Source organism: Hippopotamus amphibius, chromosome 3, assembly GCF_030028045.1.
Source record: "Hippopotamus amphibius kiboko isolate mHipAmp2 chromosome 3, mHipAmp2.hap2, whole genome shotgun sequence".
NCBI classification, from domain to species: Eukaryota; Metazoa; Chordata; class Mammalia; order Artiodactyla; family Hippopotamidae; genus Hippopotamus; species Hippopotamus amphibius.
The window spans coordinates 67,909,544-67,981,632 of NC_080188.1; the positions used below are offsets into that span (position 1 = coordinate 67,909,544).

At 36.7% G+C, this 72,089-nt stretch overlaps 1 protein-coding gene across 1 annotated transcript; it reads right to left on the minus strand.

Moving 5' to 3' along the window:
* Nucleotides 1-14,075: 14,075 nt before the first annotated feature.
* On the minus strand, nt 14,076-53,425 carry EIF4E (eukaryotic translation initiation factor 4E). The gene is made up of 7 exons (XM_057729681.1): nt 53,361-53,425; nt 29,021-29,127; nt 22,190-22,285; nt 19,289-19,352; nt 18,577-18,690; nt 17,842-17,981; nt 14,076-15,358 (listed from the first exon to the last, which is right to left on the minus strand). The coding sequence occupies exons 1-7, from the start codon at nt 53,376-53,378 to the stop codon at nt 15,244-15,246; spliced, it is 654 nt and encodes a 217-aa protein (XP_057585664.1). The 5' UTR covers nt 53,379-53,425; the 3' UTR covers nt 14,076-15,243.
* Nucleotides 53,426-72,089: the final 18,664 nt, after the last annotated feature.

Consider the following 72,089-nt stretch of genomic DNA (forward strand, 5'->3'; position numbering starts at 1 on the left):
TTCCTGGAGCAGGGATTGAACCCATGTCCCCTGAATTGGCAGGCGGATTCTTAACCACTGCGCCACCTAGGAAGTCCCTCATTATTTTTGAAAGTGATGACTTCAGGGTCAGAGATAAATATTAAATACTGAAAACATGATTATAAAACAGTGTAAATTGTCAAAATTACTACTCATTGAGAAAATGGACAGTGTAAAAATAGCAATAAAAATAATCTATCTAGCCTCCGAAAAAGACTGAAAATGGTAAAAATTTAAGCATTTTCTTAAATAAGAAGGGCTAAAAATATTACCTGTCACGGAATAGTTAATATTGACAAAGAACACAAGTTAAAGAATGCTTTGAAAACTTAAAAATATGCACTGCAAGAATCAAAAATAAAATACACATTTTAGAAAGACAAAAGCAAATATTTTAAAGCAAAACACTGAAAAAAGAAGTAGCAAACATTCTAAAAAACTAAAAAGATGACTATCACCAAAGCTATAAATTATAACAATAAATTAATCTTCTGTATTAAAGACAAATGATTTCAGAAAGGATTAAAAATTACCAAAATTTGGTTTCAAAATGAAAATAACAGACTGAGGATAAATTTATCTCCCTTCCTTCCCAAAATCGTAATGAAATAACAATGAGGAGGAAAACAACTTCTGATGTGAAATAGCTGATCAAATCAAAATCAAGATTTTGATTGAAAATCAACTCCTTTTGGAAACTTGACAAAAACAACAAGAATATAGGGAGGAGGGAAACTCTGACTCTCCTCAATGAAGCGTAGGAAAAGTGTGATCCACAGACACCAAAACATAGATAAGTACTGCCAAAAGCACATAAGACTGTGCAGAAGTGATTAGAGATGGCACAGTGGTGGCAGATCTCAGAGAGCACCAGGAAATATACATTTGCACCCCAAAATGCATGTTCTTCTTCACAACAACCAATGCAAGAAGTAAAGTGAGGGTTTTCACAGGCAAAGGGGATGGAAAACTTAGATGCAATCAAGAAGGCCCAGCAATAGAGAATGTAAGAAATGCCAGAAAAGTACACTTTAAATTGCAATTCACTAACTCTTTTAAATGATCGCATCAGAAATACTGTCAGACATAAAGTGAAAAAAACAGCAAAACTAACCAGCAGAAGAATACTCCTCCAGAGAATATGAAAAATTATAGTAAAAAAGAATTAAATGGTTATTTTCTTTAGGCTATTCTCATAGCAAGTAAAATCCAACTAACTTAAATTTTAAAAGGGGAGGCAGATTTATTTGCTCACAGAATGCAGAAATTATCAAATGAAGAGTAGAAAGAGCAGACAAATAGATGGGCTTCAGTAACAGCTGGAACCAGAAACCCCAAAACATCAGTTCTCATACTCTGTTGATTCTAGGGCATGCACACACGCGGGCACACACACACGCGCGCATCTTGGGAAAGAACTACAAATGTGGTCAAAGTGGAGAAGTTTTATAAGACCAGAGCAGCAATTTTCAATTCTGGCTGTACACTTAATTATCTGGTGACTACCTGAGGAGCTGCCAAAAATACCAGAATGAAAAAACTTGGTAATAAAAGAGGTAGAAGGTATGAACAATTTTAAACACATACACACAGTCTGTAAAATATACTCAACATCACTCAAAATAAAATAACATTAAAACTATACCAAAATACCATTTCTTTTGTTACTGCTGGCCAATATATATTTTTAATGTATTTATTTTGGCTGCGTCATAGCTGCAGCATGAAACTCTTAGTTGCGGCATGCATGCAGGGTCTAGCTCCTGGATCAGGGATGAACCCGGGCCCCCTGCACTGGGGAGCACGGAGTCTTACCCTCTGGACCACCAGAGAAGTCCCAAATATTAAAGTACTAACAACGTAGTCTGTTGGTGAGACCGTGGAGAAATAGACACCCTCATACACTGCAGGTGTGAATGCACATTGATGCAAACTTTAAGGAAGGGACTAAAGTAACTACATATACACTTTTTAGCCAAACAATCCAATTTCTAGGAGCTTAATATGAAGATACATGAATATTTAACTACAAGATTATTCATTGCAGCATTGTTCGTAATTGCATATACTGAAAAGCATATAGTCATACATGAGAGAGTAGTTGAATAAACCATGGAACACACAATTGAGTACACTGTAGCTATAAATAAGATTTCTGTAGATTGATGTAAAACAAATTCCAGCACACACTCAGGTGAAATAAGCAAGGTGCAAAAGGTATCTGCAGTATGTTACTCTTTGTATAAGAAAGAAGAGGAAATAAGAAAATATGCATGTATCTATTCCTTTGTGCCAAAGAAATAAAGATAACCCAGAGAGGCATGAATTTGGTTACCTACAGGAAGAAGGGTGGCATGGGGTAGGAGGGACAGAAGGAATTAGTGGGGAGGGAAGGATGTAATTTTTCTGAGTATAACTTTATAAACCATTCTGACTTTCGGAACCACGTTAATGTTTGATACATGCAAGGAAGAAGAAAGGGAAGAAGGGGGAGGGGAAAAGAGAGAAGGGAGGAGGGGTAAAGGGATGGAGGAAAAAGAGGGAAAGGAGGTAAGGAAAAAGAGAAAAAAAGAAAAGGAAATGAAAAAGAAAGTGGGAAGGGAGGAGGAGAGAGAAATAAGAACTGATGGGGACAAGCAGTCCTAAAATGGAATACAAACAGAAATGAACTAATGAAATATTTTAAATGGTAACATAGCTACACCAAAGGAAGGGATGGGTGGGAAGGAAAACTGAAGCTTTGAACAGAGTGTTTGAACTAAATGCCCTAAATCTAAAGATAAAAATTAACTCTAAACATATCTTGAATTCTTAGGTTTCCTTTTTGCAAAGGCATAGGCTAGCAGTCATGAAACTATTTTCTATTTATTCTAGGGTTACACAAATAAGTAAATATATTGGGGATGATGTTCTCTGTCTTCACCGTACTGTGATGTTGGGCTGGAATGATATCACTGTGAACTCATGAATTTGTGTGTGTGTGCGCGCGCGCGTGTATATGAACATGATTATGGAAGGAGAGGTATTTGTGGGTATGACGCAAACTTCTATTTCCTAGCTCTGTCTGCTGTGAGAACTTACAAGCAATGACACCCTGGTAGTAATGAGTATTTCAACTGCCCAGATCTTGGTTACTAAGTTCCATTCTCCACTAAAAGAATCAGGGCTCCATGGAGACATCACCAATTTCAGGGCTGAAGTAGAAGATGAGTCAAGATAAGCCTGAGACATTCTTTTGCACCCAAAACAATGATGTGAGCATGTCAAAGGATAAGGAGCCAGCTTGGAGGGGTTCCCACTGGCCAAATCTGGGACAATATGAGCACCGAAATAAAGACAGTAAAGGATTATCAACTGAATAAAATAGAAACCTTGAGTCTACATGGAAATTAATTAAACAAGGGAAAGCTCTTCTTACAATAGTAAGCCAACTAATGGATACAGAAAGATGATGGACGTAGAAAAATCACCATTTGCCGATCATAACTGAAAGCGAGACCATCAATGGGTTAAAACTCTGGGTGATATTTATGGAGAAACAGGAAGTTCTGCTATAAGATACCTAACTACTAAAAAGTAAAAATCAGCAAGTGTATAATGGAGACACCCACAGAGATCACCTTAATCAAGCGATCAAAGTTAACATCACTAGTAATGGAACAAATTGATATCATGTGACCCCTGGTAAGATGCCCTGAGAAGCACATGACTTATGTTGTATACTTGCCATAAGTTTATAGACTGATTCTAATCACGAGAAAATGTTATTCAAACCCCAAATGAGAAATATTCTACAATATAACTGGCATGTACTCTTCAAAAATGTTATGTCCTTAAAGATAGAAGACTGCCGACTTGTTCCAAATTAGAGACTAAAGGGATAGGACAGCTGAATGCAAGAGATAAATGGAGGCTTTCATTTGCTATCAAGGAAACTGTCTGGTTAAATAATGATGGTAAAATCTGAATAAAATTTATAGATTATATTACTGTATTAATTCTAATTTCCTGATTTGATCATTGTATTATGGTTACGTAAGAGAATGTCCTTGCTTTTAGAAACTATACACCAAAAAATTTTAGGAAACACACTGAAGTGTTTAGGTCAGAGGGAGAACATCGGCTTATTCTCAAGTAGTTTAGAAACATACTTTAAAATAAAATAAATGGTGGGAATTCCGTGGTGGTCCAGTGGTTAGAACTCCACACTTCTACTGCAGGAGGCACAGGTTTGTTCCCTGGGTGGGCAACTAAGATCCTGCATGCTGTATGGCGTGCCCTAAATAAATAAATAAAAATAAAAAACAAAACAGGTAAAACATTAACATTTGATGAATCTGGGTGAAGCATATATGGAAATTCTTTGTATTATTCTTACAAATTTTCTGTAACTTTGAAATTACATCAAAATTAAAAGTTCAAAAATGCTTATCTGGAGCTCCCACATAGATAACTCTCATTGGTCTGAAATGAAACCTATTCATTTAAGAGTCAGAAGCAATAGTTCCTAGCAGCAAAGGGTTCAGGGCAGGAAACATCAGCGATATCTACTGCAATGGAAAAATAGCTATTTCTCTGTATGATAAAGCATACAATTAACAATGTAAATTGTCATCCTCTAGCATCAAATAACATTGAATTGTATAAAGCAAAAACTGTTAGAAATACATGGAGAAAACAAACATATCTACAAATCTATTAAAGAAAAAGCTTCATTAGGTGAGAGACTTTTGTTCTGCTTTATTAGTATAAACTAGCCTAGGAACCATTTAATAATAAGTGTATTTTCACATTATATAAACTCACAGATTATAATCATTAGGGTGGAACCATGTCTACTTTGTTCTCCTCTGTCTATTCAACACTTAGCAATGGCTGGCACATAATAGGTGCTCAATGAATATTTGTTGAACAACTAATTACTGAATCTGCACTTTAAGACTTGTGGGAGATTGAGTAGTAAGAAACATCTTTAATAGATTAGAATTACAGTAAGATAAAAACAAAAAAACAAAAAACTAAGGTGCATACTCCCTCCATCTTCTTTCTAATTTGTAACAAGAAGCTGATGCCACACTTGGGTAAGATAAATATAGGCTCTTTGGCTATACAATAAGTATTCATGCTATAGCAGATGATTGGTTTGCCAATCATGAATTGTGTATGTGATCTTAAATAGGTTAGTCTTGCAATGTAATTATTGCTTCATTGCCCTCCTCCCCCAAAAAAACCCCCCAAATTCCACAGAGTACCTATCAGCACAAAACCAGCATTACCACTTTAGACAATGTCGTAAACTATTTAACTGATTGAGTTAACAATGCCATGTGGCAAGATAACTCATTCAGTTATCTAGGAATATATTTCATATTTATGTTAAAAAGTAATTAAAAGTTAAATTACCTAGAGACTGTCATAGAGTGAAGTGAGTTAGAAAGAGAAAAGCAAATATTGTATATTAACACGTATATGCGGAATATAGAAAAATGGTACAAATCAACCTGCTTGCAAGACAGAAACAGAGACACAGATGTAGAGAACAAACATATGGACATCAAGTGGGGAAAGTGGGAAGGATTGGGGGGGAATGAATTGGGAGATTGGGATTGCCATATATACATTACTAACAAAAAAAAATACCAAACTATACACTCTAAATATATGCAGTTTATTGTAGCTTAACTGTATCTCAATAAAAGTTCTTAAAAAAACAAAAGTTAAATTGGCTAAGTTTAAACAAACAATGGAGGATTCAGAGAGACTTATTTTAATGTCAACTGATATAAATGGCTTGATAAATTTTATAGGTTCACATTACCAGGGATTCTTTTCATGGTAGTTTTTCAAGCTCCAGATATCAAAATTTAAAAAAGAAATAGACAAGCATAGAAAAATCTCAAAATGCATTTGTTCCCTTGTGATGACTTAGAGGGGTGGGATGGGGAGGGTGGGAGGGAGGTTCAAGAGGGAGAGTATAGATGTATACATACAGCTGATTCTCTTTGTTGTACAGCAGAAACAACATTGTAAAGCAATTATAACACAATAAAGATGTAAAAAAAAAAAAAACTATTCAAGCTAATGTTTTTAAAAAATGCATTTGTTCCCAATGGTAAAGTTGAGCACAGCTGAGTGAAACTTTTGGTATAAACGTATATAAACAGAGCCACAAAATAAAATGTGTTCTTGCAGACCTCAGTAAGAAATACACTGAAAAATGCTGTGTTATGTTTTAGAACTCTTTCAGTAGAGCCTAGACCCATCTCTACAGATTTGGTGACATTCCATTCTGGCACATGTCTTTATCAAGCTCAACTTTCACAAAAAGAATGTGAAACTGTTTCTAAAGCTTGTGACTGTACACATAACTAGTTCTTCAGATACCCATCCAAAAGTAAAACTCACCGATATTTGGAACTTATTAAAAGCTCATTTGAAAAACTATACAGCACAGCTGTCTACTAGAACTTTCTGCAATGACAGAATGTCCAGTATCTGAGCTACTGTTTTGAACACTGCAGATATAGATCATTATGCTTTAAAGTATGGTCCCTGGGTCACAATAATCATCACAAGATCACAAGAATCCCTTTGGAGTTTCTCACAAAGGCAGAATCACAGGCCTGACTCCAGGAATAATCAATCAGATTGACCAGCTGATTTCACATGCACAATGAAATCTGAAAAGGGCTGGTTCTCAAGAGACACGGTACCACTGACTACTACCATAACCAGTAGAAATTTATGGGACACTTGGATTATAACAAGTGAGGTACATCCAGCATTACTAGGGATGATCAGTACACAGATGTACACACCTAAGAGCTGGTATCCCAAATGACATTCAAATGTCCTGCCAGACATTATGTAAATTTTTAAAAAATCTAATAATGAAATTTTGAATCTAACTGTATTACCTAACATCTAACCAAGTAATTTTTGCACAATTTTAATGTACTCTGAATTTCCAAGCAATACCTTAAGTTGAAAAAAAAGTATACTTTTGTCCAGAATTTAGTATTAAGCATTGTTCATTTCAGAGTAACTTAATAACTTGCATTTAGAGTTGTGACATTCACACTGATACTAGGTGGTCAACTATCTTACTACTTTCATCGTATAGCTACTTTCGGGTTAAAATAATTGTACTAAAAACTGCTTCTAATTTCCCCTCTTATTATTCTCTTATATCTATTATTCTCTACATTGGGAATTTAGTTTTTCTTTAACAAGCGGTAAGCAAATTATATTACCAATAAATTTCACTTCAGGATAATAAGAGCATGTAGTGGTACATTTGCTTATACATATGGGGTGCTGTATCTGACACATTTAACAATCACTGATTTAAGGATTTATGCAGCCATTACCATCCCCCTAGATCAGGAGCCCTTAATTTGGGGATACAAGGACACACAGCCTAAGGAATCCATGGAGTGGCTTCAGAATAACAGAAATCCTAAATAATACATACAATTTGATACATATGCATAGCCACCCTAGGGGGTTAAACACATAACTTTGTCCCATCCAAAACTGTTAGATTAAGTACCATTACATTACACCCTGAGACTGTATACACTGGGCTGTTTTATAAACTTGGATCTCAAAATGTGGTCAAGCCCCACACCCAATGACATTTATGGAATTGTAGTTTGCATCACTTCATCAGCCTACACTGTATTAAAAAAAAAATCCCATAAAAGCTAGCATTACTATAGAACATCAGCCACTGCATTACGTACACTTACAGGTGTTTATGAAGACCCATGGAAGAAGGCTAAAATTCATTACAATTTGCTCTGCACCAGGCACTGCACTAAACTCTGTACAAACAACATCATTTAAGTCTCACTATTGCTCTCTGACATCACTCACAGGTGTTTCACAGATGAGAAAACTGGCTTAGCTCAACTAACTTGACTAGGTTCATACATCGAATAGAGGACAGAACTAGAATTTGAACTGAGGCTGTCTGACACCAAAGTATTTCTGTGCTTTTCTGGATCAGGTTGTATTACTCTTTAATCTTTAATCTGTGGAGTATCTACTGAATCCTGTCTTCCTTTGACATAGCCAGCTGGATACTTACAACAAAAATCGTGTCCCACAAATGCCAGCTGCCCCAAGCATGACATCAGCAGCTTCGAATGACTTGCTTCTCCATTTTATTTGGTTATTAGAATGGGCTTTATGGAATGCATTTTGCATGTTCACCTCATTTCTGGCTTAATCTTTTCTCACATTTTCCCCCATCTTCATTTTTTTAAACTTCCTATAATAAAGCAACAAACAAATAGAGGCATAGCACATGCTGCTTTAGGTAACAAAAAAGTACATTAAGACAGTCCTATAGAGTACAAGCTTTGCTGGATGATTTTGAAACCACTGTGTGATCATTTTTATAGTTAAAAACATCAACTATCACTTTAAGAATAAGTACATAAGCTCCAGTATTTCCTAGTTAGAAAACCTAGTTATTATCTTGGCTGCTTTCTAAATAGTAAAAGAAATCTTATGCAGATAAACCGAGTATTTGAGGACATGGGCAAAAAAGCAGTTAAGTCAGTTCGGGATGTCTTTTAGCATAAGAACTCAGTACCATGGACAATCAGAAGAAATTGCAGTGGACTCAAGCACAATGTCTCAGTAGAGGGGAGAGGGGAGAGAAGTAAAGTACGAAGCAAATCACTTTGTTGACTGGATTAATGATAAAGCCATCAGGTGGGAATGGGGTTAGGGGCTTGCTGGAAGTGAAAAGGAAATGAAAACAGGGTAAGACATTTGATTTTGCTGATAGTCTACAAAACATTTAGAGTAAGGATCAGCAAACTTCTACAGAAGTCCAGAGAATAACAAATATTTTACACTGTGCAGGCCTGTCTCAGTCACAACTAGTCAACGCTGCCATTATAGTGCGCGCGCACACACACACACACACAAATCACAGATGTGAACAAATGGGTAAGTCCACGTTTTAATAAAACTTTATTTACAAAACAGAATGCAGGCCAAACATGACCTATGAGCTGTAGTTGGATGACTCCTCTGACAGAGAGGTCCAATAGGGAGGGAGGAACACGGATCTGAAGCACAAGAGGAAGGTCATGGATAAGGACAAAGATTTGGAAGCCACTGACAGCATGGATAACCTAAGAAGAGTAGAGATAGAAGATACGAACATTTAAAGACAGAACCTTTATATGATGGCAACACCTAAAAAAAAAAGCATGAAGGGGAGGTAATTAATGGTTTCCTGAAAGAAGAAAAGTTGAGTGAAATAGGAACTTATGATTCCCTTAAATATCATTCTGGCTCAGTACAAATCCCTTATGTTTGAAGTGCAGGACACTGCAATATTTAACTATGGTTATTATCTAGAAGGCACTGCTAGAACATAGAAAAAGCCCCAAATGTATATGTAATACACCAAATTAACACTTTGACATAACAAGACAATGCAAAGCAGGGTCAAGCTGGGACAAATCTTATGCCTCACATACCTAATAAATTATCTTACACCAAAAACAAAATGTCAAGCATCAAGCACAAACCATTTACCCAAAATTGGGTCAAAGGTTGAAGACAAAATAAAGCCAAAAACAAACAAACAAAAAACCCTTTAAGACAAATGCCAAAAGAAACTTGTTATGACCAATATAAAGATGTGTTTGGGAAATACTCAGTTCAAAAACTGTGAAGTTAAATTCGTCACAAGGCTTGAAAATAAAACTAGGTCCTCTATCAGTGTTATTCGATTCAAGCTTTTTTAATGTTTACAGGTCTAAAATAAAACAACTAGCTTAATGCTTGTCTTAAGCTAAGTACAATCTAAGCAAACTATTTTAGTTGCATTTTTAAAACAATGTTGGCTCATTAGAAGAAACTAAAACAATTAAAAATCAATTAGAAAAATATGAGAAGCAAAACTGCAGAACTCGCAGAGCAGCATTCTGTAGAACACAATTACAAAACTCATGATGATCCTTGTATGTAGACTGGAACAGTCTGGGTGTGGAATGGGTAGAGAATAGGGGCCATTCAGTACTGCTAAAGAAAACTGTTTTCTTTACACATACCAAAAAAACTACACTATACAAAGATAAGACTACAGCTTACACTGGGAGACTGTAAAGGCAAAAATTACAAGGAAAGAAGGAAGGTAGACAGGCAGTCCTCCAATAAGGCATACATTCATATAATGGATCACTAGACAACTAATAAAATGTTTTACATGCATTATGACATGTAAAACTGTCCAAGATTATTAAATGAGAACACAATACTGTTATTCACAATAAAATGATTTGTGTCCAAAGAAAAGTTACACATGTGCACACACATATATCTGGTGTATGCACAGAAAATTTACAGACATACAAGAAATTTGAGTGGTACATTGAAAAAGAGTAGGATTGAAGGAGGCAGGAAATTGTCACCTTCTACCTTTCTATAGTCAAAATAAAATAGGCATGTGTTATGTCTGATCAAAAATTAAAGAAAAAAATATCAGTATTTCAGAAGGTGACTAAAGGGAGAACTGCTACCTATAAAACCACACAAATGCAGACACAATCACATTTAAAACGCTTGAACAAATTCAAAAGTAAATAAAGGATTTTTTTCAAGTATAATCTCATAACCAAAAAGACACACCCACAAAACTTTACTTGGACAATCATACAGATTTCAATAATATAAAATAGAAATTAAGTCTTGAAAAAGCTGTAATTTACATGTGAGGGTTTGGCTGAGTCCTATGTAGCGTGATCTGTTAGACTCAATGTTTGTTAGAGCTGGAAGGGTGTTCAGAGCAAACAACTTCATTTTATATTTACCTCTAGAGCAGGAGTCCCCAACCCTGGGCTGTGGACCAGTACTGAGGTACCTGTTAGGAACAGGGCTGCACAGCAGGAGGTGAGCGAGGGAAGCTTCGTCTGCTGCTTCCCATCGCTCCCATTACCGCCTGAACCATCATGCCCCCACTCCCCCGTGGAAAAACTGTCTTCCACAAAACTGGTCCCTGGTGCCAAAAAGGCTGGAGACCACTGCTCTAGACAATTAATCCCCAGTAACAGAAACCCTAGGAGTTCTATTTCAACAACTCAAACAATTTGCAGAACCTTGTGGAAAGATTTATTTATTCTGAAAGATGTCTGCTTTTAGAAGTTTAGAGCAGGGACAAGTCTGTTTTGTTTTCTGCTGTATACCCTAGCACCTGGAGCACAGTAAATAAAGGTACTCAATATATTTTTTGGAGGGAACTTAGGGACATAACTTCTGTGCAAAACTATGAGGAATTTTTAAGTTCTGAAATAAAAGGGAGCAAGATTAAAATGTGGAAACTGGTTCCTCTGAATTGGGACAGACTGCGCGTGTGATCTCATGCCCACAATTTCTATTTTTTTGCTTCTAGCAATGGAAGAAGTAATTACAAGAATATTTAAGTCTAAAACTATCCAAGGTACTAGGAAGGCTATCTAATGTCTACTCTGAAATTCACAGTAAGCAAGATACTAAAAAGCATTATTGAAAGATGCTACAGACTAGGCTGAAACTTTGACACCAAGTCTATTTAGTTGTGAGATGAAGCGAAGAGATAGTAAGCTGGTTGTTTTTAGGGACTGAAGGGCAAATGAGCTGGTCTTGGCTACTTAGGAAAATAACCTAATGGTAGTGTCTCTCAAATCAGATGTAATGGACCAATTTTAAACCCCAAACTGCACTCTTGTCACAAATATATTTTAAAAAATTCATTACTAGAGAAATGATCACATATATTGTCACAGCAATACCAAATTTCTGTAGAAGTTTCTAGATACTCACAATTTCTATACTGGCCCAGAGAGACACCAGATAGCACTGACCTAGGATTTTGTTTTTTAATGTCAATATGACCTGAAATTTTGCATTTGCCCAGAAGGTCTAACTCTGAGTGAGAAAATTCAGGTTTTTTCCTCTACTCAATAATGAAGACAATCCATAAAAATTAGAGATAAAAAGTAGCACAGAGACTTGTCATTAACTCGTTTTAATTTTAAAATGTAAAACATCACATTATCACACTGCCTTATTAGTAAAGTAAAATTATCCTTTGAGTGCAAACTTCAGCATTTAAGAATCTCAACTCAACTTGAAAACTCTGCTTTATTTTGCCATTTATCTTAGAAGTTAACAGGATATAGACACTTAAAACCATATACGAAAATATTCACTTAAACTATGCACCTCTAAACTCCTGTACGTTCGTCTCCATGTTCTCAAAACCCCAAATGATTAGTTTAGTTGACTGCAAACAGGGTGGCCTCCGGAGACTCTCCATCTAGTATACATTTCATTACCAAAGGAAGTAAAATTTAAAATGTCCTGACCTATAAACTGACTACAATCTGCTGCAAATTACTGTAGCCCATCAGGTAGGCTATATACCACTGAGACTGTATAATGTGCTTTATGGGCCCTCTGGAACCAAATTTCCAGGATTCAAATCCATACTAAGTGACTTAAATCCTCACTGCTTCTGTTTCTTCATCTGTAAAAGGGGGATAACAGCACCTACGTCAAAGGATTATTGTGCAGGTTAAAGTGCATGTGAAGTGCTTAGAACACTGCCTGGCACATAAGTACTAAGTAAGGATTTTAACTTTTTGATTCTTACACAGTATGCCTCAAATCCTTCTGTAGAACTGGAATTATTAACAATTAAATTGGTTAAATGAAATATGGCACATCCCTACAATGAACTACTATTTATCCATTAAAGATTATTTTAATAATCTATTATGAAAATATATTTATTTATAATATTCTGTTGGACAGAGAGGGAAAAGTAAGTTAGAAAATCATGTATAATCTAATCTTACATTTAGGAAAGATGTAATAAACTTGGAAAATTTGCAAGTCATTATGATACTTAAGTGGCATTTGTCAAAAGTGACTCAGAATCATTCCTCCTCACCCATACCGGGAAAAAGACTTAAAGCTGATTGTGATTCTCAGATAGTAATAAAAATCAAATGCTATAAATTAGGATTTTTTTAAATTTAGCACTGTGTACATTTCATGTATTATTCCTTCTCTACCCACCAAAGCTGATACTTAAGATGGACTGCACCCTAGAATTAAGGAAATAAAACATTAATTTCTAATAGATACATTCTTTCAATGTCACCCATTGCCAACACACTACCACCACCATGGTCACTTTTAAGCAAGCTCTTGAAGCGTTCACAACTACATAAATCAACAAAAACAATAAATCACCTTAAACAATCACCCAAGCTTAAACAACAGATATTATTAGGTACAGTATATTGAGATTATAAACACAAAAGACTCAGTATTTCTAGAATACTGAACAAGGGATGTTTGTGGTATTGAGAGTACTCAGATGGTAGCGTAAGGTACCCTTTAAACCGTTTTAAATTCTTCAATAAAAGTCAATGCTATTAACTTCATGTTTATTTTGTATAGGATTTTTGTCAAACTTATCAGCTTTAAAATGACTGATTCATAATCACCATCTAAAGACAAAATTTCCTCTCAACTAATGGTTCTCATTCTACCTAACCGTTCAATTTACCCGTTTGTCTACAATATAGCCATATTTCATTTTATGGAATCTGAAATATACAATTATGTATCATAGACAAATTGTTTTCAAATTTGCTTTCAAATGATGCCTATAAAGAGTAGATCAAGTTTTCAAGTTTACATAAAACCATACTATACCAATTTATCATTATAAATACAAGTCTTCATAACTTGTTTATTCCAATTCTATTTAGACAGCAACACTAACAAAATTCTTAATGCATACACCCCCACCACCTGTAATGCTTTCCCTATGCTATCATTCTGACACTTCAAAAAGAACATCTCAATTCAGCAACCAAGTTTTACAACTACTATTCCTACCAATCAAATGGTGATTGCACCAAGGTCGCAAGTCTCATGAGTTTTAACATATTAAGAGTACATTGTTTACCTAGGACTGAAGGACTGTGCCTTACTTTATTTTAAAAAAAAGAAAAAAAAAAGATAGCCACATCAAATTTAATTCCATATATATATGATGCTACCTATTGAATTTATTAAAAATTAAAATAAACATAATAATCAAACTAATGCTCCAAACTTATGCTATTCACGTGGAAGACACTACAAGAGAAGACACAGTAGAGACTGCCTTGCAATAAGTACAAATTCCTTCTACAGAGGTGGAGAAATAAAAGGACAAATCTAGTTGTCTAAAAAGACAATTCACTGTACACATTTTATTTACAGTTTTGTACACTGTCTTAATATGAATGGGACCGCTTTTCTACTTGAGCCATTTTTTAACCAAAGCAAAATAACCTAAGTAATACAAAGTGTTAAAATACAGCATAAAGATACAAAAACAGACATACTAATTCTAATTAGGAATGTAATTATGATGTTACATTTTTTATAATCCACAATTATGTTTAGGAAATCACACATAGATCACTGATTTGAATGAAATGCATAAATTTATAGCAAAGCTTTGTAGTTACAAAAAAACAAAAAAATTACCAAAGAATGCACAAAATTAATGTTTATTCCACCTTTGTGTCATATTCCTGGATCCTTCACCAATGTTACATGAGGAAAAAAACAAAAGCAAAACAAATGAGAAACTTAAATCAGAATCACTAATGTTATCAAGCAGGGAAACAAATAAATTAAAATCTAGCAGCCATCAGCAAGAGTACAGCACAGACAATGCCGTAAAAAGAAACAAAGAAAATTGCTAGAAAACTGTATGCATCATACTCTCTCAAACCAGCAAAATATGCTCCTGCATACAATGGATCATAAACAGAATTGTTCTCTTGTAAGGTATAGAAATGCAAATTCTTTTTTTTTTTTAATATTGTAGATGGGTCAAATGTGTTTGTAATGGTTAATTCTATTAAGCTATTACAGAGTGGGCCAGGAACACATTTATGGATTCTGGGGACGATGTGCACTGTATTTCTTTGATTGGGATAGTGGACACTCTAGCCAAAATTAAAAAAAAAAAAAAGAACACAGAAGTACAAGACAAAGGCGAATGAGACTTCTCTTATATCTTAGCAACATTTAGATGGAAATCAAATTTAAATGCAGTCCACTCTGCTTTTGAAGAGGCTTTGGTTCAGCTCCCAAATCTCGATTGCTTGACGCAGTCTCCTATGAGAATACTCAGAAGGTGTCTTCTTAAACAACAAACCTATTTTTAGTGGTGGAGCCGCTCTTAGTAGCTGTGTCTGCATGGGACTGATAACCAATCACTATCTTTGGAGGAAGTCCTAACCTTTCCTTGTATACCCTCCTAGAAGACAAAAAAGAGGAAAAGTTGCTGTTAATTTTTATTCAAACATACACCCCAAATCCAGTATTATTATTCTTTACATTAAAAAATAATACCTAGAGGGTGAAATAGAAAATTGCACATCTTTTCCCCTTTAGTCTTCATTTTTACAACAATCTTGGTTAATCAACCACTATTTGAGTCTACTATGTATCAGGTACTGTGAGAATTATCAATAAATTAATAATAAACAAAGCAGGGACAGCTGCTAGGCTCATGGTATTTATAGTTTAGGGTATTTGATTACTTATAATCACAAACACATACACTGCAGCTGTATCACATGCATAATTAATTTACTTAAAATCAATTACATGTACATGTTTTAATTTTCTGATCTAAAATGCTTCAATTATATTTTACATATAAACCTTAGCAAATATTGTATGTTATTGCAATTACACTTACCTTCCCTATTACTGACAAGAATGCACACACAAAAATTAAACACTGTGAAGGCGATTTATGGTATTTTCAGGATAATTTAGAATACACATGATTTTTGCCTTATATATATAACTCTACAACCTAATTTTCAAATAAGATGTAACTCTATTTTAAGAACAAATATGGTGGGCTTCGTAGGTGGCGCAGTGGTTGAGAATCTGGATGCCAACGCAGGGGACACCGGTTCGATCCCTGCTCCAGGAAGATCCTACATGCCGCGGAGCAACTAAACCCGTGCGCCACAACTATCGAGCCTATGTTTTAGACCCCGTGAGCCACAACTATTGAGCCCATGTGCTGCAACTACTGAAGCCCATGCACCTAGAGCCTGTGCTCCGCAACAAGAGAAGCCACGGCAATGAGCAGCCGTGCACCACAACGAAGAGTAGCCCCCACTCACTGCAACTAAAATGAAAGCCCACGCACAGCAAAAAAGACCCAACACAGCCAATAAAATAAATAAATAAATAAATTTATATAAAAAAACAAATATGGTGAGTATCAAAGAGGGTTAAGTACATGGGCTGTGATATTATTTACGAGGAGGATCTAATCTCCTCTTTGAAATCAGAGAAATCTCTCCTTTTAAAAGTCATGAAGTCAAAAGTATAATGCTAAGAGAATGAAGCACATCTGAAGGCTGAGGAACAAAAATAAGGTTGTGTGGCTACAGCTCACAAGAAAGTAAATATGAGAGATAAGGCTAAAAGTAAAACTGGGGACAGATCATATGATCTACAAGAATACCATGGGTCAAGTTAGGAATCTGGTATCAGAGAAAAAATAGCAAACTTTTAAAAATAGGCACCAAAATGAAATAAAAAGAGATACATTTTCATAGAGCTAAATCCTCCAGTATGATACGAGGACATTTTATTCATACTCTACCCTCCAAAAGATTTCACTACCTTCCCTCAAATAAGGTATTTAAAAATAATTTTATAACTAAAATTATATTATCAGATTTACATTAGGATATAATGTATTACCTTCAATTATACTTAATCAGTAAAAATGCCAGAAAGCAAGAGCACTGAGCCATGCAACTTAAAGGGTAGAAAAAAAAATCTTTCCTTGAAAAATTGAGGTCAATGTTTTACAGACATTTCAAAAATTTTTAATACTGAAACAAAAAACTATCCAAGGAAAGAAATTCATACTTGATTTCTTTAATGCATGTTCAAAGAAATATGAAAGCCCCCAGTTAATAAGTTTTAATGCTGACAGAAAGATTAGGAATATGATGACAAATCAACAATGAACGTTCTCTTATAGAAACCCTCTGGAGAATGAAACCTGGAAAATCCCCACAACCTTTTAATCCAGAAAGGAATTATGTTCATAGGAGGATACATAATGTTTGACAGATCAACATACAAAGGGGCAAACCAAACATATTGTGACCTATGATTGGTACGTAGTTTTAACACAAAATTTAAAGTCCAATTTTACTAATTTGAATATAGTAAAAAGAAAATCCTAGTTAACACTGACTGACATTTGGAGGGGAAAAAAACAGGCAATTTTTGCAAATAGTAATATTTGCCAAAAAAAAGCTTAAAATTTGTACATGTGGGTTTTAAATATAGACAAAACCAAGCTATTGTCACTTAAATCGCAATGAAAATTTTATATAAGTGTACACATATGTGCAAAATACACATATACTATTTGCCAATATTCACCAAATTACTGAGTATTATACATTAGCACTCTGGTTTTAAAGTAGGGGGGAAAAGACATATTCTCATTTGCTAACTCATAAAATGCTACAGGTCAAAACAGAGTGCTCCAGTGACTATATACCCCATTGCTACGAAAAAGAAATTTAACAGAAGTGAAAAAAATATGAACAACACATTGAATACCAATACAGCAGTTCAAAATTATGTGTTCGTGAAAACAAGGAAAATAATGATCTACATACTTTTTATTTAAAAAGAACTTCTGCTTTTAGTTATCTATTTTAAAAGAAGTACGCAAACAGCAAAACTTACCCTATATGTGTAACAGCTTCTCTGTTTTCACATTCAGTAGTCCATATTGCTATTTTATCACCTTTAGCTCTAACATTAACAACAGCTCCACATACATCATCACTGTAGTCATCAAAAGATTCTCCAATAAGGCACAGCAGCTTAAAAGAAAAAACTCAATCTCAAATAACATTGAATAGATGATAAACAGCTTATTAAACTTCAAATGTCTCATGTATTTGTATATACACAAAACTGAAAAACAGTTTTTAAATCAAGAGTAGACTTTTTGAATGTCTAAATTATATTTATATAAATGTCATGTGAAGCCAGAAGTTCCAAGTTACAACACAACGTATAAGCTGAATGATATCAAGCTACTATTTCACTGTTTCCTTCACTGATCTAAAAAGTTCAGTATACAAAGCAAAACTCTAAGAGGACTGTAAAAGAACTTCCATCATACAAAATGTGAGAGGTTCTGTAATTTTAAACTTAATGAAATGACCAGGATGACCTTATTGTGGAAGGTGAGTCAACTGCCAATCACTTTCTGGATTTGTAACGTGGTAGGGAGTTTCGCTATACTAGTATGCAAAAAGTATACAAGATTCACATGACAGAACAAAATTAAGCGCTGGCTTAGATTTCTAGAGTGGGCATCCTTATCTTCTCTTGAATTAAGTAACCAATGTAAAATGTAACATAAATTAAGTTTTAGTATTTCAAAACAGCTTTATAATTTTAAAACCTTACTGTCTCTAGCCAAAAGCGATCGAGGTCACTTCGTCTCTGCTGTTTGTTCAATGTAATTAGCCATCGTCCTCCTCGTTTGTTTTTCTCATCTTCCCACATAGGCTCAATACCATCCTACAAGGTTAGGGAGACAACAATATGAGACAATATTATTACTTTAACTTGAGATCATCACTAGAAACAGCCAGCAACAACCCTATTAACTATTTACTTTATACTCATAAACCTGTTAATTGATGTAGTGGGGAAAAAAAGCACACACGGGACTGCAAAATTAGAGTCGTGATTTGGGCCCTTATTAGCTTTCAAACCTTGGGTTTCACTTAATTTGGAGGCTCTAAAACATTCTGATAACAGACAGCTTTGAGAAGCTATATACATACATTTCTATACCCAGAAAATATTTACAAAACTTCTCCAATTTCAGAGACTAATGACTGTCCCACCCACTACCAAAAAATGGATTGGATGATCAAAGCTCTCCTCAAAATCAATCACAGTATGTGCCCATACAATCTGACTCTCACTTAATTTCAATTATTTATACTAAAATAGGGCAAAATACATTTATGCTAAAACCTGGTAAAGCTAACTTAATTATTCTCCAAGCATCACAACATTAACTATTCCTAAGTTTATGGCAATATTTTTTAATCAATACCTGAACAGTCCAGTCTTATTATAAATATATGAAATCACCAATTAAACATACCTTAAAAAGTGAGTAGTCACAGCCAGGCATTAAATTACTAGACAACTGGATATGGTTGTACAGACTAGGTAAAAGAAAAGGACAATTATAAACACAGAATATATAATGCAGAGTTTAGGTTGCTTACATGTACATTCAGAAAACATGATAAAAATAAGATAAAAACTCATGTTTACTATTTTCCCCCCATGGAGTCAATTTCTGAAATGGACCAAACAGATCTTAATAACAGTAAGCTTCAAGAATCAGTATCTGATGATTTTCAAGAAAATGTTTTTAATGATTTTATTCTGACAATTTTGATGTACTAGTTAATACATACATGTGTATATACAAGAAACTGAGAAGAGAGGTAAGAGGTGGCTTTAAGTAGATGAAAGAATTCTTGAGGCTAAGGAGCAGTTTTAAACACAAAAAGACAAATCAAGAGAAAGCAAGACAAACTCCCTGACCATCAGGATTGCATGACTAAAATAAATCAATATTACTATCCTTGAAAGTATCCAGTTGTGGAACAGATCAATGGTCCCAAATACCACACACCATTACTAGTTTAAGTCAGCATAGTAATCTCTTAGGGAGCTTTTAAAAACAAAACAGTTCCTTACTCTACTTCTTGCGATTTTAATTCCTTAAATATAGGATGGAACCATAGAATCTGTATTTCTAAACTACTTCCCAAATAGCAATATAACAGATGAACATTTGGGATGACTATTCACAATATTTCACTAGCCTGAAGGCAGAAGGCTAGATCATTTGATCTCCTGAAGTCTATCACAGCAAAATTGTTATAAAACTGGCAACAGAGTAAGAATGTCTTGCCTATCCAATATTTCATACAGAAGTGATGATCTTAGCTATATGACTAGGTGACCATGGATGGTGTTATTATTCTTAGCAAGATTCTCTTAGTGCTATTGTAACCCAGTCTATGAGTATTTCAAGAGGTTTTAAGAAAAAGTCTGGCATCCTTTTGATGACATACCACAGTATAATGACAAATCCAATTTGGGTGAGACATTAAGACAACATAAGGTTTATTGGGCTGTTCTATCCAATGGTAACTCTTCCCAAACTACATTCACTTACAGCTTCCACTAGGCAATAAGAGATCTGGATATGAAAAGTAACTACAGAATTAGCACCACTATTTTTATAAAGTTAATGGATAATGTGGAAGTGACATTCTTCAATGGCATTCAAGGTAGAAAAACCAATGCTTCTTCCTGCTGTCTCCTTTCTCCATTATACTCTAAGGTCTCTGCTTAGTTTACAATGAGAATTTGTAATGGCACACTGAAACAGAATCCTAATGCTACAGACAGAATGGATAAATTCAAAAGAACTCAATGGCTGTTTATCACTGAATTTATCCCCCAAAAGTGAGAAATTAAGTGACTTAGATAGAAAGCTTAAAGATTTTATCTTTAAATTATGGCATAAAATCCACTAAGCAATGACAATGCTTATACATAACCAAACTGTGGGGTCATGTTCTAATCAGAGGCCCAATTAGAAACACAATTATGTAAACTAGTGAAAGCCAAACAAACTAGATAAATCTTATTCAGTGGGGAAATGGTGCAGGACTCTTGCTCTCCCTCCTCCACAGGAGACTGGAGACTCTACTGTGTTTTTGAGAACTCTTGAACAGAGAAGAAAAACAAAAACAATTAGAGAAGAAAAACACTCTATGTTTTGATGAAGGGCAAAACAGAACAATCCTAATTTAACTAGACAACTAGATCTATGAATTACTGGGGGCTTCAAATGTAGCTCTATTACTTTAACAAATATTTTAACTGAATTAAATCTAAAAAAAAATTTTTTAAAGCAATGCTTTTAATTAAAAGTGACCACTCAAAGTGATCTCAATATACAATTTTCTCTAATTATCCTATGTTTTGTTTTCAGTGATTCAAATGCATACTTAATGCCTAATACCGACAAAGCACTGGAAATACACAGAAGAATACTGTTTCTGCCCTGGAGGAAGTATGCATTACATGCATAAATTTTCTAATCACAATCTGTTCATCTGTGTGATACACTCAGGGAGTTAACATTAAAGCATAAGAATCACATCACTGATATGATTCAAAATACACCAGCTGAACAAATTAGAATACTTATATAATTGCTAGGAAATTTACAGCTCTTAAAAATGTTTTTAACAAGTTGTATCTTTCATGTTCTCAAATAGTTTCTCCCTATACATTTTTCAAGCAAATAAGACATACTAAATCAACTTGTTTTTAAAGAATCAGTATTTCAAAACATCTCGAAAAGAACTTTATAATTTTAAAGTATACTTTGAAGTCATGCCAAGATTTATGACCCCCCAAATCTTAACTTTTTGCTAAATCTGAAACAAAATTGCAAATATTTCAATTATTCTTCTTGAAGTTGATCACAGAGTATAATGAAATTAATAAACTATCATCACAGATATTGTCATTCTTTGACAAATCCTAAATTGTGAGTTCATTCTTTGAAATCTCAGAATCTCTATCACAAGAAATCCAGATATTACACTGGAAAGAATCTGCAGAAATGAGGACCTAAGAAAGCTCTGAAATACCTAAGAATAGGGCAAATGTGTTTTGGCAGCTAAGAAAGGGGACAAGCTCCTAAAAGTTGTCAGAAGTTCTAGGATCAATAAAGGATTCTCAATGAAAGATATCTCAGGACAAGGAATAGAGAATAGGCAGAGCTAAAAGATGACAAGCTTTCTAAAACTGATGAAGAATAGTCACCAATTCAAACAGTTGTGAGAAAAGGGACAAACAAAAAGGCGAATATTAACTGTTCACCTTACCCTTCATTTTGTGAATGCAAGTTAAAATGAAAAATTACACAAATAATAAAACAAACATCCTAAAATGAATGATTACTTACGCCCAAAAGTCTTCAACAGTATCAAACTTAGAGATCAGCCGAAGGTTTGCTTGCCAAGTTTTGCTTTTATCATTTTTAAAAAACCAGAGTGCCCATCTAAAATCAGAAAGTCAGTGTCAAAAAAAAAAAAAAGGTAGTTTTAGACCCATGTTCAAAGCAGCATTATTCACAACAGCCAAAAGGGGGAAGTGCCCACTGTCAGATGAATGGATGAACAAAATGTAGTGTGTAATATACAATGGAATATTAAAGTCTTGAAAAGGAAAGTAAAATGAGCCAATCAAAAAAAACACAAATACTGTATGACCCACTTATCTGAGGGACATAGAGCAGTCAAGCAGAATGGTGGTTGCCAGGGACTAAAAGGGAAGGGGAATGGAGAGTTATTTAATGGGTAGAGAGTTTAAGTTTTTCTGCAAGATAGAAAGAATTTCAGAGATTGGTTGCACAACAATGGGGGTGTACTTGACGCTATTGAACTGTACATTTAAAACTGGTTAAGTTGGTAAATTTTATGTATGTGTTTTACCACAATTAAAAATAAATAAAAATCTTATTTATAGTAGCCAATGAGTAGTTTTCTCTTTTTCTTTCATTTAAAAAGTATAAATTTTGGGAGTTCCCTGGTGGCCTAGTGGTTAGGATTTGGGGCTTTGGGGAACTGAGATCCTGCAAGCCATGCAATAGATAAATAAATAAAAAGTATGTGTTTTGCACCTACTATGTAACAGATTCTCTGCTATACTTAGAGACCCACTGAAACACATCCCACAGGGAATTCACAGAAATGCTGTAGAGAGACAATTACCATGTCCTAAGTGCTATGATAGAGATAATTAAGCACAGTTACAGAAGAAAAACAGAGCAGGAGCACTCAAGTCGAAAGGAAAGTGGGGAAGAGGGAAGCTGAATTTACAGAGAAACAAGAGGGGAGAAATGAGAGCACTAGGAATGGCAGGGGGACTCAAACAAATGGGAAAATAAAATAATAAAGGGATTCACTAAGTAATGGTACCACATATATACTCCGAAATAATGCATACCAGTTTCTATATATCTGTACATACTTTTGTCTAAAAAAGTTTTACTCTAATACTTTGAAGATAAACTCATATCACATAAAAGTTACGCTTAAATGTTATCCCAATATGATTCATTTTTAGTAAAATTGTATTTTCTGAATTACTATACCAACTCAAAAGGAATTTCACTTACTCATTAATAAAAATGTTGTCTGAAGACAGGTTTCCAAGTGGACATATATTTCATAACTTTATGATTAATGCTTGATAATCACAGACATAAAAATGAGACACATTTCAACACCTATTTGATAATTTTTATTTGCCAACCCACTATCAAGGAAAAAATTTTTTTAAAAAAGCAAAGGCAGAAAAAACTACTAAACATACACACACAGTGTCAAGCATTGCACTCTGGATTTCTAAACTTAATTCAGCCTCTCCTCAAAAAATTAAAAACAGAACTACCATTTGATCCAGCAATTCTACTTCTAGGCATTTATCTGAAAAAAATGAAATCACTAACTTGAAAAAGATATATGCACCCCCATGATTAGTGCAGCTTTACAACAGCTAACACATGGAAGCAACTTAAGTGTCCATCAGGGAATGAATAAAGAAAATATGGTGTACATATATTCAATGGATCATTCAGTTATAAAAAAAGAAAGAAATCTTGCTATTTGCAACACAGATGGACCCTGAGGACTTTGTACTAAGTTAAATAAATCAGACACTAGACAGGAAGAACAAATACTGTATGATCTCACTGATATGTGGAATCTTAAAAAAAAACCTCGCTCCAAAAACCATCCCCAGCTCATCTGATACAGAGAACAGATTGGTGGTTCCCAGAGGCACAACAGTGGGAGAACACATGAAGGGGGTCAAACTTCCAGTTGTAAAATAAGTAAGTCATGGGGATGTAATGTAATGTACAACATGGTGACTACAGTTCATAATACTACACTGTAAATTTGAAAGTTGCTAAAACTGAATCTTAAAAGTTCTCCTCACAAGAAAAATGTATTGTGATGGATGTTGACTATTGTGTCATTTCACAATACATATAAATATTGAATTGTGTTGTACATATGAAACTAATGTTACACTTCAATTAAAAATAATAAAATAATAAAATATAATTCCATCTTTTTTTTAAAAAACAGCATTCAGCCATTAAACATATAAAGATTTATCCTAAGAAAATAACTGGATGACTAAGCAAAAATGTTTGTACAGGAATGTTCTCAATTTTGGAAAATTTTGGAAGCATCTTAAATGCCTATCAACAGTTCCCAAAAATGTGGTTTACAGGCCCCTAGGGGATCCTAAGACCCTTTCAGGAGCTCTGATAAGTAAAAACTATTTCATAAAAATGCTAAGGCATTTTATTTTTCACTGTGTTGACATCCGCACTGATGATGCAAAAGCAAGGGTTGGTAAACCTACTGGTGCCATACATAGCAAGAATCATACAGTGGCACCACTCTGTACTAGGAGTCCCTGTATCGTTTATTATCACCAACTCTCACAGTAATAACCATGTCAGTTTCAGTTAAGAATGCCACTGAATGCAAAGCAGCAGTAAAAACTACTGGTTTCATTAAATTTCAATCTGTTTACATGTCTTTTTCTGCACAAAAAATACTTCTGCATACCAAATATCAATACTATGCTTAGGCAACTGAGTTGTGAGGTGAATTAGTCACTTTTTTCAAAGAACACTTTTACTTGGAAGAATGGCTGATCAACCATGGTTATTTCTTGAAAAATGAACAGAGTGAGCTTGCTGCTAAAATTTGAGCTTTCAGGAGAAAATCAGAATTTTGGAAAGCCTGCATGTGTCACTGTGACACAACTTAATAAAACTTGAGGACATTCCTGATGAGTTTAGTGGTGATAATAATGAATGTTATTGTTTTGATATCACATAATGAAAAGTGCCAATATGTGGAAGATCTGCAAACTCACTGAAGCAATAGTTTCCAAATGACCACTGGTGTGCAAGAGTGAAGGATACACTCCAAATGCATGATACACCAATGGATATTAACAGTAGAAAAAGTTCTTGGATATGGTTTCAGACTCTATGTTGCAACTAACATATAAGAAACCTAGTATCAAAGGAAGAAGATATCCATAATTATTTTAAAAGGCTATTTAAATTTCTCCTCCCTTTTCCAACCATGTACCTGAGGTCACATTTTATTCTTATACTTTCTATGAAATAACTTATCTCCAAAGACTGAATGCAGAAGCAGCTATGAAAATCCAGCTGACTTCTATCAAGTCAGGCACTTAAAAAATTTACATAACTGCTTCCCACTATGTATTTTTAATGTATTCTTCCCACTATGTATTTTTTATTTTGAATAAATTTTTTTCATAAAAACTATTTGTATTAACATGCAATGGGTTAACATATAATTTTACATTTTTTAAGGTTTATTTTCTAATACAGCAAATGAAAATAGATTAAAATCTACATAACCAAAGCACTGTGGAATCCTCAGTAATTTTAAAGAATGTAAAGGGGTCATGATCCCAAAGAAGTAAGATTTAAATAAAATATAATAAATATATACATGCAAGAGACTACTAGGCAGCTATTAAATAGGATAACTGTGTGGGTTAAATTCTCCTAAGACTGACATGAAACCCAGAAACCATGGAAGAAAGTTGGTATTTGATTACATGAAAATCAAAAACCTCTAAAATAACGTCACTCCTTAGACAATGTTAAAAGACAAATGATTTGGAAATACATTTTCAGCCTAATCCCCCCTTGGATGGGCTGGCATCCCTAACATACAATAAAAAAAGAACTGAACAGACTGCTCACAGGTAAAAACACAAATAAGCGATTGTTTTCAACAAAACTGTTTTGAAATTTCAATACAAGAAATGCAAATTTAAAACAATAAGACATTGTTTTCACAAATCAGACTAGAACCAATTTGACACGCAATTACATTTAAAGATTGATGATAACAGTTGGCAAGGATGTAGAAACCAGTACCTGTTAAACTGTTAAGAGTCTAAGCTGATGAAGATAATTTGTCAATATCTACGAAGGTAGTTAAAGGGTATTTTTTTTAAATTACTTAATTAGTTTATTTATTTATTTGCTGTGTTAGGTCTTAATTGCTGCACACGGGCTCTGCCTAGCTGTGGTGAGCTGGAGCTACTCTTCGTTGTACTGCACGCACTCCTCATTGCCATGGCTTCTTTTGTTGCGGAGCACGGGCTCTAGGTGCATGGGTTTCAGCAGTTGTGGCACATGGGCTCAACAGTTGTGGCTCATGGGCTCTAAAGCACAGGCTCAATTGTTGTGGTGCACAGGCTCAGTTGCTCTGTGGCATGTGGGATCTTCCTGGAACAGCGATCAAACCCATGTCCCGTGCATTAGCAGGTGGATTCTTAACCACTGTGCCACCTAGCAAGCCCCCTAAAGGGTAGTCTTTAAGCTAAGAATGCTGAAATTTTACCCTAGATATATTTACACAAGTGCAAAAAAATATATAAGGCCACATACGTTACAGCACTGTTTGTAAATAGAAAAAAAATCTATATATACATTAATGTAAGCCTGATAAAATACATGACTATGTATTCATTTAATACAAAGCAGTGGCTTAAAATAATGAGTCAAAATTTGCATATACAAACAAAAAACTCAACAGTATGGTCATCTGTATAAAAACAGTATATATATGCACATTGAAAAGTTTTAGAAAATACAAACCAAAATTTTTAACACTGACTATTCTGGGAAGTAGAGAAAAGCAAAATGGGGAAGAATGTATCAGAGGAAAGCAAAGAACTTTATACACTTTGTACCCCAATGATTTAATCTTTCTTATAATAATTACAGTGGGTTTTTTTTTTTTAACATTCTGCAATGTTTACAAAAAGTAACTAAAGAAGAAACTACCAAAATCAGAACCGTCTTAGGATAATTTTCCATATGATACTATTTTACACAAGAAATAGAATTTATAGAGAAACTGAAATCCTTATAGACTTCATTTTAGGATTTAATCAGTTTGGTCACTGATGAGGACACCTTTCAGGAAATCTCTTCTCAGATTTCATTTAAGCTAAGAGGGATATATACATCTTGATTACCTTTCCCCACAACAACAGCAACACTAAGAACTGTGTTTACAGTCAGAAAACAGTTTTTTACATGGTACCACTGAAAAGATGAAAAAAAATACTTTAAAGGTTTTGGTACTCCTGCTAGGTTAACTAAACAATATTGCCACTAATCAATTGCTCAACTTATTACCTTTGGCACAATGCTTTCCTGAGGAAGAATTTTTACCCTTTATGGACTATCTGACCTTTCATATCTCACTTACTAGCTGACAATTCTCATCGTCTAGAAAACTGCTTTGTTCCTCACTGTAGGATATGCTGAACCACAGGTCTCTTATGAAAAAACTACTGCAACAGATATACCATGATAACGAAAAAATGATAAAAAATAAAGGGACAACACATTTTTCATATAAATGAAACAATTATACAGTCTTGCGGGATCTTTAAAGTAAAGAGAGTAAAAGGCCTGGGAGTGGGGAAATGAAAGGAACTGAGGATTCTCAGCAATTAATTCCTTTAACGAAAGGAATTAAAGATCCTCAAAAGTTAATTCCAATTTACTTTCCTCCAGATTCTTACAATGTTTCTGACTTGCCACTTTCTTCCCACCATCAGCTCTCAGTGAATTCATGTTAATTTTCATCATATAAACCAGAAAGACAATTAAGTAAAAACACAAACACACTGGGAAGTGGTAGGGTGGAGATAGGAAAAACCACATCCTGAACTATTAAACTACTACACTGTAACTATGAAAACTTAACTCATCCTAAACTCTCCTCTTTTCCCCAGCAAACTTCTCTTAAATACAAACCAACCAATCTCCAGACTCCATATCCCCTAGCTCTCTTTTATCCTTCACAGACTAAATTCAAATTGCCTATTCCTGCTCTATACATTTGTATACTTTCTATTCACTCTTCAAACTATGCCAATCTTTTTCCATCATCTGCTCTATTAAACTTTCTCCAGTGTTAGCAAGGACTTATTGTTCAATCCAATGAATACTTGTGGCACATGTGCTGTTTCTTGTCCTTAAAATAAACCATTTTCTTGGTTTCCATGACCAGCACTCTGTCCTAGTTTATACAGTGTATATGTCTATACCCTTCACAGGAGTTCTTTTTTTTTTTAATTTTACTGACATATAGTTGATTTACAATGTTATGTTAATTTCTGCTGTACAGCAAAGTGACTCAGTTATATATTCTCCATTATGGTTTATCACAAGATACTGAATATAGTTCTCTGTGCTATACAGTAGGACTTTGTTGTTTATCCATTCTATAGCTACCAGTTTGCACCTGCTAATCCCAAACTCCCAAACCATCCCCCCTCCCATTTGGCAACCACAAATCTGTTCTCTTCATAGGCATTCTTAATCAAAAAAATCCCCTATGTGCTAATATTCCAAGCCTCTGTTGTGAGTCAAGTTCACTTAAGAGAACTCATTACTACTGTGGTTTAAATTAGCATCAATTACCAAACCAATGAATTTCAAACCACTCTTTCAAAGTTCTACTTTCTGAGCTCAAGATGTACACATAAAACTGTACGCTAGACAGAAGCTATCCGAATGAAAATGGAATCTTTCACCTAACATATCTAAAACTAGTCTCATCTAACCTCTCCCTCTAAACCTGTCTCATTCACCATTTACCTTGCTGCCTAAGGCAGAAAACCTATGTGTCAGAAAGCTTACCTGTTTTGTAAAGGATGTTTAATATAGTGTTCTGGGTTAGCAACCTCCTGATTAGATTCTGTTTTCTCTTCTTCTGTAGGTGGGGGATTAGGAGTAGGGGTGGTTTCCTAGTGGAAAATAAACATCATAAACTTCTTAACATGAAGAAATATAACATTAAGAAATTTCTTTATTTTTAAATTTTTATTGAAATAGTAAATTTACAATGTTGTGAAAAATTACTTTCTATGACAGCAATGCTCTAAATAAATTTGAAACAATATTGTCCACATCATTTTTTTTAAGAATGAATTACAGTAGAAGCATTTGATAAAATAGACCACAGACCAAACTATAAGAACCAGACTCTTCATTTTAGCATCTTTTCATTAAGAGCAAAAGAAAATTTTAAATATAATAACAATAATTTTATATATTGTTACCTTCCACTTACATATTTTAATATAAGATTGCTAGACACTACGCAAAAAAGTTGGGAAAATCAAGTACCTTTCTTAACATACCAAGCGCTGTGAATGGCTGGGGGCAGAGTGGGTACAACTAAAATTTGGAGGGTATATTAACTATATTACAATGACACGCACACACAAATCTTTATAAAGTCATCAAGGCAATACCACACAGGTCCTTGCCTTTGTGTCATACTGTTATTACATATGGTAACAAAGTTCAGCAATTTCTGTCATTTTCAGTTGGTCCTAAGCAAAAAATCTGCACATTGGCTTGAATTTAAATCTTCTTCTAGGCTGGACATAATTAACACTGTTATCTAAAAATGTCAGGGAAAAAAGGAGCCTGAGTATAATACGTGTTCTCCACATTAACCCATATAACTCTTCACCCTATTGTAAATTGGTATCAACAAAAAGCTAAGAAAAGGGACCAGAAGCTGAAACAAAAGCTGATACAAAACAGGAGGGTACTGCAATAAGTGTTTGGATATCATACTTAAACCGAACCAGCAAAACAATAGAGACATGTTCACATTTTGTAAATCAGAGACTTATGATCTAAAAAAAGACTTCAGAGCAGACAGGTGATACACATTTTACAAAATAAAATACATTTTTTCTTATCAACAAGACACCTCCAGTAACTACTTTTTACTAGCCTATGAAGTCACTCATAGCAAGGGCTTTATCTTGATTTTACTCACGATTGTAATGCCAATGATCACAATGCTATATGCAATAGGAACTTATTGGCTTGATTACTTAACTGAATAATTTTAAATGTTTACACAGAGTAGTTAGGGCCCTGAAATTTACATATAGTAGCTAGTGCCTTAATATCACCAATCACTTTTACCAGCATTTTCTCATCACAATCAATTTAAATCTTCAAATAGATGATCATTACCAAATGCCATTCCTTACTCTACTAGCTTACAATTAATGATGGTCTCCAGACAGAGGCAGTCTGAGTGAACAGAGAAAACAGGGAACAGTTAGTGACTGAAAAGGCAGCTGGGTTTGGGGGAAAGGGTATCAAAGAAAAGTGAGCTACGGACGAGTGAGCCTCAAAAATCTATGTAAATAATTCCTCAAATCCTTGGCTGTGGCTCCTAAACTGAGATGTTCAGAGTGCAACTTTGGGTAGCCTACCAGAGAACAGCTGAGCCAAGACTTCAGAGGCTGAACTGCATTTGGAAGACTAAGTTCAGACCCAACCAGAGTGGATGGTTGAAAATCCTCAGCTTTCAGATGAAATACTAGAAAGGCCATGTCCTAGGTATCAGGTAAAATACATGTCTAACAAATCTATTTTTTTAAATACATATTTGTAGTGAGGTGGATGGACCCAGAGTCTGTCATACAGAGCAAAGTAAGCCAGAAAGAGAAAAACAAATACCGTATGCTAACATATATATAGAATCTAAAAAAATGGTACTGATGAACCCAGTGACAGGGCAAGAATAAAGATGCAGATGTAGAGAACGGACTTGAAGACACGGGGTGGGGAAGCGAAGGGGAAGCTGGGACTAAGTGAGAGAGTAACACTGACATATATACACTACCCAAATGTAAAACTGATAGCTAGTAGGAAGTTGCTGCATAATACAGGGAGATCAACTCGATGATGGGTGATGACTTAGAGGGGTGGGATAGGGCGGGTGGGAGGGAGTCACAGGAGGGAGGGGATATGGGGATATTATGTATAAATACAGATGATTCACTTTGTTATACAGCAAAAACTGGCACTACAGTGTAAAGCAATTATATTCCAATAAAGAGCTTTAAGAAAAAGATATTTATTTATTTATTTATTTATTTATTTATGACTGCATTGGATCTTCGTTGCTGCACACGGGCTTTCTCTAGTTGTGGAGAGTGGGGGCTACTCTTTGTTGCGGTACGTGGGCTTCTCATTGCAGTGGCTTCTCTTGTTTCAGAGCATAGGCTCTAGGTGCATGGGCTTCAGTAGTTGTGGCACGTGGGCTCAGTAGTTGTGGCACGGGCTTTACTGTTACTTGCTCCAAGGCACGTGGGATCTTCCCAGACAAGGGATCAAACTCGTGTCCCCTGCATTGGCAGGCTGACTCCCAATCACTGCGCCACCAAGGAAGACCCCATATGCCTAATAAATCTTAAAACTAATCCCTGACAGGATAAAGGTAACCTACTGATAAATAAATTAACTGCCCCAAGAACCAAACCCTATACTCTTCAGAGGAAAATAACCTAAGCCTGAGCCTCTATGAATATTATCTATAATACCTTGCAAACAAAAATTTTTACAGCAACTAATGATCAAGAGATTAAACTGTCCATAGAAAGACACCCAGATAACAGACACATGATCCAGATAACAGAGTTAGCAGACAAAGTCTTAATAACTACGATTACTATGGTAAAATAGAAGATGGAGGGAATTTCCTGGTGGTCTAGTGGTTGGGACTTGGTGCTTTCACTGCTGGGGCTGGGTTTGATCCCTGGTCAGGGAACTAAGATCCAACAAGCCACGTAGCATGGCCAAAAATATAAACAAACAAACAAAATAGAAGATGGGAAAAGGGATAGAAAAAACAGGAGTATTTGAGAAGGGAATTGAAATCAATTTTTTAAAAGAAACAAACAGAGGACTTCCTAGGTGCTGCAGTGGTTAAAAATCCGCCTGCCAATGCAGCGGACACAGGATCGATCCCTGCTGCAGGAAGATCCCACGTGCCACGGAGCAACTAAGCCCGTGCGCCACAACTATTGAGCCTGCGCTTTAGAGCCCATGAGCCACAACTATTGAGCCCATGTGCTGCAACTACTGAAGCCCACACGCCTAAGAGCCGGTGCTCCACAAGAGAAGCCACGGCGATAAGCAGCCTGTGCACCACAACGAAGAGTAGCCCCTGCTCACCACAACTAAAGAAAGCCCACGCACAGCAAAAAAAAAAAAAGACCCAACACGGCCAATACAATAAATAAATAAATTTTAAAAAAGAAAAAAGAAAGAGACATTAATGAACTGCCAACTACAGTGTCTGAAATTAACAGCTTATTGAATGAATAACAAGAAACTGAACTCAGCAGAATGTAAGACAAGTGAACTTCGAAGACAGGTCAATAGAAAATATTCAAATAATCACAGAAGGGGGAAAACAGATGGTAAGAAATGTCAAGATGGTTACAAAGTTCAAGAACAAAATGACAGAGAACAGGATAGAAGCAATAGAGAAAGAATCAAAATTTACCAATATACACAAGGAACTCAAGTCAGATTTAAAAAGCTGAGGGAACTCCAAGCAGTATAAATACAAAAAAACTATAACTGGGCACATTAGACTCAAACTACTATAAACTAAAGAAAAGGAGGCAATATTAAAAGCAGTTAGGGAAAAAAAAAAGACATACACATTACTTTCAAAAGAGCAATAAGAATTAACTGCAAACTTCTCAAAAGAAGTTATGGAAGTCAGCAGACAACAGAGTAAAATCCTTGTGCTGAAGGGGAAAAACTGAAAAAACTGTCAACTTAGAATTCAGTGCCTAGAAGGGGACGTCCCTCATGGTCCAGTGGCTAAGCCTCCGTACCCCCACTTCAGGGGGCCTGGGTTTGATCCCTGGTCAGGGAGCTAGATCCCACTTGCCACAACTAAGAGTTCACATGCCGCAACTAAAAGATCCCACACATCGCAACAAAGACCCCACATGCCTCAACTAAGACCTGACACAGGAAAATAAATTAATTAATTAGTTAATTAATTTCTTTTAAAAATTCAGTGCCTAGGGAAAATATCCTTCAGAAATAGAGAAGTAAAGACAGACTCACACAGACACATGTACATACACAAACACACTCTCACACCTGGAGGTCCAAAGTAAGAGGAACACCAAAGGAAAGTTTCAGGCTAGAGGGAAAAGTTCCCCAATGGGAGAACAGAAGTGTAAAAAAGAATGAGAAGCACTGGAGAAGGTAAATGTGTGGGTAAATATATAAAAGACTATTAACAATTTAAAGGAATAATAATGATAAATCGTGGAGTTTAAAATAATGATGCTCCTACCAAAGGACTGGGTATATATAGACTGGTGAGGTTGGATGTGTGAATAAAAGATATTTTTCTTTTACTTTTTAAATTTTCTGACCATGCTGTGAGGCATGCAGGATCCCAGTTCCCTGAGCAGGGATTGAACCCATGCCCCCGGCAGTGGAAGCACAGAGTCCTAACCACTGAACCACAGGGAGGTCTCCAAATAATAAACAGATTTTCCATTAACTCTTCCTGCCTAATTTTTTGAGGGGTGACATGTTTGCACATCATTTGCAATTTTAAAGCATTATTTTTACACCTGCTAAAAAAAAATAGCTCCTCATCGTTAAATAATTGTGTGGATGTATGAATAAGTATACTAGTTTAAAATCTTTCAGTCTTTGCTTCTAATATTACATAAATATGCTAGGTTTTAAGACAAATGCTCTAAAACATTTTGGAAAAATCGTTTATTAACCACAGACAATCTTTTCAGTATTTGAAATCTTTTTTTAATGTAAGCACAGTATTGATATTTCTTTTTTAGCCTTTTTTCTTTACCCTTGGCCACACTGTGTGGCATGCGGGATCCAAGTTCCCTAAGCAAGGATTGAACCCGTGCCCTCTTCAGTGGAAGCATGGAGTCCTAACCACTGCACTGCCAGGGAATTCCCATCTTTTTTTAGCCTTTTAAGTTACTATCTACAGTTTAATAAATGTTCAAATTTTTAAACTTATTTGAACTTCTTAAATCCTCTTAATAAAGCAAAAGTGATTAACAGCCAATTGTTTCCATGACAGAATAGAAAATACTCAAAATACTCTACAAAAATACTCATTCACATGGTACAGACTGAACCCAGTAAGATTCAGAAATCACTTTCATGATAGAAATTACTTATGAAAACATTAATATTAAAAGTCATATTAAAAGGGCATATCTTCTCAGTACAAATTTTCTCAGGTAATATTTTGCTATGGCCATGTACTTATCACAACAATCCATTCCTAATCTGTAGAAATTTAAATCAAAAAGCTTACCATAAACCATTCACCTTGTAAGCTTTTTTTTTTTTTTTGAAGTGAACCACTTTTAAAGTCTTTACTGAATTTGTTACAATATTGCTTCTGTTTCATGGTTTGCTTTTTTGGCCTGCAAGGCATGTGGGATCTTAGCACCCCTGCACTGGAAGGCTTAACCACTGAAGCACCAGGGAAGTCCCCACCCTGTAAGCTTCTTGATTCTGCAATTATGTTGCAAATTATTGTAAAGGAAAATTTTTTGGTTTGTTTGAGACTACCTAGACATGCCTCATTATAAAATTTTATTTCTTTCAACTTATTCTTTTTTGTTAAAAATCTCTTTAACTTTGATATAAATAATCAAGATGCTTTTTTACTTTTTATTTTCAACTTAGATAAAGCAAAACAAATGTAAGAACCTTGTAAACGTTATTTTAAACTTTCAGGGTTAATTTCTATGGCCGTGGTCTACTCTATGGGAAAATTCCAATCCCCGATACCCCACCTTCTTTTTAAGAAAAATAGCTTTATTGTGGTATAAATGACATACAATCAAACTGCACATATTTAAAATGAACAACTTGATAAGGTTTGTGTGTATGTGCCTGGGAAATGATCACCACAGCAAGACAGTGATCACATGAATCACTCTCAAAACCCTATACCTTTCGAATACATGGTAATATATATAATAAGAAATAATGTCCAGAATGATGGCCGTGCTATATTAAATTCTTTGACCAGGGACTTCCCTGGTGGTGCAGCGGTTAAGACTCTGCGCTCCCAACGCGAGGGGGTCGGGTTCAATCCCTGGTCAGAGAACTAGATTCCACATGCTGTAACTAAGACCCAGCACAGCCAAATAAATAAATAATTATTAAAAATAAAATAACCTCTTTGATCAAAAATGATTTCTAACTATAGACATATGCCAAATAAGAATGAAGAAATATTGGGTTGGCTAAAAAGGTGGTTCCGAGAGGTGTTATGGGAAAACCCAAACGAACTTTTTGTTCAACCCAATATATTTTTAAAAGAACCCTAAAAAGGGGAATTCCCTGGTGGTCCAAGGGTTTAACTGGGTGCTTTCACCGCCTTGGCCTGGATCAATCCCTGGTCCCGGAACTAAAATCCCACAAGCCTGCAGTGTGACCAAAAAAAACACAAAAAGCAAACAAACAAAAAAACCAACCAACAAACAAAAAAACAAAGAAACCAAAAAACAAAGAAACACAACAAACAAACAAAAACCAACCCTGAAAAAAAATCTTTCAGGTCAATCCTGTTACACATAAACCTCAAATAACTATAATAAACCTCCAAATTATTCATTACTTATCTTACTTTGCTAAGTATTTTTAATATAAATTGAATTTAAAATTAGGGACTTCCCTCATAGTCCAGTGGCTAAGACTCCACACTCCCAAAGCAGGGGGCCCTGGTTTGATCCCTGGTCAGGGAGCTAGATGCCACATGCCACAGCTAAGACCCGGTGCAGCCCAATAAATAAATATTAATTAATTAATTAAATTGAACAAAGTATTTTGAAATTACATCTCCTCTTAAAATTCTTTGTAAGGCTATTAACTACTAAGGTATCTGAGACTTAGGATCACCAAAAACTAGGTAGGTACAGGAGGACTATGTAATGCTCGTAGCACCAACTTCACAAAATTCTCCCTGAAAACCGTAACAGCTATTTCATGGGACAGGTTTAAAATGGATTTAATGAGACTTTTAATTATGAGATTATCAAAGAAGTAAATAAGATTATAACATTACATGTATGGAAACTTTTTACAAACTGTCACTTGTATGGTTGCTTCCTACAGAGCAGAGAGTAAAATAGTTTTAAATTTACATTCAGGTTTTTTGGTTTTTCAGCCACACCACTCGACTTGCGGGATCTTAGTTCCTGACCAGAGATCGAACTGGCGCCCTGGGCAGTGAAATCTCAAGAGTCCTAACCAGCGTACTACCAGAGAATTCCCTACATCCAGTTCAAAAACAAAATTCTCTACTGCGAAGTCCCACAACATCCCTGTACCTACTCTCTCAGCTTGGTGGTCTCCCCCCAAAAGTAAATTTCACTGGAAACTACAGTTTAAATATCCATGTTTTATCAATACTTCTAGGTTTGAAAATTACCCAGACAAACCAGGAAAGGCTAATTTAAAAGACGACGGCTATTCAAAGTAATCAAATACAATTTTAACCTAAAAAAGACAATGTGCAAGTGAAAAACCACTGTTTTTCAGGTGGGTAGAATGGCAAGTAAAGCCATCAGATGGTACAGTGTTTATCTAGAAGATACTAAGGAACCAGGGAGTCTGAAAGTGACGTTTCATGAAAGCTAGAGCTAGAATGGTAGGCTGGAGCAGGACTGTAAAAAGCCTCAAAGGTCAGGCTAAAATTGTACCTTTCCACATGTAAGCAATGGAAGCCACTACTTGACAGGTCAAAGTGATTAAATACAAATACAAGTAACGGAACTGAAGAGACAACCAGTTTAAGCACAAGGTATTAAACCTGATTTTGGATTTGCTGAGTTTATGAGAGTTAAATAAAAATGTATGGAGGGGGAGAATAAGAGTTTGAAATTAGCAGATACAAACTACTGTACATAAAACAGATAACAAGGTCCTACTATATAGCACAGAGAACTATACTTAATATCTTGTAACAATCTATAATGGAAAACAATACAGACATCTATACATATATATACATATTAAACTGAATCACTGTGCTGCACACCAGAATCTAACACAACGTTGTACATTAACTATACTTCAATTTTTAAAAAAAATTTAAAGTACAGTATAATAATTTAGTAATCCCAGGGCTTAGTACCAGTTGTAGCAAAAGAAAAAAGTAAAGTTGAAGGGGAAGAAATAAAGTCAAACAAGAGTATGACAAGTCTAACAATTAGCTGCAAAAAACTTCACGCAGCTTTTTACTTCATTCTGCAAAAACCAGCCCCCGTATCAGGCACAATTATTAACCTTGTAGTACAATCTTAATATTACAAAGCTAGGTATTTCCCAGATCTAGCACCATTTCTGTGGGATTTTCTCTAATCTGACTACAAAATTTAGATTCCTTCTTCAAGCCATGTTCAAATCTACACTACTTAAATTCCAAAACCAAGGTGTGCAAAATCCATGGCTATGAACACAGATTTCTTAGCAACCCTCAGCCCAAACACACTTACAAACTATCTCTTGTAGAAATATAAGGAGCCTTCCCCTCAGGACAACCAATCACCTATGCCTTCATTTGAAGTACACAAATATTGGGAGTTTCCTGGTGGCCTAGTAGTTAGTTAGGATTCTGGGCTTTCACTGCCTTGACCCAGGTTCAATCCCTGTTGGGGAACTGAGATCTGGCAAGCCACACAGCGCGACTAAAAAAAGAAAAAAAAAAAAGTACACAAATATCAATAGTTCCCTCGCACTAAAAATGGTTTAAAGCACTCAAAATCAGACCTTGTGCAGGTTCTAGTCTACAACCAGGTTAAGCATAGAAATGGAAAGTAAACATTTAGAAAACTTATGGTAATTTGACAGTATTTTTACGTTTGTTCAAACTAATAATATAAAATTCAGGCTTATATTTTGTATGCATTTTTTCATCTCTTTATCCTATTGTTATCACTTCACAAAACATTGGATTGGAAACTGTTTAAAAACAAAGCAAAAAACAAACTAGTTTTCTACCAGAGTATGAGAGACACTGGTTTAGATTACACACTCTGGAGCCATGCTACCCAGGTTGGAATCCCAACTCTGCCATTTAGATACATGATTTGGGGCAAAACACCATAGTACCAAATAACAGATAACAATATTACTGGTAACTCGTCTCCAGTAGCACTTCCTTATATTCCCCTTCCTTGCTTCACTATTTTTTTAGCTGAACTGCAAACACCGTTTGTGGCTTTAATAAAAATGTAAATGCTGGGACTTCCCTGGTGGTCCAGTGGTAAAGAATCCACATTCCAATGCAGGAAAGGCAGTTTGATCCCTTGTCTGGAACTACAATCCCACATATTGTGGCGCAAGTAAGCCCGCATGCCACAATTACTGAGCTCACATGCAGCAAACTACAAAGCCCATGCACCCTGGAGCCTGTGCACCACAACTAGAGAAGAGAAAACCCACATGCTGCAACAAAAGATCCTGCATGCTGCAACTAAGACCCAATGCATCCATAAATAAATAAATAACTTAAAAAAGAAAGGTTTAAAAACTGTAAATGCTATTATGGCCAAGACAGCTACAATTATCTCTACCAGTTAATAACCCAACATTTCGGGCTTCCTAGGTGGCGCAGTGGTTAAGAATCCGCCTGCCAATGCAGAGGTCACGGGTTCGATCCCAGCTCCAGGAAGATCCCACATGCCGCGAAGCAACTAAGCCCGTGTGCCACACACAAAAAAATAAATAAATAACCCAACATTTCAGTAAACTGAAGACACTACATATGAGGGTGTCAAAAATTATCCACACTCAGGCTGTAGAACTTAATTAACTTTTAGAACAAACAAATAAGTTATTTTTTGACGTAATCTCCTTGCTTTTCAATACACTTTCTCCATCTGTCAACAAGCTTTCGTATTCCCTCATTAGAAAATGTTTTAGGCTGAGGTGCAAGCCACGAATGCACTGCTGTCTTCACTTCTTCATCAGAAGTGAATCTTTGTCCTCGAAGGGCGGCTTACACCAGACCAAACAGGTGAAAGTCTGATGGAGCAAGATCAGAACTATAGGGAGGACGCTTTAACACCTCAAAACGAAGTTTTTGCAGTATCAACAGTGTCGGCAGAAGTGTGCAGATGTGCATTGTCATTCAAGATCACAACGCCCTTGGATAGCAGTCCTCTGCATTTAATTCGAAGTTTAGGCTTCAGCTCTTCAATAAATATCTCACTGTAATGAGCACTGTTGATTGCTGAACCTTTGAGTCATGAGTGATTTGCAAATGATTTGCCACATAATCTACTGTCACTTGTCTATTTGACAGAATCATTTCACGTATTGTCATCAGCCATGGATGTGGACAGGAGTCCGTCTTCAATAAATAACAGCACCAGGTACACCCTCAGACCACAAAAAAATGAACCACTGCACGATGCTCTTCTTTCATGCAAATTACAAGTGGGCCATCCATTTTTGCTTGCACTGTAGTTACAAGTGAACTGATGTAACACGTTCACACCTGCACAGCAGTGACTGGGGAGACAGCAGCCTTGAACGGAAAGCGCTCATAAGACAGTGTGGGCAACAGAAGTTTCAACATAACCAGAGTGCGGATAATTTCTGACTCACTCGCGTACATTAAATAAAGATATGAAGTAATGAACAGAAGGGTAAGCAAAGTAAGAACAGAAAAAGATGGTAGTGCTTTATGATTTTTAAAGTGGTTACACCAATCCTCACTCTTCTACCAAACTATGAGGTTTTACTTGATAGGTAACATTTACTAGGCAGTTGATTAACAAGCAATGGGCTACATATTTTTATATACATTATCTCAATATATTCAATCTTCACAATACTATGAAACTACTATTCTCTCCACTCTTCAAATTTAAGCTCTGGGAAGTTAACATGTCCTATCTATATTCTGCATTTTATTGCAGGACTATCAACATTCATAGCTAGAGATACTACATGTCCAAATTTTACCTATTTGTTTCAGCATAATTATTACTACTGGAACCCTTGTTCACTCTCCCAAGTGACCAGAATCGGATAATAAACTACATGTACTCTTTCCAGGCAGCATAACCCTAAAGTATGTACTATGCTTTGCACCACAGCCTGAGGTTCAACACCTTCACTATCTTCCAAGTGCATACCACTGCAAATAAATTAGAAAAAAGGCATAAATGGTACACTTCACTCTTTCAACATGCATGCATGCACGCACACACGCACAAAATCCCACTACTAGGGAAAAAAGCAAGTAAATGCCAATGATTAATTATACTGATTTTATATTATGCAAGACAGTGTACTAAATGCCTATGGGATTAAAATATCTTAGAAATACAGGTAAGCATATATAAAAGCTCTCTTTTATGGATACAAATAATTAACTCTAAGAATGTTATTTAAGTTACTTATGTAAATAGACTTCATGATACTTTATTCTTCCTTTTAGTATCCAAATATTCAGTTCCCAGGTCTCTTTTTAGCTAAGACGTATTTCCCCCAGCATCCTCCCATATGTAAATTAGTATAAGAGCCTTAAGAGGTTATATACTATATTAAACAACTATATGGTAAGAACTGTATTTCTGGAAAAGACAAAACTACAGGGACAGTAAAAAGATTAGTGGTTGCTGAGGAAGGGTTAGGGAGGAGGAAGGGATGAACAGAGAGTAGAAGATTTTTTAGGCAGTGAAACTACTCTGTATGAAACTATAATGATAAATATGTGTTATTTCACATCCAAACCTATAGAATGTACAAGGCTGAAAGTGAATCCTGATGGAAACTACAGACTTGGGGTGATGATGATGTGTCAATGTAGGTTCATCCAGTGTAACAAATCTACCACTCTGGCATGGAATGTTGATTGTAGGGGAGACTATGTCAGAACCCTTTGTACCTTCCTTTCAATTTTATAGTGAACCTAAAATTGCTCTTTAAAAAGTCAAAGGAAAGTAAAAGGCACAAAGAGGGAACATGGTGAGAAAAAAAATCCACAAACAAGTAAACCAAAATATTAACCAGAAAACATATTTTTGGGGTTATAGATGATTTTTATTTTCTTCACACAGATCTGAATGTTCCAAATTTATTATGACAAAATTATACTGCAGCTCAAATATACATAGAGTCTGCTTCTGGACTGCTCAGTCTGTTCCAGGGATCTCAGTCCCCACTTGCACCAGTATCACATTTTTTAAAAGTTACCTTTGTTGAATAATGTTTTTTTCTCCTTGTAGGGAAAATTCTCCATTTCCCCTTTCTCCTCCTTTTCAAAAATTTACTGCCAATTCTCTTTTGTTTATTCTTTCAAATAAACCTGCAAACTTTTTCTCTGAAGGGCCAGAGAGTAAATATTTCAGGCTGGTAATCTTCCTATCACTTATTCACTGTTTTGCTTACAATCTTTTGAAATAAAAACCATTCTTGGATTTCCTAGGTGGCGCAGCGGTTAAGAATCTGCCTGCCAATGCAGGGGACACGGGTTTGAGCCCTGCTCTGGGACAATTCCACATGCCACGAAGCAACTAAGCCCGTGCACCACAACTATTGAGCCTATGCTCTAGAGCCCATGAGCCACAACTATTGAGCCCATGTGCCGCAACTATTGAAGCCCACATACCTAGAGCCCGTGCTCTGCAACAAGAGAAGCCACTACCATGAGGAGCCTGTGCACCACAATCAAGAGTATTCCCTGTTCGCATCAACTAGAGAAAGCCCGCGTGCAGCAAGGAAGACCCAACGCAGCCAATAAATAAAATAAATAAATTTAAAAAAACAAAAACAAAAAAAACCATTCTTAGCTAGCAGCCCACACAAAAGCAGCCCTAAGGCCAGCTTGTGAACCCCAGTATAAAGTGTAGCTTTCCACCCCACTGGTAAAGATTCTGGCATTTTAATTCAGTTTATACTGATTTTACATATTAAATCTAGGAAAAATTAACGTTTCCAACATTAACTCTTTCAAAAGCAAATTATGATTCTTCACTTCATTTAAGTCCTCCATTGTATCTCTCAGAGTTGTACTGCTTTTATTTATGAATCTTGCAGACTAATTGTTAGGGTTTATAACTCCTAGGCACTTGAAGGCTCTGGCATTTGAGAACTTGCTAGGTTTATTCCTGGCATTTTTTGCCTAGTTATAGAAAAATTGTAACACTATATTCTATAATCAGAATGCAAAAATAAGCTACTTTTTAAATGTCATAGTAAGTGTTAGCTCTTTATTTCTTTTCTATTCAATAATCCAGTAACGCTTAGGTTATGGGAGAGGTGGGTTAAGCACTCTAGAGTGCGTGGCACATGATAGGCACTCAAATGTTTGAATAAATAAATGATTCTAATTTTGTTCCCTCTCAAAATCCCACTAAAGCTACAGTTTAAGAGAGAGAACAAAGAAAGCAAGCCCACAACCAAGGGGAGAGCAGGGGGAAAAAAAGACAAAACTGGAATGCAGATGGACAAGTGGTAACTAATCAATATACACCTTAAAGTCTCCTGGCAGCATCTTCAGAACTGGGAGTGAAGGAAGGGAGTAAATTAAAGAGAGTCCAGTGAATGTTATTTGGAAAATAACTAGATCCCTCCATCCCCTCCCCCTACTCCAAGTCCCTAGGATTGCTGCCATGAGTTCAAAAAGAAAAAGAAAATAAGCAACTTGGAGGAAACAGGCAGGGAACAGAAAATGCCTTTAAAAATATGTACCTATATATATCCTCAAAAGGATAAGTTAAGATTTTGCATGCACACAATTACAGGAAGCTATAAAAATGACACTCAGAAGACCAGAGAGAGAGAGAGAGCATCTGGAAATTAAAATTATGATAAAGAAAAGGTTGGAAAATAAATTTCCCAGAAAACAGTACAAAAAGAGATGGAAAATGAGAGCAAAATTTCAATGAGGGCGAGAGTGTGTCAGAGCTCGCAGACACGAACGAACCAGTGCAGTAGATCCAATATCTGAATAACTGTTTCAAAGAGAAAATAGAGAAGAGGAAAACCACCAGTAAATCTCTCAGAAGTGATGGACATAAGTTGCTATATTAAAAAACTCCAATAAGTACCCAGCACAATGGAGGACAATACTCACACTAAAGCATGTTATTGTGAAATGGGGGTCAAGGAAAGACTATAAATTTCTGGTGAGTGGAAAAGGAACTGGTCACAATAAAAAAAAAAGGCATCAGAAAAATTCCTGAATTATCAACAGTTACAAGGGAAGACAACCATGGAATTTCTAAATTCTGAAGAAAAGAATTCTACACCCAGCCAAACTACAGATATGATGTTGTTCCACATGCATCATCTCAGAAATCTTTAACCCTCACATACCTTTTCTCAAAAAACTTCTGGAAGATGTGATCCACTGAAGTGAAACAAGTAACCAAGGTAAGAGGAAGACAAGAGACACAGCACACAGAGGGGTGCAACAAAGAAGTCATATGACAGCAAATCAGGAACACAGGCAAAAGAGGTCCAAGAAAGACAGGTGCGCACCAGACAGAGAGAGCAACAGTCCAGATTGGATCAATATGATTCAGGCTACATTCAGTTGCTGTCTGTTGTAACAAAGAGGCTTACTATTCTACCTTTTATTAAAAAACACTGATTGCCATGTGTCTAGCCTGGACATTTATGTACACTTAACTCAGCTTAAGACATATTTAACAAATCTTCTCCCTCTTCTGTGCCCTGCTCCCTGGAACAGCTAAGAATTTCACACCAGAATTAACTTACTCTTTAACAAGATACAGAGCAGCTCACTTCAAGAGCCCACTCTCCTAACTGAAGGTTCTTTGCCTGGCCCTTACCACAGCCCCACCAGATAACTTCAGAGTCCCCGTGGTTCCCAGGACATGTTCAACATCTTGTCCACTGGTTTTCTCAAGAGGGTCTCTAATAGAAATTCCAGGAAGCTAAAGCCAAACTATAACGCAGAAATGGTGTTCAACTTATCTTCTCTTAGGAACCTTCCTATAACAGTAGCAATACTGTGTTTTCTTTACACATGATCTAAGTTTTTAGTTTTTCAAAACTAAAGTACTTAGCTGAAAGATACACACACTGGAGATTAAACTCTAAAGATAATTATACTGTAAAAAAAAAAAAAGAATCAAGGGAAGGACTAACATGAAAGTCAGGATAGTGAGTAGGGGAGGAGACAAAGAAATGAAAATGTGATCAGAGTATAAAATTGAGATACTGATGATCTCTTACGTGATAAGTACCTGGGTCTTCAGTTTATTACTCTAAAACTTATGTACACATGTATTTTATATTTTTTTTTACATATAAACATCTCATAATTAGAAAGGAGGGCGATTCTTAAAAAAAAAAAAAATCGTAGCCTCATGGCTAACGACAGTCGCAGAAGTGTTTTATTTGACCAGCAGTTTTTTAATTTTCAATTTGTTGCCAAAACATTCACCTTACAGATATACTACCTCATATATGGAATGATACAGGTAAAGGGTTATTCATCACAGCACTAAAATAGCAAATGGCTGGAATTCAAAAGCAAGTTACATAGCTAAGCTCAGGTTTGGGAGGGAGGGGGGAGAGGAGGTGCTGTAGACTACTCAAAGGTATGGATACATGGAAGTTTGATTCTTCAGGGGGCACAACTAAGTCTTTCACACCTTTGAATTTCCTATTGCCTTTCTCAAATAATAACAATAGTTACCAATCTTTCTAACTGTTCAATTTATCACCTAGTCCTTGGCTCATCTGGTATGGATCACACAGCCAAACCAATCAACACAAACAGCACTATAATCCATCCCCAAATTAACAATCACATTCCCTTTTATAATCAATACAGAAATACTATAAACTCCAATATACTTATATGTCTTAACTGAACCCTAGCAAATGTTCATCAGTACAGAAATAAACATGTTTTAAGACCAAACCATATAATACATACCATTAGAAAAAAAAGTGAAAGCTTTATTGTGTTGATATGTAATGCTCTAAAAGACATATTAAGTGAAAAACACAATGTGCCAGAATAGTGTATAGAGCTGGCTATCATTTATTTTTTTGAAAAAATATACAGTTGACCCTTGTTAGTGGCACCAACCCTCTACAGTCAAAAATCCACACAGAACTTTACAGCCAGCCCTCCTTATCCAAGGTCCCACATTTGCAGATTCACACAACTGCAGATCATAACTGCAGTATGTATTTAGTGAAAATAATCCATGTATAAGTGGAGCCCTGATGTTCAAACCCATGTTGTTCGAAGGTCAACTGCACATCATATTTGCTTGCATACATAGCTATCCACTGATATTTGTGGGAGACTGGTTCCAGGACCCTCTTGGATACCAAAGTCTACAGATGTTCAAGTCCTTTATACAAAATGGCATAGTACAGGCAGCCCTCCAATATCTGATCCACAGTTGGCTGAATTCTCAGATGGAAATCCATGGATGAGGGGGCCAACTGAATACAAATCTCTACAGAAAGGTATGAACTGACCATGCTGCTTGCCCCTAGAAGTGATCCACCTGGATGGGATCAGCTTGAGGAGATTTCACTGTATACTTTTTTGTACAAAATTTGAGTGGTGGACAATGTAAACAACTGGCTATTCACACACATTTTCTTAAACAGCAAAACAAGGTCACAGAACAATTTTAATTTTAGGACAATTTTAATTGTCCATACAAGACCAAATAATTACCTCTGAAGGTTTAAAATACAGAGAGAAAAAAAAATTAAAAAATAAAACAGACGTTTTCCTAGAATAAAATTAAATAATAACTTGCCCAACCTAATTGGTCTTGATCATATCCAGTAGTATCTTACAAAATTATAATACAACATGTGTTTGTATACACCAGCATATGTCTAGATTCTAGAGCCACACTGTCCAATTCGGTATCCACTAGCTACATATGGAATTAAATTGCAAGTAACTAAAAATTAAAATTAATTCAAGTTTAAAATTCATCTCTTGGGTTGGATTAGTCTCATTTCAAATGCTTAATAGTGCAGGTAGTGGCTACCGTACTGGACAGCACAAATATAGAATACTTCCATCATCACAGACAGTTCTCTTGGACAGCCTTTTTTAAGAAGAATCCTTGGAACTTCCCTGGTGGCACAGTGGTTAAGACTGCAATCCCAATGAAGGGGCCCAGATTCAATCCCTGGTCAGGGAAATAGATTCTACATGCATGCTGCAACTAAGAGTTCTCATGCTATAACAAAGGAGCTGGCAAGCTGCAATTAAGACCCAATACAACCAAATGAAATAAATATTTTTTTAAATACATTTGAATTAAAAAAAAGAATCCTCAAAAAAACTGGTTAACATTGGATGCTTTAGAGAGAACTAGGTGGCTGAAGAAAACAGGAGATAGGTTTTTCATACCAATAAGATGGGACTTCGCCTGTGCCAGGCAGCATCCTTAATGTTTCATGCTAACTCCATCCCTACTGTACTCCAACATAAATATTAGTTCTATTGTAATCCTAAGTATTTTATTTAATGCATTTAAAAACACTATTCTGAAAGAGGTCATAGGCTCCAGTAGATTTCTAAAAGGATCCATTTGAATTTTGGACCATCAGCATTTACTACTCAACTTCAAGAAAAGTTATTTAAAAAAGCTAAGATACCATTATCTATAAGCCAAAACCCAAGAGAGATTTTACTAAATATTATTTTAAAATATGCTGTACAAGTTCAAAAGTTAAAAAAAAGTATCACTCCTAATCCCATCATGCCACCACCCATAAACCATCTGATAACATCCTTTCAGATAATGACTTTATGTTTATTTGTGTATAATGATGACCCATGCATCAATTTTATCCTTAAAGTAAGAGTTTTGCTGAAGGCAAAGAGTTAACTTTTTAGTTTTGGCTGAATTTTAGGCTTTTTTTTTTTTTTTAGCACAGTAATAAAGCCTGAAGATAGGATCTGGGTTTGAGTTCTAGCTCTCTCACTTAGGAACTATGTGACCTTGGTAGGATTTTTTTCTTTTAAAAAGTCACCTGTGGACTTCCCCTGGTGGTGCAGTGCTTAAGAATCCACCAGCCAATGCAGGGAACAAGTGTTCCATATGCTGCAGAGCAACTAAGACCATGCCACAACTACTAGAGTCCGCGTGCTTAGAGCCCGTGCTCCACCACAAAAGAAGCCACAGCACTGAGAGGCCCACGCACCACAAAGAAAGAAGAGTAACCCCCGCTCACCACAACTAGAGAAAAGCCCTCGAGCAGCAACCCAAGCAATACCCAAATGCAGCCAAAAAGAATAATTTAAAAAATCACTTGAAATATGAATTTCTCACCTATAAAAGTATTTATTTCAGATTAAGATTTTTTTAAAAAACTACAAGAAAAATATATTTTATCTTTCTATTAAAATACTTCTTGCCTTAGTTAATACTTTAAGTTATAAGACTTTCTGGTTACATAAGCTTTGCCCTAAGATGACCCATGTAAAACCCCATAAAACTTTTTTAACAGCAATACTAATATTAGTTCACATAAATACTAAAATCTTATTGACTGTCACTGTAATAAGCAGAGCACAGAAAAATTATATCTAATTTCTGTACAGCGTTTTGCAGTAACACGTTTAAAATATGTAACTAAAGACATTTTAGCTTTAAAGATTACTGCAAAGACGAATTTCAGAGAAATCTTACTGTCTTACTACTACTACCTTCCCCAAATAAATTAGCTTTTAAGACTAGCAGCATACAACTGAAACTTTTTCTAAACTGCTTAACTCTTTGCCAGACCTTTCACCAAAATTACTAAAAGTACAAAGGTAGTTGAGAATAAATTCCATATTTGCAATTTTTTAAAAATTTTATTACACTGTTTTCACTAGCAAAATATTTTAACTGGCAAACCATCTGAATTAACAAGGTTCAGAAATCAAATGAGAAGGGGAGAACAGGAGTGATAATTCACTTTCTTCAGAAATCAACCCATAAAGTTCTGGACCAGTTACTGAAGTATGACCGGTATAACTACTTGTTTAGTCCTCAGATTTAGACACCAAGGTGCTATTTTCTTAAGATTCTATACTTTGGTTATCAGTTAGCAAACACTGTAGTACAAGAGAAACTAAAAACAAATGTCCACATATTTTCTTTCAGAGCTGTAGCAAAATATCTATTAATTTTATCAAGTTAATCTTTCCAAGTCACACAACGAACACATGCCTATTAGAAAGACATGCCTATTGGAAAGACAATGTCATGGTTAAAGAACACACTCTGGAACCTGGCTGCTTTAGTTTGAACTCCACCCCACCACTTATTAGCTGTGTGATCTTGGGCAAATTAGTCACACAGTTACTTAATCTCTCTGTGCCCTGGTTTCCTCATCTGTGAAATAAGAATAATACCTACCTCATCGGTTTGCTATAAAAATTAAATGAATTAATATATGTAAAGCATTTAGTAAAGTGCCTGACATACAGGAAGTGCTATGTGTTAGCTATTAAGATGTAAAGATCGCCTACATTAAAAATCACTGTTACAGATTGTGTTTAAAAGATCATTTTTATTAAGTCAGTCACTTAGAACTCTAAATCTATAGCCCTGGAGATTCAATGCTTGTTAGATCTGTCATAATTCCACAGAAACTTACAGAACACAGTGAGCCAAAACTACAGCTTCCCACTGTTCCTATGGAAGATGTATCAAAAGTTCAAATTGGGAAAAAAATCTTATTTTTCTGACCTCATTCTCAGGTTCTAGAAGTAACTAAGGATTGGGAAGAGTATCTACGGGTTATGGGTCATAAGCTTTGTATTTCTAATAATGGCAAAGAAATAATAATCTAAAGGCAGCTATATAAATCTAACAAAGAGAGGAAAAGGTGAGTATGCCTATGCATGGACACACACCTGCATGCAGCACATTCATGGAATATTAACTTTATCTAGTTCTTCATAACTGACAAATTTTCATCTCTGAATACTGTATTTGAAAATCAAGATCACTATCTTATTCCCATTTTTCAGCTAGACTTAGAAATTTCAGTCTTCAAGATCATACAGATACTAAAATATTAGACTATAATTTAGGCTCATTTCCCCTTCTCAAAAAATTTTCTTTGACAAAAATGGAGCAACTCACAGGTACCAGAAGAGCAAGGAAATTTCTAATAGTAGCAGAGAAGGAAAAGAAATTACCATTGCTAGAACAACTACTTCACAGGTTCCTTGTTACATTCAGGGCTGTTGGTACTTCTATATTCTTAACCTTATATAAATTAAATAGAATACTTTGAAAAAAACATTGAATAGAATCTTCGGTCCAAACTGGATTAAGGTTACATAATTCATTAAACATTTTATTCTCTGCAACTTTGGTGTGTAAACTATGTCTGTTTCTAAATTGGACTTCTCTAAGTCAAATAATTAGGATAATACTAATTCAGAGTAAAAAATAAACTGAAATCTAAAATATAAACACCAGAACCAAATTTGTTTGGTTTAATGCATGAACTCTGATATACTGGGTTCTTTCTTTCTTAAAGTAAAAACATGCATATTAATTTCCAAGGTCTGCTTGTTAATCAATAGTCTTCACTTAGCAAAAAAAAATGGCATTACATAACAACATATTTGTCAACATGTATTTAAGACATTTACTTTCAATAAACTCTTTGCAATACAAAACATGTTTCTAAAGGATAAAAAAGGAAACATTAGATCAGCTGACATCCAAGTTGATTCCACTTATGGAACTAATGTACAGTTTAAAAAATTCAAGAGATACAAGGTAAAAACAAGTAAAATTATATACCTTCAGTTTAACTAAAGAAATCAAAATTTCTTATCTTTAAAAGAACTACAAGTCAAAAAAAGCCCAATAATGAAAAATGTGGAATGAAGATAAAAGCTACCAAAAGCCACGATCCACTGGAGGCAAGATGGCCTGCCATCTTCACCAGCTAATATTAAGTCTAACTTTGATCTACCCATGAAGTCTAATTTTGGCCTGGCCGCAATTCAAATGCCAACAGAATAACAGGAGAGTATTGTTTGTTTAATACCAATGTTCAAAATTTTGCCATATTACCTGTTAAGAGGTAAAATGCTTCGTTTAACTTGCCTATCAAGCTTGTCAGCAAACTGATTATCTGTAAGCTACTTCTTTTGTGTGTGTTTTGTTGTGGTGGGGGGGTTGTTTTGTTTTGTTTGAAGTACACTTGATTTACAACGTTGTGTTAGTTTCAGGTGTATTAGCAAAGTATATACACACGTGTATATATGTGTGTGTGTATATATATATATTCTTTTTCAGATTCTTTTCCATTATAGGTTATTACAAGATACTGAATATAGCTCCCTGTGCTATACAGTAGGTCTCTGTTGTTTATCTATTTTATATATAGTAGTGTGTTAATCCCAACTCCTAATTTATCCCTTCCTCCTTCCTTTCCCCTTTGGTAACCATAAGTTTGTTTTCTATGTCTGAGTCTATTCCTGTTTTGTAAATAAGTTCATTTGTATCATTTTTTTTTTAGATTCCATGTAAGCCACTTCTTAATTTAACTAATTTCAAATACACACACTTGAGAATCACACAATATCAAATTGAAAATGATTGATATTTTACATAATTTCCATAAATAAAAATTCCCTGAGAGCCTACAAAGGTGGGACAAGCAGGAAAAACCCTTGACTCTTCAGGTGCTTATGGTTATGCCCAACAAAAAATAAGGAAACTAACAAGCGAGCTGAAATAGCATTGAACAAATATGCTTTTTGTAGGCTTTTACAGGGATACCTCAATTGCAACAAATACTAATCAGCTGCTTAAAAAAAAAATCCCATTATGTAAAAATGTCAAAAAGAATTCTAAATGACTAACCTGTGGACAACGGTGCATTAAAATTACTTTAAAAAATTGCCTTTTTCACTAAAAATAAATAAAATTATTTAACACGCATCCTCAAACTACTATAGTTTCAATCTGGCTTTCAACTTTCACATACTAAGTTTTTAGGTTCCCTACTTCCCAAATTTAAAGGCAGTACTGAAATCTCCCAGGGGTCAGCACTAGAAAGAATACTATACTACTGCATCATTGACCACATTACTAGAAATTAAGCTCCTAAAATTTACACTGAACAAGGTATAGAATCACATTTTGTATAACTTTGTATCCTAAAGAACACTTGGTACAAGGTCTTAAACATATCAGGGGCTATAAATATTTATTGACTCAAACAATCCTTCAGCACTTTGTAGTTTTGTTCCCTGCTGTTGAAACAAAGCAGCATAGCTTGCAAAACCCAAAGGACCTAAATGTTACTGAAACTTCACAGAATACGTTATTGTTTTATTGTTTAGAGGTTTTAGCCTTGCGCTTATTACCAGCTGTAATGCTTTTACTGACGCTGGTAGTTGGTAGGAGAGTTGATCCAGTCAGAAGTAGTATCAGAGTCCATTAAAGAGTTTTAAGTTAAAGTTTTATGTATTTATATTTTATCTACTTCACATTAATGTTCTAAAAATCAGTTAACTGTATCAGCAACTTAAGAGAGTTCTGCAGTCAATCTAATTTCCAGGAATATAAATAAACACTGGTACTAATAAAAGAACAAGTAACCAAGCAGAAAAGCTGCCTTAAATTCTGGCAACAAGGTAAAGATAGTTTACGTCAATGTAATGAAAAATAAACATTTTTGTATTCTATAGACCTTTTCATAACTAGTTTCTTAAATAGTCATAAAAGTCTTTAAAAAGTCAAAGCAAACTGAGAAGCCATTATCAAAATCACAAACTACCATTAAAAATATATGAAAATATCTGGCAACCAAGGTCTAGAACTGGTTCCACAGTATCAAAAGCTTTCTGGTTAATGTACCATGCCTCTAAAACATCACTTAGATGTAACGCTCCTAAAACGGCAACACAGGCCTAGAAGTTTCAGCGAGCGAGCCAGTACCAGCAAACCCAAACTATGACAAAGACACTCTTTCCTTTGGGCGGTAAGAATCAACTTTATGCTCTGAAATCAGCTTGCTTCAAAAAAGTTTAAGATGGTGCCTAAATTGGGAGACAAGCCAGTAGAATGGATAAAGAGAAAATCAAATGGAAAATTAACTTTAAAAGTTAAGTTTCTATTTCCAGTAAACTGTGTCTGAGAAATCTTCCAGACGATAAAGACTCGGAAGAACAGACGGAACTAGACCCATTCGCATTCTCTGAGGCGTGCGCACTGCGCGGAAAGGATGAATGAATGGAAGACAGGCGCGTGTGAAATGCAGCAGGTCCGGCCGGCAACCAGACCGGCAGCAGCTATCCGCAGGCCTCGCTCCTCCCCCTTCCCTCCTCCATGACAGCCCAGTCTCCAGCGTGGAGGGGCGAGGACAATGTGATCCCCCTCCTAACCACCACCACCACCACCCTTCATCTTACTCTCAGGGCTTTACCGCGCGACACGGGGTTCTCTCCCCACCCCAAACCTTTCTCGCCTCCCCTGCCGCCAACCCCGGCAACTCTCGGGCGCCCCGGAGTACCATGCGCTCGCCCCTCTCGGCTCCCCTCGGCGAGGTCGAAGCTTCTCCGCGCGTGCCGCGGCACCACTCCCGCCCAACCTACCCTATGGCAACGCGCGCCCACCGGCTCCCTGGCCCACCCGTCTAAGGAATCCCCGCGCGTGCCCCGCACCCGAACCCCTGGGCTGGAGCTACGGAGGGAGAGAGGAAAAGGCTGCCCCGGGGCTCTCCCCATCTCATTCCAGGCCGGCTCGCCGCCCACCCTCCCTGCGGATCCAGGCGCCCGCTCGGAGACGGCCCGGCGCCCTCCTATCCCGAAGACACAATTCCCACACACCTAGCCCAGGGCCCAGAGCGCCCTCCACCCTCGTACCCCCTCGCGGCTCGGCCGGAGGCGCCGCGCCGCCCCTCCCCCACACCTCTCCGGAGCCCTCGGGCCCCCACCAGAACGTGTGCTCCACACGCCGTGGCGGCCAACCTCCGGGGCGCCCCCAAGTTGTCCGCGGGGAGGTCAGGCCCAAGAAGAGGGGGAGGGGGCGGCAAGGGGTAGCGTGCGCGCCGGGAACGCCGTCCCGCGGGCTCCTTCAGTCCGAAGGGAGACGGAGCGCGGGGGCCGGTGGGGGTCGGGGCCAAAGGCAATACTCACCGGTTCCACAGTCGCCATCTTAGATCGATCTGATCGCACAACCGCTCCTGAAGGGGGGGGCGGGGTGAGAGGAAAAAAATGAGATTCAAACCGGATTGGCCGGCTACTGTACACGTGACGGACGTGTCCGTTTGGCCCTGGCGGCGCCTGCGCAAGACTGCGGCTGTGTGTTTAACGAGAGGCTTCTGGGAAGTGGAGTCGCTTCTCTCTCTCCTCCTCTCTCTCGTTTTTTTTTTTTCCCCTTTAGGCAAAGTTTAAAAAAAAAAAAAAGGACTGGTCACGTGGTCGATGGGTACTGTGCGCCGCTCTCGGCGCGACGGACACTCGCGTGCTGGAGGGTGGTTTTCAGTCCTCTGCTCTTCCGCCTGGATAGCTGCTGTCGCACTTACTGCCAGGCATGCCTACTGTGCCCTTTGTCGCCCTGTCCTCCCATCTTCCCCGGAAGGTTGGGAACCGAAGGCTCAGCACGCGCAATGAGGCTTCATTTGCTTAGCGGAGGTCCTAGGACAAGTTGCCTGTGTGTTTATTTAATTTTCTTTTGACGTCCCACCATTTTCTCTTAGATTCAGAAAGAGGCGGCGATGGAGAATCGTTTCAGCAGTCAACCCTCCCCCGTCCCCCGGCTCCGCTAATGCTGGTGGTCACTCACTGCCATCACTGCGAAAGGGGGTGGCGGAACCGTCCACAGTACCCACTTGCCACAGGTTGGGGGAGGGGGAGTGCACCCGGCAGCTTTTCCTGTTCCAACTCTTGAGATTAAGACCTCAGGGCTAAATCTTGCGTGGAAGTATACGTTATTTGCAAGTTGTGTCCTCTCGCTTCCACTGTTCTGCTTTAATGTGAACGGAAATAGCCCAAGTCCAGGTGCCAGCCAGGGAAGCCACTCTGGCCCCCGCTGACTAAGCCCTGGACTGACTGTCAGGAGTCGTTAGGCCGGGTCAACTATGACTCTTGACGTTGACTCGTTCTCCTTAGGCGAGTGACTTAATCACTCAGTGCCTCGGCTTTTTCATTTATGAACCACAGATGATAATACACTTAGCTCACAAGGGTGTGCTGTGCTAATAATGATCGTAACCAGCTTTGAAAAGGCATCGGACTCTCTAAATGCTTCCTGACAGTCAACCCCGTGCCTTCCAAAGGATTCCCCTAATTTTTATTTGTAGACAGTGTTTGAAGTTTTTCTTTCGTGTACTGTTACATTATCATGTACACCAATGCATTTTTAAAGTTTCAAAACAGTTTTTTTAACTGTAGCTACCATCCATAGAGACTTTAATGTCCAGGAAAATATTGTTATATTCACAATAATCAGTTAATTAGAAATTAATCCCCACAGTGGCATCCTATCTTCCTTTCCCTGTAAGATACTGTACCGTCATTTCTCAAGACAGTGTTATTCTGCATGGTTATTAATACAAAAAACAGAGGTAAAGAAATCTAGTAGAGTGCTACTTTGTTTTAATGCAGAAGATATTATATGATTACTATTGCCCACGCTAAAGAATGTTAACACCAGAAAAATCAGTATAAGCAGGTTGCCTGTGCCTGCCTGCTTACAGTGTTGCTGATGTCCAGAGCTGTGTCATGCCTATTATTGAGTACATAATGGTTGCTTGAGTTGACTAACACATAATTGAGGCTGTAATAACTCAAAACCATTGCCTGTTTATGTGCTTTGGTTTACCTGGATGTCAGAGACGATTAATGAAAGCTTTTGACCAGTCAGCTTAGCTCTAGTAGGTTTAAAGTAGAAAGAATTCTGAAAAAATAAATGGATAAATGGATTTCTATTTACGGAGACTCTCTAGTCTTAGTTAACCTATCCAAGATGATTATAATCGATGTCAAAGATGCTTTCTGTTGTTTAAAAGTAGTATCCTATTATCTTCTTTGAGGAGATAGTATAGATGTATTATTTTCCCAATGCTGCTAGATAACAGAACAAAAGAGATTTAAAATTTAAAGTGATGTTCTTAAAACTTTCTTTTTAATGATACTTTCCATTTTATTAACTTTTCCCTTGATCAAAACGCACCTCATTTTTGTCAGTCATCCTAGTACATATATATATCCTTTTCTTTAGAGCTTAATTTTTCTGCATTTTGTATGAGCTTTGTTTTATCGGCACATTCATATGTCTTTGCCTAATATTACCATTAGACTCTACCATGTCAAAGACTCGGTTATTAGGTTTTTATCTACGTGTGTGTGTGTGTGTGTGTGTGTATGGTTATTTTTGCCAATCTGAAATATACAGAGCAGAAATTTTATACTTTATTAACCTATTAATCCACAAAAAAATACATTTGTTGCATTACTACCATCTTTGAACTTGTAAAGAAAGAGTAATAAAAAGATATTTCAAATGGGATATGGTATTGAAATACTATTCTACCTGTTGGCCTTATTTAATTAATACACAATTAATGGCCCAGGATAGTATCATGGGAACTATTTTTTAAAAGCCTGGAAAATAAATAAATAAATAAACACCTGGAATGATTTGGTTATCATTTAGTATCTGTAAATAGTCATGATCTTTTCTCTACATAATATATTCATGAAGCTGGTATTATTACTAGTCTTTATAGATTTAACTCATGGTAAAAAAGACTAAATAATTTAATAGAACATATAGTAAAAACAGCACATCATTATCATGTATTTTGTCATTGGAATTTTATTTAGGTTTTCTAGATAACCAAAGTCATTGTTTTGCTGGGCATTGTTCAGCTATGGTTCACACTGATCATATCTGCTATGATCAATCCCTCAGCAATATTACTGCTACACTGTCTAGGATTTTAAACAACAAAAAAAAAGCCTTGGAGATTTTAGACATTCTATTTAAATTAGTTGCCTTTCTTAATCTCAGATCAGTAAGAAGCAATCATTTTTTCTTAAAATTAGTAGGTTTTGAGACTGAAGATATGAAATTGCATAATACAGTAAATGATCCTTAATATTTTAATGTTGGGTATTAACTTTAGATATAATCTAAAGCAACCTCTAACACTAACTTTTTTAAAACTTTTTTACTCTCTTTTAAAACTTGGTTATACTTTATTTTTTAATTGTTATTGTCACTTTCTACAGAGATATTACTTTAGAAAAGACATAAAATGATGGCTTCAAATGGGATAAATAATCTTTTAATTTACAATTATATAGTTTAGTATTTGCAAACATTAGCTCCAGTGTCAAACTTTCTTGGTTCACAATCCCAATTCTCCTATTCACTGTGACCACACACAGATTATTGAGTCTCTTTGTGCTTCATTTTGTCATTTTGAGTTAGATTGGTACAATAATAATACTTATCTTGTATGACTAGTATGAGAAATTAGTTAATCCATGTAACTTAGAATAGTTCTTAGAATATAGTAAGTACTCAGTGTTAACTAATTACCATGATGTAATATTATATTAATATAAATTTACTATTTCTACTTTTTGTATAGTGTAATATGCTTAAGAATTCTTTTATGCAGAGAACCAACCCCCATCCATTATCTTTAAGGATATTCCAAACTTTCAGAGTCAACTATTGATTTCTTATAACATACAATGTATTTTTCACATCAATTCATTTGACCTTTATAACAAATATGTGAATTAAACATTACCACCCCTATCTTACAGATAAAGAAACAGACTCAGTAAAGTAGGGGACACAGGCAAGTCCACACAGCCAATGGTGAGGCAGAACTCAAATCCGATTCTCCTGACTCCAAGATTCTTTCCTCCATAGCAGAGCCACTGTCCTCTGATAGGGTCTTCCAAAATGCCTGTGTCTCTCTGAAGAACCTCTAATACTAAGTTCATTTACAAAACTGACAAACAATTCAAGAAGTACTAAATTAGTTATGCGAACTGTGTAATATTTAAAGAATATTTAAAGGACATTGGAAGCCTGGGCACTTCCTTTCCAGACTGTAAAATCTGTTTGGCATCCTAAGTCATAGATATATAAATAGTTCACTACCCATATAAAGAAGTGTGACTAAGAACCGAAAGGGTGCAGCTAACAAGCACCAGAGCAAGCTCTCATTCACCTAACAATTGAGACAGTCACTTAGTTTCTTCCGTTGTTTCATTCAGATCTCTGTTCCAATGCCACCTTCCTGAGGGAAGCCTTCCTTGACCATCCTATCTAAATTATCATGCTCATTACTCTTTATCCCCTTACCCTGCTCTATTTTTTTTTCAGGCCACTTTATAACCCTAGCTCTAAACCCAGTGTTATATTCAACATTAATTGTTGATTGTCTTCACTAGCAAAATATTAGCTCCTTGATGATTTTTAGGTAGATTGCTAATATTTGGGAAAAACCCAAATCTAATTGTTAAAACTTCACAAAAGTCTAGCCTCAGGACTAATAATGTAATAGGAAAATTAGTATATGCCAGGCATCATGATAAGCAGTCTACGTGCATTGATAATACCTCATTTTATCTTCAAAACAACATTCTGAGATAGATAAGGAAACTGAGGTTAAATAACTTTCCCAAGAACACTATTCTGTCTTCAAGGCTCTTAACACTATATAATATTGATTAGATTGTAATTGGACTGACTAATAAGATAATTGTCTGAAGTATTGAGAAATAATCTGCAAAGAGTATGTGAAAAATTCATGTAAGGAGTATGCTGGGTCAACAATAAGATGCTATAAATAAACTTCATTTACCTTTTAAAATTGAAATTAGAAAAAAATTTAAATGCAGTGGGATGAGGTCAGTAGTCTTTAGAAATAACCCACAAGATTGTAAACACCCCAAATTGAGAAATTTGGGTGGAACTTCAGGGAGGCATGACTGGATTTTCATTGCTACATACCTGATTAAATGCTTACATTGAACGTGTCTAAAGAAAGAAATATGGTAATGGGTGGGAGTCTGTCTGCTTGCCATCTATCCATATCAAAGAGGAATCCAGAATGACAATATTTAATGATCTAGCATTGTTCTGAGGACAGGGTGCCCTGGTGCAAAAATATGAATCTCTGGTCCATTTGGCCCTCATTGGGAATGGTTTCTTGAGGACACCACAGCAATATAACTAACTCTCCTTGTTTTGATTGCAGGTTTACCAAGCAACCATATGATGAACATATCTTCTGGTATTGAATTGTATGTAGGTAGGGCTGGTATGGATACATGACTGTCTAGACTACAGTAGTTATATTGCTCAGAGTCCATCTTAAATGGCACTAAGTTTTTTTGTTTGTTTCTAATATTTATTTGTTTTGGCTACACAAGCTCTTAGTTGTGGTATGAATGCGGGATCTAGTTCCCCAACCAGGGATTGAACCTGGGCCCCCTGCATAGGGAGCGCAGAGTCTTACCCACTAGACCACCAGGGAAGTCCCAGCACTAAGTTTTTTAGTTTGTTTTACTTATGCTGTATGAGCTTGGCTACAAGAAAACTACCCCAGGACTTCCTAGGTGGTGCAGTGGTTAACAACCTGCCTGCCAAAGCAGGGGACGTGGGTTTGATCCCTGCTCCAGGAAGATCCCATATGCTGTGGAGCAGCAACTAAGCCTGTGCGCCACAACTACTGAGCCTGTGCTCTAGAGCCCGTGAGCCACTACTGAGCCCATGTGCTGCAACTACTGAAGCCCAAGTGCCTAAAGCCCGTGCTCTGCACCAAGAGAAGCCGCCTCAATGAGGAGCCCACGCACCACAATGCAGAGCAGTGCCCCCCATCACCTCAACTAGAGAAAGCCCGTGCACAGCAACAAAGACCCAACGTAGCCAATAAATAAATAAATACATAAATTTATTTAAAAAAAAAAAAAAAGAAGGAAAAAAGAAAACTACCCCAGTGGACTGGATTTTCTCTGTGTCCTCAGACTGATGTAATGATTCTCTGAGGAAACACAAATCTACAGGAATTGTCTGAATGGCTACCTTCCCCAGGACTTGCCGTGTGCCTATCTACTCCAACAGCATCTTTGTAGATCTATGAAGAGAAATTTTTGATTCATCTGCCTCTAAACCCCTACTTTAAGTTCAGAGTTTGAAAGACACCAATCCTCCTTCAGCACATTGCTTAAAAACATGGGATGTACTAAAAATTCTCAGATATCACCTTATGTATTTCAGGTAGCTAATGGAAAACCATGATTATTGTTTTGTAAAAATACATCATAAAATAATGGTAATAATACTCCAAGAGAGCCATTTATATCTTTTGAAAAAAAAATGACAAGTCACTATTAAAGACTTACTATTTGGAGAGAGCTTTTGTCAGGTCTTTGGATACATTTAGTACAAAATGACAAACAGCATTCACAGCTCTGAAAAGGGGTCCATACTTCATCATAACAGTGCCTGAGATTATCAGGTTCTAAGAAGGAGAAAAGGGTTTGATTCAGATATGCATATTAGCAGACTGGATGTACTTAGCTTTTCTCATTTCTGGGAAATGAAAAAAAAATACTATGCTGTGCAGTATAGTATTTTTAATTGCCAGGCAATTTATGGAAATGGAACATTAAAAAAAAAAAATCTGACCTTGCTTAAAAGTTTTTTCATATATGCTTACATGCTTTTCCCCGCTGAAAGGTAAGAGAATAGGTTCACATGAGAGTTAAATGGGATATCTATTTCATTTTACAGCACAATAAGATGGCAAGATAAGTAAACAGGATCTTACCCCTTTATTAGTGCTTAATGTTACATTCTGAAAGAGATTTTGGAAATAAATAGAAAACGTCAGCACTCATTGAAATTGAAAAACTAAAGGGAAATTATTATGTTAGTTACAAAAAAGATTAGCTAAATGTAATTAACACTTGAAGAGCAGAGTGAGCAATAGTACTTGACTGAAAATATTTATTAAATTTTTTTGTCTTAAAAAGGAATATTACATTGTATGTCAACTGTACCTGAAAAAGAGAATGTTAAATATAGGAAATTCATGCTATTTTCTGAACCTGCCTAGGAGGTAAAAGTATTTAGTACTCATAAAGAAACTTGGAATTACGTTGTTATTTGGGAAGATTAAATCAGATATCTGATAGGAGATAAGATTTCTTAAAAGCCTGGTGCTTAGCTCCATTAAAAAAACAAAAACAAAATCACATCCACATCCAGAAGGGAATTTGTTATTTATTTACTTTTTAACTTGAAGCTAGACTTTAGCAAAAGATTTAACTTTGGGGAATGGGACAACAGTTTAAATTGGTTTGAATCTATAAATTAAATGTTTGTTTTTCAGAATGTTTGAGGAGGGAATTCCCTGGCATTTCAGTGGTTAGGATGCCATGCTTCCACCGCCAGGGGCCTGGGTTCAATGCTTGGTCAGGGAACTAAGATCCCAAAAGCCGTGAGGCAAAAAAAAAACAAAAGTTTAAGGAAACTTGGAGTAGAATTGGAATTTTTAAAATTATTTTAGTATTTTTTAAAATAATTTTATTTATTTGTTTATATTTATTTATTTATGTATTTTTGACTGCGTTGGGTCTTCCATGCTGTGTGCGGGCTTTCTCTAGTTGTGACGAGTGGGGGCTTCTCTTGCTGTGTAACAAGGGCTCTAGACACGCACGGGCTTCAGTAGTTGTGGCATGTGGGCTCAGTAGTTGTGGCGCACAGGCTTAGTTGCTCCACAGCATGTGGAAACTTCCTGGAGGAGTGATCAAACCTGTGTCCCCTGCACTGGCAGGCAGATTTTTAACCACTGCACCACCTAGGAAGTCCCTAGTTGATGATTTTTATCACTAGTTTCTGTATTTATTCATAGACTTTACTTTGGTCCCCTGCTTTTATTTTGGAAATTTTAAAATCTACAAAATGTTGAAACAGTACACTAAACACCTGTAAACCCTTCATCTAGATTCTCTATTTGCTAATCTTTGAATCAGTAAGGATTGATAAGAATATTCAAGATAATTGAAAAGTACATAGTGGCCAATGGGGCCTGTCCCTCAGAATTGTAGAAATAGTTAATAAGACATGGAATCTCTAGGTACAAAATAGATGGGTAGACAACAAGGGTACTATTTGACTTATACCATCAAAAAATCAATGATGGATGATAAGCAAGTTGGAGGCAGTTATAGCAATAAAACATCACAATCTTTTGCTCAATTCCTGGACCTAAGCCAGTTTTTAGGACTCAAAATCCATCAACTGAAGCAGCTGGGTGCCTAGGAGAAAGGAACCATGGCCAGTAATGGGGAAATAATTTTCCTAATTCTTTTCCAAATTAACCTCTGGTCATTTATTTGGGTAATTGTGTACTTTGGAAAAGGGAATACCCAAACATTTCTAATACTGTTGGACTCAGGTCTGACTTCACATTGATACCCAGAGCCTTGAAGCATCATCCTGGCTTCCCTTTTAGAATGAGGGCACATGGGATTCAGGTAATAATTGGAATCCTGGTCAGGGTAGAGCTCTAGTGAGTCTGCTGTATCCACAAACCTACCAGTGGTTATTTTACCATTCCCTAAATGTATAACTGGAATAAACATACTTGGTAGTTGGAATCTTGGCCCTTTGGTGAAGAGGTATCATAGTGGGGAAGGCCAAGTGAAAACCTCTGAAACTGCTCCCCCTCCCCCACTGATTCCAGTTAAAATGATAAGCCAAAAACAATATATTTCTAGAAAGGATAGTAATATAATTAGTACCACTCCTGAAATTCAAAAGGATCCAGGAATGGTGGTTCCCATCGTATCTTGATTTAATTCACAAGTCTGGCCCATGCAAAACATGATATTAGACTATTGAAACTCAATCAGGTGGAAGCCCAGTTGCTGTTGCTGTACCAGACACAGTATCTTTGCTATAGGAAATTACTATGGCCTCAGTAGATGGTATATACCCAGTAATTTGGTGACATTTCTTTTCCATCCCTACCAAAATGGGGGTTAGAAAGACTGCATTTACATGGACAGGACAGTGTACATTTATAATTTTTCCCTTGGGCTATGTTATAATATGGTATATATTTCTGTCATAATATGGTACAATGAGTTTTGTTCTTTTGGCCACGCCATGCAGCTTGCAGGATCTTCTCTGACCAGGAAACAAACCTGGTCCCCAGGCCCTGGAAGTGGAAGTGCTGAGTCTTAACCACTGGACCGCCAGGGAATTCCCCCAATGAGATTTTGAATATCTGGAAATCCTGCAAACATCACATTGACCCACTAATCAAACTGGATGAGCAAAATGGGGCTACAACATTGGAGACCTTGGCAGGACACATGTACACCGGAAGTTGGAAGATAAATCCTAGTAAGATTCAGGAACCTGCCACGAAAGTACAATTTTTAGGGCTCCAATAGTCAAGAGCACGTCAGGATATCCCATCCAAACTAAAGGACCAATTATGGTCTCTCACATCCGCCACAGTGAAAAAGGAGGCCCAAAATCAAATATGCCTCTTTAGGTTCTAAAGGCAGCATATTCTACATCTGGGATCAAGTGATAAGAAAGGCTGCTAGCTTTGAGTAGGGCCCAGAGGAGAAAAGGCTTTGAAATAGTATCAGATTGTGGTGCAATCTGACCCTTGGCTGCATTACCTGGAAGACCTATGATGTTAGAGGTGTCAATGGTGGTATACAATGCTATGTGGAATTTTTGTCAAACCCCAGTGGGATGATCACAATGCAGGTCTCTGGGGTTCTAGAGCAAGTCCATGACATTTGCAGCAGAGAATTTTACTTTTGAAAAGCAATTTCAGGCATGCTATTAGATCCTGGTAGAAGAAAAGCATGTGACAATTGGACACCAAGTAACCATTTGGTTGTAACTACACCAATGAGGTGGGTTCTGTTAGAACTATTTCACCAAGTCATAAGGTTAGGCAGCCTAGCAGCAATTCATTATGCGATGAAAGTGGTACATCTGGGATTCAGCATAAATAGGACCAATGGGCACAAACAGGTTGCATCAGCACTTTTCCTTCAATTTGCACTATGGCTATATGGGAAATTTCCCAGGAACAGCTGATGGAGGAGAAAAGTTCAAGTTTGAATACGGCCGAGTTAACTCAATATGTGGATGCAAGTTAAAAGGAGAAGAGTCAATACAGCCCCACACAGGTGTGGCCTTAAAACATAGCTGATGAATCAATTTCCTCCCAAAGGGTACATTGTGCCCTGGGTCCTCCACTTTGTGTGGAAAGACAAGTGGCCTGGGGTTAGAACATATGTAAACGTATGTCAATTGTGAATACCTTGGCCATCTGGACAGGGATCTGAAGGAAGATTACAAAATTAGAGTCAAGTAGGTCTGGAGTAGAGTGGACAAACAGATGAGAGTGAGCACAAAGTATGAGGATCTTTGCATCCCATGTTAATGTCCACCAGACAGCATGCACCATGAAAGAGACATAAACAACCAAGAAAACAAAATTACTTGGTCACTTGATGATAGACAGCCTCTGTCATCAGCTATTTCAGTGCTTGATCAGTGGGTGCATAAATAGAATATCCATGGTGACTGCACATGGGCCCCAAAAGATGAATTTCACCTACCAAGGCTGATCAAGCTACTGTCATTGGCAAACTCCAACTTAGCAGACAAAGAGAGGAATCATCACTCTGTCAGAAATAACTGACCCTGATGACCAACCAGGAAGGCAGGATATGCTTGGTGCTCAGAAGATCCATTTGGGTACCTCTTGATACCTCCTGCCCAATTTTGATGGCAAATGGACTAGTATATAAACTATTATGTACCAAAGAAGGGCATGGTACCCTGGGAATCAGACCTGTAGGATAAGGACCTGGGTGAAACCATGGGGTAAACTGCCAAGACCAGCAAAGGTATTGTCTGAGGGTGATAAGAATCTTGAGTAGATAGTGGAGGAGGGACAAGATGAACTCAGCCACAGCCCTGACATCAGGGCTATAATTCTTTTTGGTTTTTTTAGTATTTATTTATTTATTTGGCTGCACCAAGTCTTAGTTGTGGCACACGGGATCTTCACTGAGGCATGAGGGATCTTTTTTTTTAGTTGCAGCATGTGGGATCTGGTTCCCTGGGGGTGGGTCCCTGGGAGTATGGAGTCTTAACCTCTGGACAACCAGGGAAGTTCCAGGGCTGTAACTCTTTTTTGGTTTCTTTTTAAAATTAATTAATTTATTGGCTGCGTTGGGTCTTCTTTGCTGCATTCAGGCTTTCTCTAGTTGCCAGTGGGGACTACTCTTAATTTTGGTGCGGGGCTTCTCATTGTGGTGGCTTCTCTTGTTGCAGAGCACGGGCTCTAGGCACGTGGGTTTCAGTAGATGCGGCATGGGAGCTCAATAGTTGTGGCTCCCAGGCTCCAGAGAGCAGCTCGGTAGTTGTGGTGCACGGGCTTCGTTGCGCCACGGCACGTGGCATCTTCCCAGATGAGGTCTCAAACCAGCATCCCCTGCATTGGCAGGTGGATTCTTAACCACTGTGCCACCAGGGAAGTCCCTCATCTTCCACTTCTAAATTTCGCCTTGAAAATAGGTCCACTGGATCTGGGAGGCGGTATTCCAGAATGTATGTAAAGAAGTGGATCTAAGCAGCATAAGGCTAAACTGCTGTCAACAAAATGGTGAGCCACCAAGGTTCACCTTTAATGAACAGCTTATTGCTGCAAGCTCTGTGTCAGAGTCTACTTCCCAGGGAACCCAACCAGTAACGATCAACATACATAGGTGATAGTTTAAAATTTTGAATAATTGCAGTTTGATACATAGGTATAGAGGAACATCTAGGGCTTCCTAGGTGGCGCAGTGGTTGAAAATCCGCCTGCCAATGCAGGGCACACGGGTTCCATCCCTGCTCCAGGAAGATCCCACATGCCAGGGAGCAACTAAGCCCGTGTGCCACAACTACTGAGCCTGCGCTTTAGAACCTGTGAGCCACAACTATTGAGCCCATGTGCTGCAACTACTGAAGCCCACGCGCCTAGAGCCCATGCTCCGCAACGAGAAGCCACAGCAATGAGGAGCCTGCGCACCACAATGAAGAGTAGCCCCCACTCACCACAACTAAAAAGAAAGTCTGTGCACAGCAAAAAAGACCCAACACAGCCAATAAAATAAATAAATAAAAATTTATTAAAAAAAAAAGAAAAACATCTATATTTACTATATTTTGTAGAAATTTAAAAGAATGTGTACTAGCATTTGAACTGACCTGGAGAAGTTTATGATTTAAATTATAATTTGTGAACAAATTAGAAACTATATAATGGCATAATTTGTCATAAAACTCTGAGTACATATATTAAGCTAAATATGTAAATCAAAGAGTGATAAACATTCAGCTGCAATATCACTCATCTGGCAACTTAAACTGTGATTTACATATTTTTAAAAATTGCTATATAAGTAATTCCTATGTCATGACCTAAAGGATTATTATTGCCATTTAGGATAATACAGTTTGAGAATGTGGCTGAATGTTATACTTAGATGGATAGCTTACTCATTTCTATATTTAGAGATGTTAAAATCCTGAAATGTTATTTCTAATGTCCCTGCTATTTTTGCTTGGATTGAGAACCGGTAAAAATTCAGCATTCAAAAAACCTGAGCTTATAGTCTCCAATCCCCAACACCAAATTCCAGCCCCTGGTTGCTAGAGCAAGACCTTCCCACTAAGTGACAGTATGTGTATTAGTCAGGGTTCTCCAGAGAAATAGAACCAATGGGAAACATAAATAGGATATATGTATGGTTTATAGGAATTGGCCTACACAATTGTGGAGGCCAAGAAGACCCCCAGTCTGTGGTCTGCAAGCTGAAAAACTAGGAAAGCCACTGGTGTAATTCAGATTGAGTCGGAAGGCCTGAAAACAGAAGAGCAAATGTTGGGTATTCCAGTCTGAGTCCAAAGGCCCAAGAATTGATACTCTGATGGTATAAGTCTGGGTCCTAGGCCAAAGGCTGGAGAACCAGGAGCTATCTTACTTAGTGTACCATTCAAACGCTAATCTCTTCCAGAAACACCCTCACAGACATTCCCAGAAATAGTTTTTACCAGCTATCTGAGAATCCCTTAGCTTAGTCAAGTTGACACATAAAAATTTTTTTAATTGAAGTATAGTTGATTTATAATCTTGTCCCAATCTCTGCTGTACAGCAAAGATTACAGGGACCCAGTTATAGGGAATTCTCTGTCAGTCTAGTGGTTAGGACTCCAGGCTTCCATTTCAGGGGCCACAGGTTCGATCCCTGGTTGGGGAACTAAAATCCCTCACAAGCTGTGTGGCACAGACAAAAAAAAAAAAGAAAGAAAGAAAGAAAGAAAGAAAGAAAGAAAGAAAGAAAAAAAAGTTATATACATGTATACATTTTTTAAAATATTTATTTATTTATTTATTTTGTTGGCTGTGTTGGGTCTTCTTTGCTGTGCACGGGCTTTCTTTAGTTGCAGTGAGTGGGGTCTACTCTTTGTTGTGGTGCGTGGGCTCCTCATTGCTGTGGCTTCTCTTGTTGAGGAGCACAGGTTCTAGGTGCATGGGCTTCAGTGGTTGCAGCACATGGGCTCAATAGTTGTGGCTCAAGGGCTCTAAAGCACAGGCTCAATAGTTGTGGTGCACGGGCTTAGTTGCTCTGTGGTATGTGGGATCTTCCTGGAACAGGGATTGAACCTGTGTCCCCTGCATTGGCAGGTGGATTCTTAACCACTGTGCCACCTAGGAAGCCCTACACATTCTTTTTTTTTTTAAAAATTCTTTCCCATTATGATTTATCTGAGATTGGATATAGTTCTCTGTGCTATATAGCAGGACCTTGTTGTTTATCCAGTCTAAATGTAATACTTTGTATCTACCAACTCCAAGCTCCCAGTCCATCCCTCTCCCCACCTCCAAGCCTATTCTCTATGTTTGTGAGTCTGTTTCTGTTTTGTAGATAAGTTCATTTGTGTCATATTTTAGATTCCACATGTAAGTGATATCATATGGTATTTGTCTTTCTCTTTCTGACTTACCTCACCTAGTATGATAATCTCTAGGTCCATCCATGTTGCTGCAAATGGCATTATTTTGTTCTTTTTCATGGCCAAGTAGTATTCCTTTGTATATATGTACCACATCTTCTTTATCCATTCATCTTGATAGACATTTAGGTTGTTTCCACGTTTTGACTACTGTGAATAGTGCTGCTATGAGCATAGTGGGGCACGTATCTTTTTGAATTGTAGTTTTGTCCGGGTATATGCCCTGAAGTGGGATTGCTGGATCATATGGTAATTCTATTTTTAGTTTTCTGAGGAACCTCCATACTGTTTTCCATAGTGGTTGCACCAACTTACATTCCCACCAACAGTGTAAGAGGGTTCCCTTTTTCTCCACACACTCTCCAGCCTTTGTTATTTGCTGACAGTTTAATGGTGGCCATTCTGACTGGTATGATGTGATATCTCATTGTAGTTTTGATTTGCATTTCTCTAATAATTAGTGATGTTGAACATCTTTTCATGTGCCTACTTGGCCATCTGTATGTCTTCTTTGGAGAAATGTCTATTAAGATCTTCTGCCCAGGACTTCCCTGGTGACCCAGTGGTTAAGACTCTGAGCTCCCAATGCAGGGGGCCCGGATTGCATCCGTGGTCAGGGAACTAAGATCCCACATACAACGGCTAAGCCTGCACGCTGCACCTACTGAGCCCTTGCACTCTAGAGCCTGAGCTCTGCAACTAGAGAAGCCTACAATGAACCCAGCACTGGGCAACCCAGGCAGCGAAAATAAATTAAAAAAGAAAAAAAAAAAAAAAAAGAAAAAAAAGACTATTTAAAAAAAAAGGTCTTCTGCCCATTTTTCAATGGAGTTGGTTGTTTCTTTGCTGTTGAGTTGGTTGTATGAGCTGTTTGTGTAGTTTAGAGATTAAGCCCTTGCCAGTCTCATCATTTGCAAATATTTTCTCCCATTCTGTAGGTTGTCTTTTTTATTTTATTTTATTTTATTTTTTTAATGGTTTCCTTTGCTGTGCAAAAGCTTGTAAGTTTGATTAGGTCCCATTTGTTTATTTTTGTTTTTATTTCTATTGCCTTTGGAGACTGACCTAAGAAAACATTGGTATGATTTATGAGTTGACACAAAATAAATCATCACAGAGACACTAGAATAGCCATCTAAAAATAATATCTGGGACTCATCAGCTCAAGGTAGACTAAGACTCTTAAACAGTCTTTTCTGAAGTTAGCCAGATATTTTCTTTTTTTAAATAAATAATTGTTGCAAATAGTATTGCAACCTCTTTTGTATTCCTCCTAGATCATACTTCCCTCCAAACTCCCTTACAGTCCTGAAACATCCTTCCTAAAACTGAACCTTTAAAAATATTTTTATATATTGTTGGTCATATGTAACTGGTAAGGGTTAGTAATCTTTTCTGGTTTAAAATGATTATTGTTTGCCAGCTTCAAGAAAATTTTCAAGAAATTAATGTTACGGTACTTTGTCAGAACCTGCCAAATGGAATGACTAGCTTGGGTACTACTAATTAATATGACATGTAATCCATCAAGAGATTGTGAATAGAGCTGATGAAAGATGTGCTTTAAACTATGAAAATTATGGTTATATAAGAAGAGGAAATTTATTTGCGTGACTCTTACTTGGTGGTCTTGGTGGTTTCTAGCCCAAATAACATAGTATGACCCTGATTGTGTATCTGCACACACGTTGTCATTCATGCACTGGTAATAAAGAAAAAGTATTGGTAGTTAGTTCCAGTTGATTCTACATGGGTACTCCCTGAAGAAAAAGCATCCTGTGTGTACAACTTTTGAGGATCCTATTAGTGAAAACAAAGTTCTGAACAGCCTGTGTAATATTAATGACATACCTCAAAATGTTTTATCACCTAAACAAGGTAGTGTTTCAGAGATGGGAGGAATGAAATAAGAGCCTTCTTAAACTAAAGAGGATATGTTATTTAGGGACCTAGCATAAGAAAAAAGAGGGGAATTTCTTGTGAATCTGTTTTAATTAGAATAACTTGAAAAAGACAAGAATGCAACCAGTTCTCAGGAATAGGGAACTTGAATGACTTCAAAACTTTGCCTCTTATTTGTTTTCTATGTTTGCTTTATTCCCTCTCACTGTAAACTTGTATGAAATAAAATTCATATTTTATGGCAAGACAAGAAAAAATTAAACATAAAAAATTTTCTCTGCCCTTTGGCTTCCTCTTTCCCCTCTGCTGTGCATTGTGATTCTGCATTGTATCAGCCAAACCTCCCCCATCCACAGAAATACCTGCTCAACCATAAAGAGCAACATTCTCCTAGCATCAACAAGACCACCCCTTAAAAAGTAACATTTCTTCTTGATTTTGTAAGGGGTCATGATGACCATCACTTTGTACTTGCAGATCCAGACTGTGTAAACTGTCAATGATACATCATCTAATATACAGCCTTCTGTCTCAGAAAAATGTGTACAACTGTGTTTTGGCTTCTAATGAGTGAAACAGTTCTCGGAGCCTTCTGAGATGCTGTTCCCAGGTTATAATCCTCAGTTTGGCTTGGATAAAATTTTCCATTCTTTTTCTTAGATCAACTGAATAATTTTTTTTTTGTCAACAGTTGCTTTCTCCAAATTCTAGGAAACATGACTGCCAAAAATTCTAAACCACACTGACATATTACAGGCTTTGCCACCATGATGGTACTGACTCCCATGGTCCTATGTTTAAGTACTCCTATGAAAGCATGAGTTCTAAGTCCAGTGCCCACACCTGGACCAAGCAACAAAGTTCAGCAATGGTGGGGTGTTATGATTGGCCTAATTTGTGTTATAAACTCACTCTAGGACCAGTCAACTCTGCCTGGGGGAAGGGGTAGCATTTTTAACAATGTAGTGACTCTGTGTAAGTCAGAGAGGGAAGAGCAGGTTACAGAGGAGGGGAAGGAGTGACCTGCTATCAAGAAGGGATTGTTTAGTATAGAAGAAAAACCAAGACAAGAACTTAATATCATACAAAGATGGATAATTATCCAGATTGATCAGCCTACATGTTATAAAATGTATAATTTCTAACAATAAAGTAAAAACTAAAGCATATTTTGAAAGAATGATAATTTGAAAATAGTAAGAGGGATACATATCAACAATGTATTATCAATGGTTATCTCTGGGGAATGTGCAGGGGGAAGGGATCTTGGGGGAGACTTTCACTTTCTATACTTCTACAGTGTTTGAAAATTTTTATATGACTACGTTTGTAGTGTACCAAAGCTTGTGAAGAAATAGCAAAGATAGAAGACCCAAGATTCCTTAAAAGTCTTTTAAGCAACAGAAATAGGGGAATTTTACATACTCGGAAACTAACAGTGGTGTCATGCGTGATAAAAAAAAAAAAAAAACAGAATCTATAGAATGTCACAGAAACTGATTCTGCAGATTTGAAATGAAGTTAGAATAGCTATTTACTCTCTGGGAAAAGAATGTCTGCATGAGAAATAAAATCCAAGCTGATGAAATTGATAAGACACTGATAGGAGGTCACAAAGTGCTTTGGAGTCTAGATAGGTAAGAAAGAAAAATAAATAATTAGAGGAATCTGAGGCAGGAGAAAGTTCCTTAGGTCTAGTTCAAATATTTCTAAGACTTAGGTTGTTGAGATAGATCTGTAACCAATAATTTAAAACATGTAGTAACAAAATGCGGTAGGGGGTTAATTTAGGTGGTTCAAGGAGCTAAAGGCCAGGAATGATACAATGTGATGAGTACGCTTCCCCAGTGAGAATGGAATAAGGAAGAATAACCAGTTGCCTGGTTAGGTAGAATTTGACATTTTTTTTTAAACAAATTAAAAAATTGGCCAGCTGCTACTCTATGTGGAGACAGAATTTCCCTTTAGAGAATATCTTTTTTTTCTGAGAAGAACCTCTGGAATGGCTGCTCTTAGTTATGTAAATGTAAGAACGCAGGCACTCCTTACCCTTTATTCTGTGGCTTAACGGAGCCTGCCCTTCCTAATACCTCTTCAAATGCAGATCTTCATAGAAAACAAGAAGCCTCCTGGGTAGAAAGGAACAAAGACCTTGACCTCTTCTCTTTTGATATTCCAATTTATTACAATCTATTTAATAGATTGAGCCGGTCCCAACTGATGCCCTGGTAGTGAAGGACACCAAAGGCACCAGGCATTAGTCATGAAGAAAGGGGGCGTCTGGGGATAGGGACCAAGCCATATATGGCATAGCTTGTGGCTCACCAGGAGGCTTTCCCCCTCACCACCTCACCTCTTACTTTTCTTGGAGGCTATGTTCCCAAATATAAGTTAAAATGCTATAACTTTGGGGCCTACACCAGGGGTACTTGGCCCCCATTTGGACCACAAGGCTATCATTGTTACATTAGTAGACAAAATCATACCCTTTAACTACCTCTGTTAGTGAACTGCGCCAATTCTTTAATTCTTCTTCAGCAGCTAAGCAGTTTGGAATTAGAACTGGCCTCCTTGGGGTGGGGTTGGGGGGAACGGGGGGGGGGGGCAGGGGTTATAAATTAGTAGTTTGGGATTAACATATGCACACTATTGTATATGAAATAGATAACAGGGACTTCTCTGGTGGTCCAGTGGTTAAGACTCTGCACTTCCACTGCAGAGGGCATAGGTTCAATTCCTGGTTGGGAAGTTCCACATGCTGAATGGTGCAGCCCAAAACAAAAAACAAGTGGGTAAAATAGTTAATCAACAAGGACCTACTGTATAGCGCAAGGAATTATACTCAGTATTTTGTAATAATTTATAAGGGAAAAGAATCTGAAAAA

Coding starts and splice junctions, on each gene's coding strand:
- EIF4E (XM_057729681.1), bottom strand. Junction 19,353..22,189: donor ACTGTTGAAGACTTTTGGGC/GTAAGTAATCAT, acceptor TCTTTTACCTAG/TCTGTACAACCATATCCAGT. Junction 18,691..19,288: donor GTGACTACTCACTTTTTAAG/GTATGTTTAATT, acceptor CTAACCTTGTAG/GATGGTATTGAGCCTATGTG.